At 40.8% G+C, this 72,089-nt stretch overlaps 3 protein-coding genes across 3 annotated transcripts; 1 reads left to right on the top strand and 2 right to left on the bottom strand.

Annotated features, from left to right (window-relative positions):
- Positions 1–25,264: 25,264 nt before the first annotated feature.
- Brr2 (U5 small nuclear ribonucleoprotein l(3)72Ab) lies at positions 25,265–39,243 on the bottom strand. Its single transcript, XM_089248848.1, has 2 exons — positions 36,275–39,243; positions 25,265–28,855 (listed from the first exon to the last, which is right to left on the bottom strand). Exons 1-2 carry the CDS (start codon positions 39,215–39,217, stop codon positions 25,376–25,378), a joined length of 6,423 nt encoding a protein of 2,140 aa, XP_089104974.1. The 5' UTR covers positions 39,218–39,243; the 3' UTR covers positions 25,265–25,375.
- Positions 39,244–41,490: 2,247 nt separating this feature from the next.
- On the bottom strand, positions 41,491–54,890 carry LOC149070762 (SPRY domain-containing protein 7). Its single transcript, XM_089248507.1, has 5 exons — positions 54,656–54,890; positions 52,222–52,338; positions 51,683–51,843; positions 48,232–48,334; positions 41,491–44,559 (listed from the first exon to the last, which is right to left on the bottom strand). The coding sequence occupies exons 1-5, from the start codon at positions 54,762–54,764 to the stop codon at positions 44,462–44,464; spliced, it is 588 nt and encodes a 195-aa protein (XP_089104633.1). The 5' UTR covers positions 54,765–54,890; the 3' UTR covers positions 41,491–44,461.
- A 1,716-nt stretch (positions 54,891–56,606) lies between these two features.
- On the top strand, positions 56,607–67,838 carry MED4 (mediator complex subunit 4). The gene is made up of 6 exons (XM_089248672.1): positions 56,607–56,862; positions 58,789–58,907; positions 62,614–62,729; positions 62,830–62,974; positions 66,460–66,612; positions 66,709–67,838. Exons 1-6 carry the CDS (start codon positions 56,798–56,800, stop codon positions 66,891–66,893), a joined length of 783 nt encoding a protein of 260 aa, XP_089104798.1. The 5' UTR covers positions 56,607–56,797; the 3' UTR covers positions 66,894–67,838.
- Positions 67,839–72,089: the final 4,251 nt, after the last annotated feature.

Genomic DNA, 72,089 nt, shown 5'->3' with positions numbered 1-72,089 from the left:
TTCGACTGTATATCAGTTTATGCAGTTAAATATTAAAATACAATGCTGAGGCATTAATTTTCATGCATGAGAAGATATAAATAAAAAGTTGAAATCAATGTTATTGCACGAATATCCAACTCAAAAGTAGAGATCCGATTAATTACTTCATATTTAATTTTCTCTGGGCTTCGTATGTCTCTAAGCGAACTCAATGTTTCGAAAATCGAGAATTCAATACAATTTTTAAAATTATTGATGTGCCAGGGAAACCCCCCCCCCCCCCCACTAAATTTCCGCATTTCTACAGTAAAATCGGCAGTTTTAACACTGATTTATATGAGGATCACCCTTTACCTGACCCTCAAAGCGATGCTGATGATGATTATGACGTCTATTCAAAAAGCTCTCATTAATGGGAGGATTGAAAATGTGGCAAACACCATTATAAAGGCATAAACTATTATACATATACTGGCAGCGTTAAAGAAGTGACAAACCATTGTAAAGGCATATACACGTCTGAAACGCATTGCTAGGGAACCACGGTAGCCAAAGTAAACGTTCCGAAAGTGATTGTTGAGGCCCAAAAAACCATTGTTGACCCACAGTTTTTTTGCCCATTTGCCTCTGACGAAATTTTAAAGTAGCCTATCGTTCAAGTCGGGTCCCATTTGGTATATATGCAAAATTTGGCGACGATTGATCTAAAATTGTAGATTTGTATAGAGAACATACATACACACACAGACAGAAGATCAATTTTATATAGGGGTCATTCAAGTATTACGTCAGCATCGGGGGGGGGGAGGGGGTTTCGGATTTGCTGACTTTTGATGACAAGGGAGGAGTGGTGGTTTCAAGGTTGCTTACGTCATCAACCACCCCTTTTTAAAGATATGAAATATTCTAAGCTGCTGACGAAATTTTGCTGACAGGAGGCGAGGGGCGTCAGTGTTTTGCTGACGGGGGGGGGGGGTAAAAATAGCTGAAAATCTGCTTACGTAATACTTGAATGGCCCCCACACACACGCACACACACATTTATAGATTCTCATTCATATCTTTTTCTTGATCAGGAGCTGAATGGACAAGAGAGAAGTAAACGACCACAATCAACTTTGGCTCGTAGACTTGTGGTGCAACCCTCAAAAAACATTCTGTACCAATCTCTGTTGTGGAATCGAACCCCGAACTGGTAACTGTTTTGTGTCTCTGTTATCCAATTCATGTTTCCTAGCCTGTATTTTGAACATTGTGTGATCGCGTTATTTCGGTTATCACCACCTGACAAATTCTGTGAACGAACATTAACCTTCTTTCGGGCGTGTTTGCATTTTGTGACGCCATCCAACTGTGTAAATACCTGTGATATTTATATATTTTTGTTTTGTGATGTGTATAGCATATAAACAGGATCCGACCAGCCGCCAAGAAAATCGGGGGCATTGGTCACTTTTTGTTTCTCGCGTGTTGATTTGAGTTTTAATTTACTTGTATCCTACTACCTTCTATAGAAGAATGCCTCCGCGCGAAACTTCGACGTCATTGAAGTCGACCTTTTCACCTGTCCGACGTATGGAAATTTTTACCTGTTCTTTTTGCAGTATATCCAATGATTATAGGTGAAATGAACGACTTCAATGACGTCACAAGCTTCGCGCGGAGGCTTTCAGCTATAGAAGGTGTTGCCTACACCAAACAGCAGGATTTCAAGGTAAACGATAGGATTACTCTACTCTTTTAAGAAACTGTTGGAAAATTATCTTTGTTTTAATGCTGTGGGACTGTGACTGAGTCTGAAATGAATGTTGTTATTTATTCACATTATACATCACATAGAAAGAGGGGCCCCTACCTGTGTGTAACGATGAATAACTATGTTTTTTTTTCCTTTGTATCTAATAATACAGTTAAATCATGCTCGTATCCGCGGTTGGAAATGGATGTGCTTGAGAAAAATTCAAGTTGAATGTGGGGATTACGTGCTGACTTTTTTATTGTGCTGTATCTTGTGCGGTATTGTCATATAATCATTAGTTTTTATTTACTGCTCTTGCGACAGAGCCAGGGTGTCTCGCTGTTTCTCCAGTTCATTACGTATTGTAACTTGTATCGCGTGTAGTACTTTATTGCGTATTGTAACTCGTATTGTGGTGTATCCCGTTACTAGGCGGTATTCTAAAACTGTTGTGCGTCGCGCGTATAGTACTTTATAACGTATTCTTGGGTGTCGTGGTTGGGTATCGTCGTTGTTGATAATTCTTATCGTGTTGCATCCTGTATTGTGGTGTATCTCGTATTGGGCGGTAATGTGCAATTGCTGTGAATCGCGTATAGCGGTTTATTACGTTTGTAACTCTTAGTGCTGCATTGCGTATTGTGGTATATCTCGTATTGGGCGGTGTTGTGAATTTTTTGTGCATCGCGTATAGTGAGCGTTATTATACGTATCTCGTATTGTGTTGCATCGCGTACTGTGGTGTGTAACTCGTATTGAATTCTGTTATACGTATTGGGTGTTGTGTATAGTCATATTGTTGGTGGCTGAAATTCCGGGCTGAGAAATTTCAACTCGAAGTTTCGTTATTTCAACAGTGACTCACCCACCGATCAGGGGCCATTCAAGTATAACGTCACCATCGATGGGGGGGGGGGTTAGTTATCAACCACCCCTTATGAAAATATGAGTTAGGATTCAGAGGGGCAGAGCTGATGACGAAATTTTGCTGGCGGGGGGGGGGGGGGACGTACGTCAAAAATGGCTAAAAATTTGTTTCCGTAATACTTGAACGGCCCCTCATCAAAAATCCTAGCCCTAGAAACATGAAATTTGGTATGAAGATAGTGTTTTTTTAAGAATACAAAGAAATAAGGGAAAAATTAAAAAAATCCGGAAAATTCCTCTCAGGATTGGAAAACGATACATTACCAATCGACGCCAAAAAACAATGCCAAATGATTGCCAAGTATAGTTGAAATTGTTCAAGATTTGCCGAAGACCGCGAATCACCCATTTCCGATGGAAAAAACGACCTAATTTTGTATCATGGACAAAGGCGAATCCAAAAAACATACAGGAAATATTTTTCCTTATGAATTTCTCGGATGATAATTCTGTGGTGCTTGGTCAGAACATAACTCAAAAATCACATTTATGAAATATAAGCATTTTCATTGTCATTCACAAATGAAAATATCACATCAGCATGTTGTTTTGCTGTACGCACGCATTTGCGCATTTATCTCGCATCTAATTAGTTATAATTAGCAAGACTTACTACTAGATCGAAAAGTCATTTTTGCGAGACATGTTCTGAACAAACACCACAGAGTTATCATCTCCATAGAAGGGGATCAATAATGTAAAAATAAAAACACATCTGAATTCGACCTGGTAAAATGTTGAAATGTACGTATTTGTTATGCACGACAGAAATATGAGATAAGCATACACAAATTTTTGTAGCAGTTATGCATATCATCTTGGCCACACGACTTTAGTAAATATTACCAATTCAACTGAGCTACGATGAAAAACACCAGTGGCGTATTTACAGGTGGGCTATAGCCCTGGGCAGAAAATTCAAACGGGTGGCAAATTATAATAGGTCGGCATAATTTGTATAACCCTCAATAAATCCGCCTAGACAGCTAGGGACTAACTAGATTAGTGAGTGACCAAGAGAGTTTGCAAGCATGTGAATGACCAAGAGAGAAGGACCTGGTCAGTGAGTGACCTAGAGCATAAGCAAGCGTGTGAATGACCAAAAGCGTGACCCAGAGCAGTGGTTTTAACCTTTGGAAGCCCGCGGCCCGGTAAATCTCTTTTGTGTAAGTGAAAGGTCCAGCCATACACACAACTAACGAGAAATGAGAAAAATGAAACTGTGAATAACTTACGGCCCGGTACAGGTTCGCGACCCGGCGATTGAGAAACACTAACCTAGAGATTGTGAAAGTATGTAAATGACCAAAATAGTCATCCAGAGCATGTGTAAATGACCAAAATAGTCATCCAGAGCATGTGTAAATGACCAAAATAGTCATCCAGAGCATGTGTAAATATATAAATGACCAAAAGAGACTTAGAGAGTGTGAATGTCCAAAAAAAATGATATAGAGCATGTGTAAAAGTGTAGAGTGACCAAAATAGTGTACAAGCATGTGAAGGACTAAAAGAGTGGCAAAGGAGTGACTTAGAGACACAGTTGTACTTGCAGGAGGGGGGGGGCGGGTTATCAGACGGTGGCGAAATCGAGGGAAGAGTAGTCAAGGAAATTAGAGTGGGAGAGAAGGGCGGCAAAATTCGTGCAACACCCACAGGCAGCAAAACGATAAAAATGCGTCTCTGAAAAACACCTAAACACATTTTTAAAAGTAGGGTAGGAACAGAAAAATTACTCGAATATCCTTTAAAATGCGGATCATGCGGTCACCATAGTGAGAAGGCATTTCAACTTGTGTAATTTACATTCTTTGGTGAAAAAATGTACAAAATAGAATTTAAAAAGTAAATAAAACGCTGTCCACAAAAAAAGAGGATTACGGTAATCACAAAAAAGAAGTGAAATCCCATCAAAAACATTTCATGTAAAAACTGAAACTAAGTCTCGAGATTCTTTAGCCGTAAAAAGTTGTGATAGCTGATGTAAAGCCAAGTCTAATGCTGCTATTAACCGTGATACTTCGATTCGCAAATCACCCCAAGCCTGTACACCTTTAGTTGAACATTTTGGGACTTTGCAATTACGCAGAATGTGTCGGCCGTGGTTAAGTTTCATTATTCCCGCCAATCAAATTCCATCAAATACTGTTTACGTAAGGATATCTGTACTTTTAGCGTCGACTTAATTTTACATGTACAGGCTTGGGGTGATTTGTGAACCGATGTGTCACAGTTAATAACATCATTAGACTTGGCTCTACATCAGAAATCACAACTAATTAAGGCTAAAGAATCTCGAGACCTGGCTTCAATTTTTACATGAAATGTTTTTGATGGGTTTCATACTTCCGAAATTCGTCACGCTCTCTTGATGGCAGGCATTGTTGCTACGAAGATAGCCGTAAGTTGAAAACTTGAACCTTACGATCACGCACAAGACACGTAAAATCGCACAGAAACTCTGCAAGTATGCCAGATTGAAATATTCCACTGTATACGCGCGCACAATTCCATGCGTCTCGAAAACAGAAACTAGCACAGTGTTGCGTTTTGCGAAATGTGGCAATTCCAACATTTAAAAAAAAAAAATTGTAATTTATCCCTGATGTGGCAACACCGTATAGAGTAAATAAATCTTCCCCCACACTAAGGCCCTCCTCACACGGGGAAACTAAAATCGAGCTCGAGTTGAGTTGACTAGAACGAGTCGAGTTGCCCGTTCTCCCTCACACGGCGCTACTAAAAAAATATTCAAAGCCCGGGAAACTGAGTAAAAACAGCACAGTCTATTAGTTTCCCTTCTTATCTTCCGGTACTATCTTGTTAACCGGGTTAGGAAAAATCGAAACAAGTAAATAAGAAAAATAATTTCTATTATATGTGAAATTGCTACAGAATTTCAGCTCACGGGTAAATACAAAATTTCATTATTTAAATTGATATCATTTTGAAATGACAATAAAATGGTAAAAATTAGGTAATTTTTTAGTATAATTTCATTTCATTTGGAAAAAACATCGTCTGTTTTTCCCTCTATAAATGTGCCTTTCAGTACCTATATATGTTGGATTTAATATATTTTTATTGTTCATTAGTTAAAATATTGTCACGCAGAATTTGAAGTAGTTTCATGAGATGAAACGACGAAAACTGGTTCCCAGAGGCAAAAAATAACAAAACTAGAGACAAACAACACATGAATTGTTGTTTATGTTTCAGGGAATGATTATCCCCGAATACTCCCACACACAGATGTGCGCGTACGTGACCTAGATTACAGACAATCCAAGCAAGGGGGAAAATCAGGGACCATCCCTATGGAACACGTGCTTGTTTAGGTACATGTAAAAGTAGACAGTATTTTGAAATTTTCTGCAGGTTCTTATCTAGGGCCGTCTTAAGAGCAACATGGGGGCTCCCAGCCATGTATTTTTTTTTCTGAGATCCTACTTGGCAAATTCATTTGGTTATTCCTGAAATTTTTTACCAGATATAATTTTTGTGATACTTCATCTTCTTTTGAAATCGCCCCCGCGGGGGAGTGCCCGGGTGGGCCCATGTGTTTACCACGGACCCGTCATCTAGGGGATCAGGGGGCTATTGCCCCCCGGCTTTCAAAAATACACTATAAATAGTATATATGCGTACATACAGTGAGTAAATGTTCTTTGCCCCCCCCCCCGAAAAAAGTTGAAATGACAGTCCTGGTTTACCATTTCATTCAGTGGCGTCAGAGCCAGGGGTGCAAGCTCAAGCACCCACGGTAATTTGTGGCATGGATCCGAGCACCCCAGAATTGATTAAGAAATTAAACTTTCCGATATAAAACTAAAGACGAGCACCCACAGTTTCGAAACAATTCCGACGCCCCTGATTTCATTATAATTTCAAAATATCAGTTTAAATAAAGAAATCGTGTATTTACCTGTGAACTGAAATTCTGAAGAAATTTCATTATATCCTTTCAACTGATAATTTATTATATAAGTTGTATATATACTCTGGATTGTTTTTCAATATGAGTCCAAACTCTCATGACGAAAATATGAAGGAATGCCAAAGGCAGTTTCTCTAGTTTCTTCAACAAAAGTTGGCGGCGACTAGCATGTCAGTCGCCAAGTGACCGAGTCGCGTTCGATATTTCGTCGCCAAGACGCTAATTTCCTCGTGTGAGGGCGTCTAGAGCGATATACGTACTGGTCTTCAGGAGACGGTTTCTCTTATCAGTTGCCGAACTTTAGTTTCCCCGTGTGAGGAGGGCCTTATAGAGGCAGGCAATTTTTCTCCTCGTAGTTTTCCCTGGAAGGAGCTTCAATATGAGGAACGTGTTGCTAATATTCGACAGACCGACGACATGATGGTTAGTGTATGTTGTACTCGTTATATGTATTTATGTCCGCAACCTGTATACATAAGCAATGTGTGCTAAAAAATAATGTCCGTACAAGTCAGCCTCGTTGGCTGTTTCCACCTGCACTTAGGGAGACACTCCAACACCCTTTATTGATAACATCTTGAAGGACATAATACACACGCATATATCCCATAGATAGATATTGGAATGGTGATGTTTATTTCATCCTTTCCAACTGCTTCCCACATTCGCCTTCGACGAATAACGATTCTTTTTTGTTTTAATCATTATTGTATATAATTAGTGTGACGAATAATCTTCGATTACTCATTAGATTTTTCTGACATTGTCAAAATGCAGCAGCCTTGTTTTATTATTGAAACTTTTATAAAAATTACGCGATATTTTTCGTATATATTCTTTTATTACCCAAAGCGCGGGGCCCTAAGGGTAGTGTGATAATATTTTCGTAATACTTAGCTAGTTTGTAATTCTACATTGCAATCACACCAAAATGAGAGTTTTGAAAATGTCCCAATTTCATCCTGTTTATTATTAATGTCCTGGTTTTTAACGACGATTTCCGGGATTCTTTTTTCACGGTTTTGCAGGCAACTCATCTGGTCACCCAATCTATAGAGGACTTATCTAAAAGGGATATATTACTTCAGGTGCCCACATACTAGGGGAAAGATTTTTCTCTCGTTTTTGGCACACTCAGTAAAGATGTTATTAAGAATATTTCATGTGTGTTTTTGTAAAAAAGTATTTGATGACGTAAGCATTATTCAAATCCACCCTTTCCCCATCGTTGCTGCCGTAATACTTGAATGACTCCTTATCCCAGGGGTTCTTAACCGATGGGTCGTTGGGACTTCCGAGTAAAAATCAACTAAGACAGGGACCTTGAGTTACTGGTCCATGCCCCCCCCCCCCAGCATCAAAGGTGAAGTCGACTGATCTAATGCATATATGTATAGATGAATCGACAACAGCATCATCTTGCTCCCCCCCCCCCAGACTTCCAAGTCTATCTCCGCCTATGTACTGGTCACAACCCAAATTTCATTGACAAGGGTTTCCGAGAGGGGGTCATTCAAGTATTACGTCATCGTTGATGGGGGGGGGGGGTGTTTGGATAATGCTTACGTCATCAACCACTCTTTATGAAAATATGAGTTAGGACTCAGAGCTGATGAAATTTTGCTGACAAAGGGGGGGGGAGAGGGGGGTCAAAAATGGCTAAAAATTTGCTTACGTAATACTTGAACGGCCCCTAACTAGGGGATCCTGAGCTACGGGTCACTAACCGGACTAGGTGGCAGGGGCTTCCGACAAGATGAGTCGTAAACATCCACTTACAGTCGTGTTATAAATGCAATTATTTCGTCGCTGTTTTCACTAATTTTGAAAAACAAAGTCACGTGGGTCGCGAAGCTGATCTTGCTGCTGATTTTGGGTCGCGGCTGAAAAAGTTTAAGAGCCTCCCTGCCTTATCCGTTGTCTCGCAACCGCAATAAAATTTCACACCGTCAGACGTACCTAATATAACAGCTGCGCGAAATGGAATTAAAAATGCGTCGAATCCTTGCTTCGTAGCCAAAGAATTTTATTTTCTCTTCAAAACGACATTCCATAAACAAAATAAGCCTAAAAAAACCATGAGATATAGCTAATACAACCTCTGACAATAAAGTTCGGTGAATAGTCCTGTAACATTAACGTAAATGAAATGTTAACGAAAGTTACCTTACTGTCCTTCGAAATAGTCACCTCCTATTACTATGCACCGATGAGATCTCCTATACATGTCCTGGAAACTTTGCAAGAAGTCTTCTTTTGGGATGGAGTTCAGAAGCATCGTCACGTTTCGTCGGATGTCAGGAATATCATCAAATCTCTTTCCTTTCAAAGCGAGTTTTGAGTCGTAGGAATAGGAAGAAGTCTGGAGGATTGAGATCTGTCGAGTATGGTGGATGTTCAATTTGCGCACCACCCCCTTTCTGGCCAGGAACTGTTTGACGATATTGGCTGTGTGATGGCGAGCATTGTCGTGAACAAGAAACCATGAATCTTGTTGTGCGCAGCATTCATCGTCGTTCCCTCAGGTAGAAATTCCTTGTGGATACACTTTCAGAAATACTTTCCCGGCCTTCTCTAAAACGGGCGAACCACTCTTACACACACTTCATGGACAGTGCTTGATCTTCATAAACACGTACCAGCATCGCGTGAGTTTCTTTCGGTGTCTTGCCAAGCTTAAAACAAAACTTTAAATTGATCTTTTGTTCGTTTATTTTCCTGTTCTCAGTTAAGAACCAACGCACTACACAAGCACTTTGTAAAACAAGTCTTTCACGGAACACAAACGACGCTCAACGGTGGCGGCAGATGGTCAACACCTGCCGCTACGCATGTGCAGCGTTTTGCTTCGCCGGTGTTGCCAGATCGGCAGTTCTGACTTCATTCACCGAACTTTATTATCACAGGTTGTATACAAGATATGCACAGGAAAATTGTTGTTTAGAGGAGAGTGATGATTAGGAAAGAAAAATTCCCCCACATTCGCCTCTACTGGAACTCAATCCAAGCCCTCTCGCAGTCCGGTCGAGTGCGCTACCACTACACTATAGAAGCAAATCCATGTCACCCTCTAGTGGACTTATTGTCGATTACGAGCCATTAGCTGATTGCTTGTCACCGTCCACCGCACGATACCGTTCAGCATAAACGCTCCACGGAAGAAGTTTCTTATTTCTTCTATAGTGCAGTGGTAGCGGACTGCGAGGGGGCTGTAGTTCGAATCCAAGTGGAGGCAAAAATGTGATGTTAATAAGTGGAGAGAACACCTTTCTCTACGAATAATTAATTTAACCTAGCGTCCTCACGTGAGCGAACAAGATGGCGCTGGTGCACATGGAGGAGACACTTCCAAAGCTGGCAGCCAATAACGGGCCCAGAAGACCTACGGTAACAGAGAGAACGCAGCTGCAGCATTCGAGGGCTAGTTTCTGCATGGAAATGATAACACTTAAGCCATGGCTGGTATAGTCCACCGACCACGAGATGAATTTTCGCTGCGTCATGTCACGTCACGTTGGATGGTTTTATTCAATTTTTTTTTGGTAAAACGATTGCACATCGATGTGCATCATCGGTGACTGAGCTTTCACGATTGGCATGTTCTTCTAGGATAAAATAGAATCGTTTGACGTGACATGACATGCCGTAGCCAAATCTCATCTCGTGGTAGGAGGACTATACAATAGTTATCAGCCACACTACGTTTCCATGGGCAAGTAGCGTGGCCAGTAGTAGTACTACTAAACCAGACATGCACCTCGTCCATATTCCTCTGCGGAACTTCTAACGAATTGGTACATAGATTCTCGGATCAACTGCATATGAAGCTTCAATGGAAAGAAACCTGGCTGGAAAGAACACATCAACCCTCACAACAAATCCCCCGTCGTTCCGCATCAACCAATTTCGGCGACATTTCGTGTAATTGAATCAGTAAATACCTGTCAATAAAGGACGGACGAAATGTAATATCCATTCTAAATAGACAAGTTTCATATTCAACTATACAGGCTGTCCGAAAAAAAAATGGAAATTTCCAAGCCAATGCAAAATTGCCAATACAGTGATAAGAGGTCGAAACGAATTGTTAATCGATAATATCTCAATAATATTGAGACTAAATTTGAAAATGTGGCATTTCTTGCAAATGACTTTCCAGAGCACGATCTACGCTTCATTAATTGGAAGTTTTCGCGAGCAGCCTATAGATAAGAAGTTGATTTGTTTTTGTTTTTTTTGTTGTATTTTTTGAAGAACAGCACCATAGTATATCTATGGCATTTCCATTAACCTCAAATCATTTGGAAAATAAATTGGAATGTTCCGTAAATTAAAGCAGCGGTAAGAAATTCAAAAGTTCGTGGAATACTTGACATTAAAATTATTTATTGACATAGGGGCAATTTACTAGCCGTTTCATCTCCGAACATGCGGTTGTGTCAGAACAGTTATTGTGAGGAACCCCTGACAGAGCATTTCATGTTTCTGTAGGAATGTTTTGTTATGGGATTACTGCAATCTATTTTCGAAATCGGGAATGAAAAAACTGGCGTTTGGAGGGTCAGTTTCACGCTGTGAATGTAGGTCTCGATTGTTCTAATTACCGAACAAGTATATCATTGGTTCAATTCTATGCGAAGGAAATTGCATGTAGCTTGCTCATAAAATGTACATGTGTCAGCCCAAAATGACTGTTTGGACCACACCTTATTTAATTTTGCTCGCATCATCTCAAAGATGAAGACACTTCAACTACGGGCCGGATGTGAAACAAATGAGACTGTCAATCAAAAAGACGTATCGTATATCAAATAGCTTGTGGACATGCTTTAGAAGAGACACGCCTTATCTATGGAACGATCCTTAATAGAAGTTTCACCTGCACACCCCCCCCCCTCTTCCATCCGGCTATTCACTAGTGTTTGTGGCTGTTCATACGACTAGCCCACAGGATGGAACCTGGACTGATTTGAGAAGAGAGCAAACATTTCGTTGACTGCATAGGTGAATTAAGGAAACGATTCATTCCTAGAACCCGGGAACCACGGTCGCGATTCGCTTTGGTCAAGCTCTGTCGAGACTACTCATCATCATGCATACCGGCTACCTGCGGATGCTCTTCATACTCAACGGTTTGCCCGTCTCGAAGCAGCATAACGAGCGTCTGCTGTCGTTGTTCTTCAAATGCTGGCAAGGTGTGGTCCTCCTGCTTCACAATTTGAATCTGGCCTTCCAAACGTACGTCTGCGCCTCCCTGTACGAGTGGTACGCACTGTTCGGTTTTCTGGACGCCATCGTCGCGACTCTGGCGATAGACTCGCTCGCCTGGAAGTGGGGCAACCTGAGGGAACAGATACGGCTGCTGACGCTATGGATGGAGGAGAACGGAATCAACCGCAAGAGATCGGCGTCGACACCGCGGATTCACGCCTACGCTACAGCTTTTCTGTTGTGCGTGATGTGTTTGACGGGTCTGTTGATCGACTCCCTGCTTCGTGCACACCATTATATAAAATTGGGGAAAATGCTCTACGTTCTGGCAGTCTCTCTGGCGGTATGGGGAACGGTCGCGAGCTACTCGCTGTTCTTCAGTTACTACGCTGTCCGACTGAGGATGGTCTTCGAGAACATCAACGAGGAAGCGTTGCGCCTGATGGCCAGTGACGAAGCGACCGCCCAATCGATGCAGAGGCTGCACCGCAAGTTCTACAGGGCGTCGGTGCTAGTGAAGAGTTCCGACAATGTGTTCAGCCTGCACGTCTTCGTCTCGATGGCGGCGACCTTCAGCTGTTCCGCAGCGTTCGTGTATCTGTATGCCAATACCGTCTGGGCGGAGAATGACACCAACGCCGGGTGGTCCGTGTGCGTTCAGATGGCTTTCTACGTCTTGGCATTCTTGGCTGTGGTGTTGTCAGCTGCTTCCGTCGACGAGGAGGCCAAGAAGTTCTCCAGCCTGAGCCTGAAGATTTCCGGCCACTCGAATGCCGACGACGTGGCCCTGTCCCTCCAGTGCAAGATCGCGTCGATGACTGCGACCACGTCCTACACGTATTTCACGGCTTGGCACATGTTCCGTATCACCGTCGGGTTCATTCCGATGGTGATTAGTGTCGCTGTGTCGTGGATTGTCTTAATCGTTCAGCTCTCTCAAACCGTAAGTGTTTAAGATTGAATTCAATCGCAATATAAAATGATTGAAGGAAGATGGCATTCGTCAGGAAAGTCCAATCCTTTTTCAGGTTTGCCTTCATCCTTGCACCAAACATTCTCGAACGGGTTGAAACTTAGATCAGTAGCTACATTGTTCATTGTTAACATTTATGAACTGCCTCTTATGTTTTCTTCCGTTGCATCGTAACGATGCAAGACGCATCGTCATCTTGAAATGTAAAACTGGTTGAGTCTGTCTGAATACAGTGAAAAGCCTCTATAACTGACACCCCATTTTTTTTCCTTCAAAATTCTGATGTTACTAAATCTTATATTGACCGATTCTCATGACTTAAGTAAAAGGCACTGCTACCTACTCGTGCTTATCAAGAATGCTGTCCGTTGATTATGACAATACAGGGATAAAAGATAAATTTTGGTACTACAGTCGACGCTCGATATAACGACCCCTTCGTTTCGTCGAAAATGGATGTTATATTCGGAGCAGGGCCGTAGTGTGTGTGGGGGGGGGGGGACTTGGGGGCTGTGGTTGCCACCCGAAATGCCAGAAAAGGACTGGAAAAGAACAGATGGCTAAATCTATTGTTATATCACTTTGGTCCCCCTCCGAACGAAATTTCTGGCAATGGGCTTGATTGGGAGGGTCGTTATATAAGTAAAACATATATAATAGTCGTTGTGGGAAAACATTTGGGACTTATCCTACCAGTCGTTGTAACAGAATGGTCGCTATAGCGTGGGATTGTCATAACGAGCGTCGACTGTATCTCCGAAAACCAGCATCGTTTCTCCTCTGAATATTACGAGGAATATACGGATGGGGATACATGTTCCTTCAGCATCGTATGACAGCATTTTCTTCTAGCGATGGCATGCATTATTCATGCATCTCATCTCGCAATGACATTGATTTAAAAAAAAAAAAAACTTACGTAGTGTTTTTATTTGAAAGAAAACAATGTATTTTCGCGCGATCTCTCAAGATTAGTTCAACTCAATTCGAAATTGACTTATTATTAAGCATGGTATGTATATCAATAGTATTACTCAATGATATACTTTATACACTGAAGAGCCAAAAAAACTGGAACCGTGCAATGGACGGTGAACCGATCAGCCAATAGCTCATGGACGACGAGCCACCAGATGGCTATGCCAACATCAGTCTTCCGTATATCTTGTATTAACAAGTGAAGAGCGACATTCATGTCATATCCATCTGGTGGCTCGTCGTCCATGAGCTATTGGCTGATCGGTTCACCGTCCATTGCACGGTTCCGTTCGGCACATATATACGCTCTAGCGAAGGAAAATCTCTATCTCCTCTGTAGCTTAGTGGTCAGAGCACTCGTCCGGCAATCGAGGGACCCGGGTTCGACTCCCGGTAGAGGCAGAGATGAGTTTTCCCTTCCTTAAAAAAAAAAAAATTAACATCTCAAATAATAAATATCTTCACAACGTCCAGTCTTCCGTATATCTTGTAGAAATAATATGACTGATGTTCCACCTTAGTGTTTATACTCTAGATGGGTTTCAATGTCTCAGGGTTGGGTTTCGGCCACAGAGAGCAACAGGCCTACAACGATTAATTATTCAATCATTACACTTCACTCACAGTTAGAAAAACTGGTGACAGATGGCAGCACTAGACATAACAAGCATTACACAGAAACAAACTTTACGTCAGGTTTCACTACACGTACACACACATTCCCGCATGTACCAATTCGTTAGAAACGTTCCGCAAAGGAATATGGACGAGGTACATGTGTGGTTTAGTAGTGGCAAGAATGAAAGTTAAATAATGGATAATACCTAAATGATCAAATATTGGTGTCATATTCTGGTTAGTTAAGATTTCCCTCATTCCTTTGGTTATCTTATCACAAATATATTGTTAGGAGGTATTTCTTGAACAGAATGCTGGTATCATGGACATACTTTATTACCATTCCTAACGTAGTATTTTTAAGAACTTTATTTTCCAGAACAGTTAATTTAACATCTCAAGGAAAAAACTTTGTAATTGTGTAGTATATTTTTCTTTTTCCATTCGCAATTGTCTTTTTCACATACTTATCTGAACATTTATGAGCCACTTTAACACTAAAACGACGGAAGCGGTCGTTTCGACCGGAAAGCTATGCGAATACACTGAGAATGGTCTTCTATTTGAGCTTTTTGAATTCCTAGAATAGAAATGCTCTGTGTTCCTTAGTTGGACGAAGCTCTGCGGTGAAAATGACCGCTATAGAGATTGTGTACTAATATGATTACGCAAAAAAAAATCTGAATTAAACAGTCTTCATAAGCGAACATTGAAATAATACTGAAAGAATAGATGTTATATCATAAGTGTTTGCATTTTTCCAGTGCCCGTTTCGTACCATTCAAAGGTGCACTTTTGAAGAAACTCATTGTCGTAAGCTATGCGATTCATTCAGCGTTTCTATGTATCTTGACGCTTTTACTACATAAGTATGTAGTAAAAGCTAATTAATGTAAGAACTATTAAAGAGAAATATTAAAGCTACTTTCAACATTTCTCTAACATGCAGGGTGTGCCGTAAAGTTCACTCAAGTTTTGTGGTTCAAAAATCCTCACCAAGGGCGTAGCGAGGGGGGGGGGGACTTGGGGGTCTGGTCCCGTCCCCCCCGAAATGTAAGAAAATAAGCTGCTATATCTCGGAATTTTTTAGGGTTTCCGTGACGTTTGATTCCGCGGTACACCAGAGAAGCTCTTGCGGAACCCCAGTTGGAAATTTATGCCGTAGAACAGGGGTTTCCAACGTAGAAGCTTTCGCGGAACCCTTCATGGGTATGAGACTTTTCCGTGGAACCCTTGATGGTACTGTTTCGCAAAGTGTGAGTCGCGGCTTCTAGGGGCATCGCCAAACTTTTGTTAGAAGCATCACGGCAAAGCTGGGGATATTGGTTTCTGTCCCTATTTATGCTTTGAAGTGGTTCTTTTATATGGGAAAATATCCAACAAACTATTCTCGGGAGCCCTTCCTCTGCCGTCGCCTAGTAGCGGCTCTGTCCATGCCTACCCTGGGATAGATTTCAACGAGCTTTCTTTTTGTGTGTGGGGGGGGTTTTATGTATGGCTGTTTCAACATTAAGGATGACCCATCATGGGTTCCCTGGGCAAAGAGATGTTCTGTGGGCCCACATTCAACTGGAAGTAACAGCTTACATATTTACATACTTAAACTCGAAAATCTACCCGGGTCGGGGGAGATAAAACTACTATTTCAGTTTTCACTGTTATTTGGTCATCTGAATTTGTTAAAATACGTGTCACTTTTTTGTCAAAGTGCAAAATGAAGAATTAGGGATCCATGACGTTTGATTTCGCTGAAATCCAAAAATTTTCTCATGGAAACCCAGGGTTCCGCTGAACAACAGTTGGAAATCTGTGCCGTAGAGTGCCACGATATTGTTTGAGGTGCAAAAACATATGGCAGGGATAAAATTACATTTAGTGAAGGTACAGAGACTGCAGTTATCCGGATCGCTTCGACTCCACTGAAATAAGTGAAGGCAGCGAAACAACTAACTGAACCGATATGTTCAGGTAATGAAACATTTTAATGCAGTAGTAGGCTTACGCAAGTACAAAATGTGAACAAAATTGTTTTAATAGTCATCAAGTTACATTGCAATACTAAATCAAAATTCGTTTTTCACTAATAAATGAAATTCATTTCGTGAATTATCCAATCATCCGGATGGGAACTGGTCCCAAATCATTCGGATAATTGAGTGCTACTGTATTAATATGCTGCAATTTCAATCATTGTTCCAGGGTATTTTCGAGTAGTTCCACAATACCTCGAGATCGGATAGGAACGCTTTGGGGTACGACAGTTCTGATCTCATTCCCAAGGATGGGCATGTGCCATAAATTCGCTAATCTCTACAGCCTGATGATAATGTGAAGAATTGCTCGAAAAAGTGACGGATCTTTCTGACGAAGTCGGTTAATGCTAGTACTTAACTGTACACGCACCTCGTACACATTCTTCTGCGGAATTTATAACGAATCGGTACGAAATTGTCCTAAAGGTCTCTCAAACTATTTCTTGACAGTGGCAGCACTACACATAACAAGCATTACACAAAAACAAACTTCACGTTAGATTCACATACGCGCACATCGTAGCCGGTCAATTTGTCGCACTCAACTTGTCGCGCTCAACTCGTCGCGCCTCAATTTGTCGCGGTACAAATTCGTCGCAGTGCAAATTCGTCGCAATACAAATTTGTCGCAGTATCAATTCGTCGCGGTACAAATTTGTCGCAGCTCCAATTCGTAGCTGTACAAGTTTTCCGCCGTGTCAATTCGTCGTGACGTCAATTTATATATTACAGCGCAGAATCAATTCGTCGAACCGTCGATCCTTCACTGTACATGTTCCACGCGAGCTTGTATGTAGGTTTTTGTCTTACACGTGAAATACAAACATGAACAAAAGTGTACACGCAGTTAACTGAAAATAATTAATTTTTGTCAATGCAGAAAGGTCATCGAAATTAAAATTACAATATCAATTACATTTAAAAATTTAACTGGATATAAAAGTTTAATTATATTTGAAAATTCGGTTATAAAAATTTGAAATGTTAAATAATTGATTTTTGCCGTGATAAAATTTCAATATCATGTGGAAAAATTTCGGTTTGTATGATATTCCCCAAATTACAGTGAGCCTATCTTTAACGGTAAATTTCTATCTGCCCCATGGGCTCGCGACTTTCTCTCGCCTCCCCCCCCCCCCCCCCCCTTCAAGATTCACCAACATTCACCATTACAGTATCTCCATAAGAACCTGAAATATTTAATATTTAATTTTCACCGTATAAGCCGCACTTCCCGCTTTTGTTGGGATTTCTATGTCTCACAACGAAGGGAGTTGGGCGCAGATCAAGGATGGAAATGTACAGTGCTTATGAATGACGATTCGATGAAGTTTTCATAATGCCCACAGGATGAGCAGCGACAAAGGCAATGTAATCACCAATAAGAAAGACGACTATGGGTCAGTCGCATAGATACAATATAATCATTAATGTTATGTTTATAATCAGTCGCATATCTTTGGCTGGCTTGTCGGAATATTTTCACATAGTTTTCATTAGCGTCTAAGCTTTTGATACAGGGCTGGTGTGCTCGGTCTACATATTTCTGTTGGCATAAACATGGAATATTGCAAAACCGAACGTGGAAATGATATGTTGGTTTACGTGTGTGTTTAAAAGTTTTTTCCCCCATAATTCATGTTCCGAAATTATAAAAACTTTTAATGCAATTCAAAATGAATTAGACTATTATAAATTTTCTTTATTTGAGTTTTTTGTTGTATCTTAAAGAGAGATACAGGTTATACGGATGACAAAAAATAATGTAGTACTTTTTAAAATTAAATTGTTTGAATTCAATTTAAATTGCAATAAATTGAAATCTTCTACGTATCTTAAAAAAAAATTATGGTAGTTCATAATACCATCACGTATTATTCTATAAATCATCATCGGGTTTTTACTGTGATATTCACGTATATAAGTGTAAATAAAATGATACTCAAAGCACCGAAAATAAATAAAGGTTTAGATATTGTGGAGTGTTACGATACGAATTGTTTTTAAAATTAAAATTATCCTAATAAATGTAGGCTATAATCAGAGGCGGATTTATAGTTTTCCCACCTGTGGGCTATTCAAACCTTGCCTTCCTTCTTCCTTTCTAATTCATGTTCTTGATCACCAATTACTTAATTTTGGTCACGCCCTTTCACTTGAACTTGTCATTTTGGGATAAAGCCCGCATACCCCCTCCCCACCTAGGAAATATACCTCTGAATATAATAATCTTACATTGTCTGTTAATGTTCATTCACTTGTATTGTAAGAAGAAATTTTTACTAATCGTTGACTGGAGCCGTAGACCAAGCACACCAGCCTTGTATCAAAAGCTTAGACGCTAATGAAAACTACTGTATGTGAAAATATTCAAACAAGCCAGCCAAAGATATGCGACTGATTATAAACATAAGATTAATGGTTATATTGTATCTATGCGACTGACCCATAGTCATCTTTCTTATTGGTGATTACATTGCCTTTGTCGGTGCTCATCCTGTGGGCATTATGAAAACTTCATCGAATCGTCATTCATAAGCACTGTACATTTCCATCCTTGAACTGCGCCCAACTCCCTTCGTTGTGAGAAATCCCAACAAAAGCGGGAAGTGCGGCTTATACGGTGGAAATTAAATATTAATTTAATCGAATTATTAATTAATTAAATATTTCAGGTTCTTATGGAGATACTGTAATGGAGCAGATAGAAATTTACCGTTAAAGATAGGCTCACTGTAATTTGGGGAATATCATACAAACCGAAATTTTTCCACATGATATTGAAATTTCAGCAAAAATCAATTATTTAACATTTCAAATTTTTATAACCGAATTTTCAAATATAATTAAACTTTTATATGCAGTTAAATTTTTAAATGTAATTGATATTGTAATTTTAATTTCTAGTGTCATGTACATGAAGAATAATGATCTAATTAAAAGTCTGATTTCATTCTTTTCACTCGAGAGTTGTTCTTTAGAGTTGAAAAAAAATCAAAAATCGATTGACATTTGTAGTGGTGTCAGAGACAGAGGTGCTGTTGGTGCCCAGGGTACTTTATGGAATGGGTATGAGCACCCAGAGAAATGATTCAGAAATCAAAATTTCCTACTTCAAGATCAAGACAAGAACCCACAAACACTTCCGGCATGCTTGGCCAGTCAAAGGTGCCGACATGAAGGAAGCATTGAGGAGGTGGAGGGGGGGGGGCTGAAAATCGCCATTCATTCCGTTTATAAGGGACTCAAACCCGTTCTCAGGGACTCAAATCCCGACAAGAAGTGGGAAATGCGGCTTATACGGTGGAAATTAAAATTTAAAAATTTATTTGATCTCAATTTTTTATTTGGGTGAGCTCTTCAACATCCCTCACTGCGAGAAATGGAAATCCCGACAGAGATACGGCTTATATTTTAAAAATTTAATGACTTCAATGAATACTTTCCTTCATTTGTTAAAAATTAAAACAGATGGGCAGGGGGAACATTTCCAATAAATGAGAAAAAAAATTAGTTCCATTTTTTAAGCCTAAAGCACCTACCCTATTTATAAGATCACAACAAACATATGAATTTTAAAGCAATTCAAATTTGTCGCGATGAAATGAGTTTGCTACAAATTTGTACCGCGACGAAATGAGCCTGCGACAAATTTGTACCGCGACGAGTTTGTAGCACGACGAATTGACCCTGCGACAAATTGACTGCGACGAATTGACCTAGACCCCGCGCACATTCCGGCATGTGCCAATTCGATAGAGATTCAAATAGAGCAGTGATTCCCAACGTGGGCGTTAACACCCCCTTGGAGAGATGGAAAGTTCCAGCGGGGGCGGTAGAAGCTAGGGATATGGCATAGGATCCCATGGGTTAGATTGTGTTGGGGGACGATGGGACAAAAAAGGTTTGGGGAAACTATGCCATAGAGGAATGTGTACAAGCTGCATGTACGGTTGAGTAGTAGTAGTCTATTTCTTGCTTTGTATTTCATTGTCGCCATAGCAGAGAAGGCTTGCTCGCATAGATGTGATGTTGAAAAGAACAAAAGTGCGTTAGTTGGTTCTTTGGCAGATTAAAATACCCCTCTCTCTCTCTCTCTGTCCTATCCAAAAAAGCAGCAGCCGACGCCTCACTTTTTTGGTGAACTTACCTTTGAGTGTGGAATCAGTACAAAGATCAATAAATTCACCTCGTTCGCAAGCAGTGAAATTCGTTTCCCCCGCACTGTCTGTGAAATCAAACGGTGAGACACCGTAGTGTCGAGATCCTCAGTGGGAAGAGACACAGGAAGTGTTGACAAATGAGGTCCTTCAGCTTATCCGAAGGTGATGTCATTCTCCGCTATTACTATGAAGGTTTCGACAGCTGGCTGATGCTATGGGTGTTAATATGGGTAGACATTATATAGTAGTAGGTAGACTATAATAAACCCATCATTTCGACAACTGGCTGATGCGAAGATAAATCCAAGAAAGAAAATTCAACTGGCCTTGTGGGGGAATCGGACCTACGTCCTCTCACTTGCCGGGTGAGCACCCAAGACCATTTAATTACAAAGCCAACGAATTTCCCCTCTCCCCCCCCCTAAGCTTGTGTGCGCTGAACCAACACCATCTATAGCAGTCCTCCGCGCAAAACTTTGACGTCACTGAAGAAGTCCATTTCACGTGCAGCCATTGAATACAGCAGGCCGACACACGCGATATCTTTACCTTTCAGTGACTATAGATGGAATGGACTTCTTCAATGTCGTCACAAGCTTCGCACGGAGGCTTTCTGTCATAGATGATGTTGGCTGAATGAGGCCCATACATGGACAGCTAGATCTAACTCACGCCAAAGCTCGCATTGCTGACACTGCCAGTAGATGGCGACTTATGCGATGAGTCTATCATGCATGAGAGTAATTAATTTGACTTAAAAAAAATTTTTAAGCCCTTAAGTGGACTGCCAAATGTTTATCTATATGCATAATATCTCGCGGCACACCGGTTGGGAAACACTGCTCTAGGCAGGGCCGTCTTAAGAGTATTATGGGGCCCCCGGGCCAATTGATTTTTCGGAGGCCCTACCAAACAAATTCAAGCAAATTTCAACCAGATCTCATTTTTGTGAGGCCCCTCTTCGCTTGAGGCCCCCGGGTGGGCCCATGCCTTAAGACGGCACTGGCTCTAGGTTATTATTTTGGTCACTCACTGATCAAGTCGCTTGCTGCCTGGGCAGAGACGAGGTAGACGATTTATTGAGGGCTATAGCCCGCTAACACACCCCCCCCCCCTTTTTCATAAATGCGCCACTGTCTGTCTGCTGTAGGTTACTTGAACATGTGTTGTATGAATGGCGTCAGACTAAAACCCTATGGTTGATGGATTTACATTCACTTTTTTTTAAGTGACCCATAAATGCTCCTTGATTTCGATATACAGTGTGATTGAGAAAGAATCAATTTCAAAATGATTCTTCGCTTGCAAGTAATGTTGTTCATAATATTTGATCATTGATCAGTAATATTGTTCATAATATGTTGGCGTTTTCCTCCCGAAACATCGGCATATTACTTACTATGGGTCAAGGGCGTAGCGGGGGGGGGGGGGGGGGGGGGACTTGGGGGTCTGGTCCCCCCCCCCCCCCCGAAATGAGAAAATGACCGGAAAAAGATGACCAAATCCATTGTTCTGTCACTTTGGTCCCCCCCCCCCCTCCCCTGAACGAAATTTCTGGCTACGCCCCCGCTATGGGTTTTTTTAATTCTGAAAAATACCTTATATAATTTTAAAATCGGATGATTCTTTCTACGTCACCCTGTACAAGAACCAACTTGGTATATTAATTACAAATATAGGATTTGATAAAATTACATTTATGATACATGGTAAGTAGCTCAGTTAAGTAAAGATTGTGTGAATGTGTTTTCAGTTTAGAGATGTTTTTGTGAATAACCCTGTATAATGTCACATTTTGCTCGTGGCACACAAGGGCTTCTTAACGGCATCAGAGACCCTTGGGCAAAGTGCTTTTTATGGGGGGCCCTTGCCTACCTGGCCAGAAATACACCCAGTTTCCATCCTCTGTCACAAATTTCACCAGATCTCATTTTCACGAGGCCCTTTCTATACTGGAGGTGCCCAAATGAGTCCGTACGTTAAAACGGCTGCAAATACAAGGCCACAACAGGCAAAATGACCAACTAGGTGGCTGAGAAAAATATATTACTAAAATACAGCAACCCAACCTGCTAATATGTATTTATTATATATATTTTTTTTAATTATGTATTTATTATTAATATAATACTTATGTAACATCCTAAGGCCGGTGGTGTACTGGAAACGACTTGAAGCGATAAACCAGTCGCGCGCAGCTATTCGGGGTTGTTTGAAAAACATCCCATTGCACAGAAAGTTAAGGCCGGGCCGATAAAGCAGGGTTTTCCTAGGAATAGGTTTGTTGCGCAGCGTGAACCGAATTAGACTATTTCGCGCCGACAGAAACGAGTTACATAATCACGCTACGCGTTTGTGTTTTCCTAGCGAGGCGCATCAGATCAGGGCGGCTATATAAAGTATATGGCTTTGGCATCAGCTACTCTGTCGTCTGCATGCTCCGGTTTGAAGGGAAGGGAAAGAAAACACACGCGAGTGAAGAGAATATTGGCAAAACCGCGGCGCACGACGCATTTGGCTCCTCCAGAAGCAGTCGGCCAATCACGCTCGACGTAAAGCGCTGTCGTGAGGCGTATTGCGCTCTGTAGGAAAACAGTCCTGCTGCTTTTCTTACTGGTGAGTGGACGGCGTGTCGCGCTGGGCGAATCACGTTGCGCGCGGCACAGGAAACCTGCTCCTAGGAAAACCCGACTAAACACACTGCACTTCACGTCCGAGACGTGGAAATTATGCGACATGGAATTCCCACGTTATAGCATGTCCAGAAATCAGAATTCACAACGTCTCTGACATGTGTTTCATCCTTTAAGCCGAATTTTCCTAGGAGCAGGTTTTCTGTGACGCGCGCAACGGGAATCGCCCAGCGTGACACGCCGTCCACTCACCAATACGAAAAGATGTACGACTGTTTCCTGCAAAACGCAATACGGCGTCACGACAGCGCTTGACGTCGGGCGTGATTGTCCGACTGCTTCTGGAGTCAAATGCGTCGCGCGTCTTGCCGATGTTCTCTTCTCACTCTCGGTTTTTTCCCTTCCCCCTCAAACCGGAGCATGCAGAGTAGCTGATGCCAAAAGGCCATATACTATAATATAGCCACCCTGATCTGATGCGTCCCGCTAGGAAAACACAAACTCGTAGCGTGATTATGTAACACGTTGCTGGCGACGCGAAATTATACAGTTCGGTTCACGCAACGCAAAACACCTATCCTTAGGAGAACCCGGCTCAAGAGAACGTCGTCGACCCACCCTTGACCAGCAGACAAAAATGTAGTCCTAAAGGTTATCTGACGTGGCTTGCCCCCAAAACCTAATTTTGTTAAAATGACCTAAGTGCCACATTTACAAATCGTTCAAATGTCCCGTGGCACATTTTCAGATCATTGAAGCAGACCCGTGGCACATTTAGAGATCCCTTAAGTGACATGTGGCACAGTTTTAGAGCACTTAAGCGGCACCCAGTGCGGTTCTACATCACTCAAGTTACCCGCGGAACATTCCCAGATTACTTAAGTGGTCCGTGGCATGATTGCGGATTACTCGAGTGATACATGGCACAGTTCCAGAGCACTAAGCGGCCCGGACACATTTCCAGAGGACTTGAAGGATCCGTATAAAAGTGAAACTTAGAGATCACTAAAGTGGGTCAGTAGAGGACTTATCAATAGGAAGAATGTTAGTTCAGGTGTCTAGAGATAGAGTCTATCTCTAGGTGGTCATGTTCCGACTCAATGTCGGCTGCACAGCTCGCCGCATGTTGTAGCTTCCAGTGGACGACCGGCCTAACACATACACTTCAAGTGTCCTATGATACCTAATATGAATACGTTGCCTAAATTTTGTAGCAAGAAAGATCCCAAACCAGAACCTGGCGATGTACGTGTCGTGGACAATTTACCTGACCCCCCGGCCAACGCGTTACCACGACGGACGAGACAAGGACTAGTGTATGGCTATTTTCCTCCTATCGAAGACGTCGCCGTCAATGAATGATACACGACAAGATTGTTCAAATGTGCCACCTCGTTGAGTCGACTGTCTGGCTCTTCGAGACATGTGCAGAATGAATTTTAAAAAAACGTTGTATAGAATAGAAAACGTTTTCGCGTCACTAGTTTTAGTCTGTCACATCATTAACAGTTCTATTAACTATATATTATCATTTCGTTTTTTTTTTTGGCAGTTCAAATAAAAACACTGAAAAATCAGCAGATTGTCGAGTGGCAGCGTCTCGCTAATCGAGTATGTGCGGCGGTAGAACAAAAAAAATACGTTTCCGTCACTAGTCTTTATTATGTATTCCCATACCTCGTGGTCGCCTCACTGAGTGCACGCGGCCTTAGAAAGTAAAAGTATTTTTAAAAAATGATGGATCAATCAAGGACCAGATATACGCCCTACCTCGTTACCGCCAACTTTAATGATACTAATTAAATGGTACAGATGGATCCCGCCGATCGATCATTGTACAGTATATACGGGTTTGCGTGCATTTTATATAATTACAGTGAAACCTCTCATTTCGCAGACACCCGCGGGACAAAAGGGGACTTCCTTGTTCCACATCGCCTGCGTAACCATCTGGGCGAGCTCCATGGCAGGAGATAGATATATATATATATATATATATATATATATATATATATATATATATATATATATATATATATATATATATATATATATATATATATATATATATATATATATAATGGGAATTATAATTTGACCGTAAAAGAGGGTGGCGGCATGTCCGAGGGTTTTCACTGTACATAAAGAGATAATGAATGAGCAAAAAAATAAAGAAAAATGTTCAATCGCTGTCGCTGCCGCTCATCTTGTCGTTGGCATCGTGGATCCGGATGTTGAACCGATATTCCTGGTCGCATCCCATGTAAGCGTCGCTCATGAAATACAACGTATACGTGTGCTCGCCGGGAGACGGCGCGACGAAATCCAGCTTCACCTTGGCCTTCTGCAGCAGCGAAAGTCTCTTGATGGAGATCAGCGAGTTCGCTTTGGGATCCCCGATGACGACCCACCACCCTTCCTCGCGTCTCTGTGGGTAGAGCGGGGCGATGACCGGACCCGTGACCTCGTCCTCCCTCTCCAGCTGGACGGCGACGTTCACGGTCTGCCCGCTGAAGATGCCCTCCTTGTCCTGGACCTCGTAAGTCAGCTCGATGTTCGGGTACCGGTTGCAGAACCGGGCGACGTCGCCCATCTGGGCCTCGGTGAGCTGCAGGAGGGTGTTCCTCTCGTCGTCCTCGAGCTCCATCACGTCGAAGACGGTGTCGACGCCGTTGTCGGTGCACCTCTTGATGATCTCGGCCGTGAAGTGCGGCAGCTGCTTCAGGTAGGAATCCTTGTTCCACATCGCCTGCGTCACCATCTGGGCGAGCTCCATGGCGGCCAGGGCCGGGGACAGCCAGCCGTTGGAGCTGAGCACGTCGACGCAGGCCTGGATGAGCCGGACGGCCTTGCTGAGGATCTCTTCCGTGTCCGACTGCAATTCGGCGGACAACTGCATGCGGGACAGGTGCGCCTGGAGCAGCAAGTTGGTCTTGACGTGGGGGTCGCTGAACTTCGGTTCGAACAGCTTGTGGGGGACGCGGCTGGCCAGTTGCTTCAGCAGGCTGTCCTCCCGGTGTCTGATCGACACGCTCTCGTACTCGGCCGCCGAACTTATGATCTCCAGCAGCCCGCGGACTTTGGTCTTGCTGTTCAGTGACAGGCTGAACAGTTCGATGGTGGTGTAGTTGATGTAATAGTACGCGGCGATCATGCCGAGATTCAGGGGCGAGACGTCCATCTCGTCCTCGATGCTGATGCACCTGGACTGCTCCAGGTCGTTCAGCGTGTTCTCCACCAGCTCGGACAAGTGATCCGACAGGTGCCTGTGGGTGACTCCCTGCAGGTTGTAATAGTTCGGGTTCTGTGTCATCCTGCGGTATAGAAACGTCCACGTCAGGTAATCGACGGCGTCCTGCTTGTTGTCGATGGTCTTGGTCACGATCTCGGCGTTGAAGTGGTCGTGCAGGCAATGGTCGAGGTGACTCTCGACCGGGAGCGGCTCGTACAGAAACTTCTTGAAGAAATCCTTCTTCGAGCTCTGGCAGAGGAGTACGCACTTGCCGTCCTCGTCTATGAGCGGGCGGTTCGCCTTGCCGACCATCTGCAGGACGTCGGTTATCGAATAGTCCTCGTAGGTGTGTATCTTGCCGTTGTAGTTCTGGGTGTCCATGATAACGACCAGGTGAGCGGACAGGGATAACCCCCAGCACAGGTTCCTGGACACGACTACGACCTGCACTGCGCCGCTCTCGAACATCCTGTTGATGAGCATGCTGTCCGAAGAAGAGAGGCCCTCGTGGAGGTACGCGACGCCGTTTCCGAGGGTCTCCTTCAGGGTCCTGTCCGATATCTTATCGATGAAAGGTTGCAGGTCCTCATCGCTGCAGTGCAGGAACCTAGACGGCTGACCTTCGGACGCGCAGTAGGTCAGGATGTCGATCGCCGTCAGGCGGGACTGCTTCCTCGACGGCACGAACACCAGCACCGGTTTCCTGGGAGACAGCCTGGTTATGCTCTGGTAGACGGGCTTGCTCATAGCGAGCAGCCTCGAGGCGTTGTGGGTTATGTTGAACCCCTGGATGTGCAGCTCGAGGGGCACGGGACGAACGTTCGGGTGGAAATTGAACGTCGAGTTGGTGCTGCACCCGAGCCACTGCGCGACGTCCTTAGCATTGGCCAGCGAAGACGTCATCGCCACGATCCTGATGGGCTTGTCGATCTGGGACGATATGTAGCGCATCCTGGAGCATATGACCTCGAGCACGGGCCCGTCCTCCCCGCCGATCAGCTGGAGCTCGTCCACGATGAACAGGTTTATGTTCTGCACCTTCTTTCTCTGCTTCCAGCGTCTCGACAGGACGTCCCACTTCTCGGGGGTGCTGATTATCAGGTGGCCGCTGGCGAGCAGCTTCAGGTCCGTCCCGGTCTCGCCGGTCAGCAGCACGACGTTCTTCTCCAGGATCCTGGAGAATTTCTGAGTCCAGTCCGCGTACAGTAACTCTGCCAGGGGCTCTTTCGGTGTTACATAGACACAGCGCCCGTCCGCGTTCTGGAAGAAGAGACGCAGGATGGCGAACTCTGCACATATAGTCTTCCCGCTGCCCGTAGGGGCGCCTATGAACACATTCTCGTCGCTGTTGTAGACGGAATTAAAGACCTGCGTCTGGATTGGATTGAAGAACGAAAACTTGTCGTTGTACAGCGATTCCGCCATGGGGTTGCGCAGGGCCGAAACCGGCAGCGGCTGCAGGTCGAGCAGCTCCGTCGGCGGGGGATACTTCTCGGGTAGGATCAGGTGCCTGAACGAAACCGGCAGCTGTGTTTCGGACCCGATCCACCTGTCCGAGACGATCCTTATGAAGTACTGGGGAGGCAGGGGTTCGAAAACTGGAACGAAGAACTTGACGACGTGCTCGTCCTCGCAAAACTTGCTCTTGAGCAGGAAGTACTCGTGGTGGAGTATGACCTCGCTGTCGACGTCCTCGACGAGTATCCAGAACGCCTCCGACGTGCCGTGGACCTTCTCGTCCCACTGGAAATCAGGAGTTATCGTCAGCTCGACCCTCAGCGTCGCCCTGGTCACCGGCTGGATGTGAGCGGACAATTCGAGCTTCGGGAACTGGTGGATGTACTTGTGGACCAATTTGCTGACCTTCGGCATCTTCAGCATCTCGGTGATTTCGTTCGGCTCTAGATCGTACAGCCGCTCCCACTGGAAGTTCTTACGCTCGATCTTCTTCACGACATCGTCGGGGATCTTCTTGAACTGCCGCAGAGGGGTCATCGACTGCCACATCCTCTTGTCTATCATCTTGCACAGGCTGAGAGCCTTATCTGCCAGCTGTGCCCAGCCGCGGTAGAGTACTATCTCGAATATCGCTCTCATCAACCTGGCGGCGCTCTGCGTCACGTACACCATGTCCGCCATCAGGGCGAGCCCTTCCAGTTTCAGCTGCGATATGTAGGCCTGCAGGAGGACGTTGACTTTCGCGCTGGATTCTTCGATGCTCTCTTTGATCGGCACCGGGACCCGCTCCATCAGCTTCTGCAGCTCCAGCTTCTCCTCCTCGCGGATGTTCAGGTGCTTGAACTCCGAGGACAGCGAAAAGACCCTGAAGAGCTCGATCTCGCTCAGGGTCGGCTTGAGAAGCTGGTTGTAGGTGCACATCGTCTCGAAGGTGCAGTAGTAGTGGCTAGCGATACGTCCCATCTCCGTCACCTGGAATAGAGATGCAAAATTATCTGATATAAAATCTTTTGGATTGATTACATTAATAAAAGAAAGATATGCATGTGTCTCATAGGCGCCGGAACATAGGGGCCGAGGTCATTTGAGCCCCCCCCCCAATAAATTTTGTAAGAGGGCTGAACCCCCAATAATTTCTGAAAAAACAATGCAATAAACCTTCCCTCTCCTGCGTACGTGCTTGAGTCCCGTATACCAGCAAGTTTCAGCCGCCTCAACGTTTTCTTCATGTCTGCGCCTCTGATGTGTCTTGTTTGGTTTTCTTGCACGCAAAAATAAATGTACAAAAAATTCAAGTAGGACATCTCCCCTGACTTCAATTATTCATAATAGTATGACTAATAATGTATTTTTGCATCCTAGATTAAGATATACAGAGCAAATTACAAATAACACAGGTCTGCAAAAAAAAAAATTCAGCTGCATAGAAAATTTTTGGCGATTTAAATGGTTTTTGGGTTGCTGAAACTGAAAATGCCCTTAGTTTTTCACCATGATGTAAGCCACCATGATGTTTTTCACCAAATTTCTGGCAAACCGAGGCTGACTTTTTATTGAAACATACACTGGTAAAGAAAGAAAGGTGAAGAAAGGGCACTTATTTTATTACGATAGGTAATTAAAATATAAAACAGTTTTAACATCTGTATTAGTTTACAGTGTTGAACAGAGACAATCTGTATTCATTGCTGTTGGCTGCTGAATTGTTTTTTATTATCTTTAATGCTATTTCTACTACGTTTCCGTTGCTTTGCGTCTTCAGTTTCCCACCTAAGCATCCAACAATGTATATAGCTGTATTTCTCAAAAAGTAGAGCCAATATGACAAAAACCCAATGACAGATTCGGAATCAGCGCCCCAATATCACTGAATCATTTTTGGCAATGATTCACTATATTTGTTTGTAGAGCACAGTTTCGATATGATTGGTATGCTGCTTATGTTTTTAATTTTCACTTTATCCCAAAAACTAGACGTTATGGGGTTTTTAATCATTTTTCCAGTAATTAGCACCCTAAAAGACTATACTAAACACTAATGTATTTTTAAGAAAGTTTTTTCATCGCAGACCTGTGTAATCAGCCAAACGAAAATGAGTGACAGACGAGCCCAAGTGTTGGACATAAAAACACCACAGCAACCGTGTCCTATTTCTAACAGTTTGAGATATGGCAGATGATCTATTATGGAAGAAAAATGTGTAAAGTCTGAAAAAAATCTGAAAGACCTACATGCAAACGAAGCACATATCTGGAAAGAGCAGAAAAAATCCAATAAATTGTCACCATATCTATTAGAAAATCTAGATCTAACAGCGAGCTACAAGCGCTGAAAAATTTATGAAATTCAAAATCTAAATGTTGCCAAACTTTTTAATCACCAATTCCGCAAACACCCTTCTACCTACAATTGGGCAAATTTACCAAAACCCTGTCTATTGCACAGAAAGAGCCTACAATAAGCCACATCTGTGTTCTAGTTCAGGAGGAATTTAGTCTTTTGTTCGCAATAAATCGCTGAATTTCAGCATTTTTGTCTAAGTTGTTGTAGAGGGAGTGTGGCAGTTGAAGACAAACACTTCCTTCTACAATTCAAAGATATAATTAACATTTATTATACAATTAAATTTACAGAACCTACAAGAACTAGTGGACTGCGTGACTGTCTCATTTGAACGATAAAACGAAAGTCCAGTTCCTCCATCACGCAGGCGTGCCATGAAGGTAACCATCAAGGTACACGAGTTTGAATCCAGGCATAGAACATCAGAAACAAGTTCTTTACCTACCAAGCTTGTGGCGACCACCGATGGGTGGAGACGTTTTTGGAATAATTGTCGAACTATCTATACAACAGCCACTGCTTATAAGAATCAAATCAGCAAGATGAAAACCAAACTCTGTCTTAACATTTTAAAAAAAACACCGGTTATAAGAATCAGATTTCTGCTCATAAGAATCAACCAAAAACAATTTTTTTTTCTTAAAAAACTGCCAGCGTTCATCTCAGGGGTGGAAACGTGTAGAATATTTTTGATTATTGACAATTTATTTGGAGAACTACTTTTATTGTCACTTTTACCTTTGTAATAAAACCATCCCATATTGACTATGTTTCTTCTCCCCCCCCCCCAAACAGTAAGGATTACAGCTTTGTAGCAAAGTGAGCTTCCTTCCATGAATGACAAAACTTATCCGCAAGAGATTCACGGTTTAAAAAAAAAACTGGTCTTTTGTCAAAGAAGTTAAGGATAATCAAATCCAGTATTTCCCAAAAGACCTACAATATTGCCCCTTGCCCTGGGGTGGTTAGAAAGGTTCTGGGGAGAGGTAGAAGAGTCAGGGTATAACACTATGGGTTGGCTTGAGTTTGGGGGGGGGGGGAAGAAAGATTAAAAAAAATTATGAAGAAGAGGGCAATGGAACAAAAAGTTTGGGAACCTCTGATCTAGTTATATGCTCGAACAATATTATTCATGGCCCCATTTAATTGAGCAAGAGCCTCTAGCGGAGCTGTAATCTTTGGTTGGTCCCTAGGGACAGACTTTTCAAGGGCTTCTACAGCAAATTTATGGCGTAGAAAACGAAAAAATTAGAATCTGCCTAGGTCCACGACTGAAGCCCTCTCAGCCACACCTCCCATGGCAGTATAGTATGGTTACTGTTTAACATTTTAGTCAGTCTACATCAGGGGTTCTTAACACTTTTCAGCCGCAACCCAAAATCAAACAATATCAGCTTCGCGACCCACAGGGAATGCTTGTTTTTTGAAATTAGTGATGCAATAAGCGCATGTATAACAGAACTGCAGATATATATGACCCATCTGGGAAGCCCCAGCGATTCAAGTTTGGGTCATGATCCATATCTCAAGAATCCCTGGTTGTAAGTGGATTTGTACGACCTATCTCGGAAGTCCCCTGCGACCAAGTCGCAACCCATAAAAGCAATTAGGAACCCCTGGTCTACATTCACAACGAACGAAGACTAATGACAACGATAATCAAAAGATGTTTAAACTAATTTGAAATTTTTGAAATTAAAAATTATTCAATAACAAATTAATAAGGTTTTTTTTCAGTTTTTACTTTAAAACAATAATAGTTTCGCCTGAAGTCCCACCTCACCCCTTTGCGTACTCCAGAAGTAACTGGAAGAGTAACAACAACAAAAATTTGGGTACAAGAATCAACCGCTTATAAGAATTTTTTTTAAAAATGGCTGAACCAAATGTGATTCTTACAAGCAGCGACTACTGTATTGACAAAAAAGTATCAACATATCAGAACGAACTACACTTTGGAAATTTTAAATTTTAAAGGAATCAATGATTAAATAGTTCACTTAACACCAACAACGTCTAAGAGCGAATCAAAAAATAAATATAAAAGGGACTTTGAAAAAAATACATAGGAATTTCACTTTAAAAAAAAGTAAAATTGTATGAATTTTTCCCCTTTGCAAAAACCTGCTAGTTATCACTGATCAGTGCCAAGTCGCCAATCATTGTCAACCATTACTACTCTGAAATCAAATAACGCCAACAACAACAAAAAAAGAATCACCATCTGGCCCAAACATACAGCATAGCTGCCAACTTTGGAGAATGAGAATTCAAGAGGTTTTCGCGTTTATCCAAATTCTGCATAAAAGGAATCTTTTAAAATGTTTTAAGGATTTTCCATTTTAGGATGGTCAACCAGTACGAGTTTAATTCCTCTCAAAAATCAAACCTCGCAAACCAAAAAATTTTCGCCGAGGCCGAAATAGGACATATAAAGCGATACACACATTAGTGCCAATTTTGTATTTTGAAAGATCAGATTGACCCTTGCCGATTAGCTAATTTTGTGTTTTCTCCCCAGAAATAAAATATTTTTTTGTGATTTGACGAAATGATGACAATTTACACAATGCTTATAAAGCTGCACTTTTTTTCCCGGTAAATTATTGGGGAATAATTTTTTTTCTAAATGTAGGGATTCTTTTACAATTACGGGCGAAATTCTAGAGAGATATAAGAATTTTCGCGAATCCGGAGGAGTAGAAATTCGGGAGACTTGGCAGCTATGATACAGACTTAACAGGGTATGTGATTAAAGCAGATACAAGTCATCTTAACAATTTCAAATGTTGAAAGGCCAAATTGACGCTGCCTGTTTAGCCTCTTTCCCTCCCCTAAAATTGAATACTTTTTGTGACTTATGACGCTATGGTAACAATTTGCACTACGCTTGTGACAATATTTTGGGGATTAAAAATGAAAGCAACTGCCTTTGTTCAAGTAAATTCTATTAGAATGACCCCCCCCCCCAAAAAAAAGTTGGAAATTTTTTCAAATCAGTGTTGAAATTTCAGAAGAATTTTTCCGGGATGAGAGGCTGTGGGAGATGAAGTAGAAATTTGGGAGGCTTAGCAGCCATGCAATATATATATACTGTATATATATATATGGTTGCTAGAATAAAATCATTATCTAACAACAAAATCGCAAAATTTAGCATGCAACCAATAGTTTGCATTAACCAGAACTCTAGTGTATGTCTGTCAAAGAAAATAACAGTTCTGCATCGAGTAAATTCCCAATATACGGTTTTGCTGTTATTTTTTAATTATCAAACCCGACTTGTCGATATTCAAACGAGATGATAGAAACACCCAATGTTTAAAAACATGCCAGGGAGGATGAGGACATATTTTTGTTTTAGAGTTGAAAACTTTGCGACAAAAAGGTACCTTAACCGTTTATTAGGAGTCAACACCCCATATCATCTTAGAATGAAGGTGATTGCAAGAATAGCTTCCCTCGTCAGATAGATTTTGATTTCACTCGGTTGAGATTCAACCGAGGACTATGAACTTTTTGCCGCCAAAGATTGGAACAGCTATAGTATAATCCTTTTTGGCAATGTGTTGGTGATTTTTTTTTCTTTGGAAAGAAAAACGTCCAAAAGCATGGCGAGAAGTTGCCAAGAGTGAAACGTAGTCGTGCTTTCTTGCCAAAGAAAGGAAAATCGCCAAAAAAGGCATAACACGATAACTGTTAAAACAAAAAAAAATTATAATAAAAAACTAACAAAAAAAATTTTAAAAATCGTAGACTAAATGTGGAATTAAGATAAAAAATATAACATTACTAGTCACTAACTAGACCAGATACGGAATTGAAATGAATAAAAACCAGGATCTCTCTTTCTAATAATGCAATGGTCATGGCAAAAAACCTCTCGGTTAAAAAAAAAACATGATTGCAGGATTGAAGTTATAACAGCTATTATGCAAAATTAAATTGAAATAAAAAACTACACTACTTGAGAGAATCCATGTTATCGTGAGAACAAAATTGCAAATACAATATAAAAAAAAAAACAATGCAATATACTGGGGAAAACGGTATGAATGATACAACGTTTAACAAGCAAAAAAAAGCTCATAAAGCTCTGTGCGAGTATGCTAACAGACTTGATTAATTCAAATGCTGCGCTAAAGCCACAGCTGGACAAATTTCAAAAAAAAAAAAAAAAAATCTAGATGCCAAAAAATTTTTTACCCAAAGAAAAACGCCCAAAATAATGTTTCTTCTGGAGTGACCCTCTTTCACATGTTGGCAGATTATGCTGCAACGAATTCTAAACATGTTGAGCTACTCTCGTCCTGCAATTCAAAAACTACACTAAGAAAAATTTTAGGAGCCAATACCAATTTCTTAGTTTATATGAAGACCCTGGGTTTGTCCAGCTCTGGCGAAAAATCCTGTTGTAATTGCTAGCTAACTCTAAAGGTGTCAGTTTCAGACAATAACCAACAGCAAAAAAGAAAATATCAACCCAGAAGCCTTTTTTTTTTCTGTTGGTTATTGTCTAAAGCTGACGTCAACTTTAGTGTTCGCTGGCAATTACAACAGGTTTTGGCGTGTCCCTTATACCAAAGCTGTTCCTCCAGGATGCATTTTTCGCTGTCCTGATTATTTTTAGCTACAATTAGCCACTTCACTTGCTATCATATTTGGCGACCACTACCAATTTTTCGTACTTGAATTCCTGATTTCCCCATATTTTTCCTGAGAAAACACGGGTAAGCCTGAAATTGCAAGGATTGAAAGTATTTTCTTTAGGAAAATTTTCCATTCAAACAAAACTTAATTTGAAGACTTTTAGGGATTTTTCGATGAAGATACAAAAAATCGGAAGAATTATATTTCAGACAGAAAGATTTTAATAACGATGAAAAATCGGAAGGTTTACGGGTAAATCGGAAGCTTTGGCACCTATGGAAGAATATCTGAGAAGCAGATGGTTTGTGGTGGAGAGATGTCAATAGACATTCGGCTATGTAAGAAAATAAAATGGGTTGGGGAGGTGGTTTGTGCGGGACAAAGATTGTTTATTACCTTTCCCCCCCACCCTGATGCCGCACCTACTGACCACACAAGAAAATGTTTTGCAACTATTATGACATCACAGTGCCCGCTGTCATGAAACTACATCCAGAGCGCTTCACTTTTTTCTTACTCTCCACTCCTGTACTAGACTTTAGTCTTGATAAAAAGTCTCTCCCCCCCCTTCCAACACCTCTCATTTAAAGCCAGCCACAATTATCGCCAGAAATTTTTAGTGAACAAATCTGCCATACATGGGATTCTCTATGGGATTATTGCGCCATTTAATTGAATTTAAAATGTTCTAAATTCAATTTTAAATAACTAAATTCAATTGGGGGGAATCCAGTCATGCCAAATTTAAAAGTTTCACTGCCATTGCGTGAAAATCTCAAGCAGATATTTTTCTCTCATTGAACGTTGTATCATACATATAGTTTTCCCCAGTATATTGTATTTGTGTCTCTTTTTTTTTAGAATATAGAATTTAAAATTTGTTCTCATGATTATATATGATTCTCTCGAGTTGTACACATTTCTATTTCAGTTAATTTTTTGCAAACTAGACATAATTTTAATCCAGCAGTGTTTTCATTGAACTCCGAGAATTTTTCAACAGAACCCAGAGAGCCCCGACACAAGTCCTTTATATTATTTTCAATTCTGCATTCAGTTTTATTTTTAATGTTAATCCATTATTTAGTCTAAGAATGTTTTGTTATTGTTCTTGTCATTTACTTTCTTACCGTCATTTTTCCGTTTCAGACGCCACAGTATTATTCCTTTATAGCAATTTTTTTCTTTGTTCAAAAGTATTAATCGTTTCAATCCTGGCGAATTCTCATCATGCTTTCAGGAGTTTTTCGGAAAAATAGTCAAAAGGGCTATAGCTGTTCTGAAATTAACCTGATTTTTATGGTCACCATGGCAACCTGGGATCTGCCAAGTCTGGTATAAACAAAAAATTAATAATTTTAAAATCAGTAAATTTAAAAAAATCATGCATCTCTAACCTGGAATATGCCAGCCTTCTTGTCGAATTTGATGAGGTTGCTCTTGTCCAACAGGGATGCAGCGGTGTATATCAGATCCGCCCGATGTTTCTCCAGCAGGGAATCCTCCTTCAGGTGTCCTGGAGATATCCCATAGAGGTTCGATGCCCTGAGCATCCGGATGTACAGATATGTGTAGCCCAGCCAGGTGCATGCCTCCTTCATGTTCTGTATGTTGCCGAGCACCACCTCCGCATTCAGCATGTCGGGAAGCTTGCTTATCAGCTGGCTCTCTATCGGCAGCTGCTGGTTCAACAGCGACAGGTAGTACTGCAGCTCGCTGTGGTTGGTTATGAGGATCCCCTCACCTTTGGTGTCGTACTGAGGACGGCCGGCACGTCCCAGCATCTGTAGTATGTCAAGGGCGCCTAACTCAACCCACCGACCTTTCTCAGGACTGTAGATCTGCGTGCCCTTTATGATAACAGTGTGCGCCGGTAAGTTGACACCCCATGCCAAGGTAGCTGTGGATACCAATACTTGTATGTGACGATCAGCAAACAGATCCTCAACCAGGGTACGGTCGACTCTCGTCATACCAGCGTGATGGATGGCAAAACCATATGGCAACAGGTCCCTCAGCTCAAGATTTTTCACTTGTTGGGCTTCAGTCCTCAAGACCTCTGTTGAAGCCGAACCTTCCCTCAGGAAGTGCCCGAGCGTATCTTTCTCGAGGCACATGTCCCGGATCACCCTGGCCGTCTTTCCAGTTTCTTTTCTGGAATGAACAAATATCAGCACCTGGTTCTTGCCAGCATGTTCCATGATCTTCTCGTACAGGATCTCGTTCATGAGCTGGAAACGCTTTATGGCTTTCTTTTCCGTTATCCCTATGTACTGCTGCTCCAGCGGTACGGGACGGAAACTGTTGTCAAAATAAAATAGACCGATTGCTGGGTCGACTCTCAGGAATGTAGCAACATCTGCATAATTAGGTAGTGTAGCGCTGAGACCAATCAGCCGGACTTCTTCTTGGGTCATCTCTATGTTCCTGATAGTACGCGCAACCAGAGATTCGAGCACGGGTCCCCGCTCATCATGCAGGAGATGGATCTCATCAAATATCATGACCCGGACCAACTGCGTATAGGTCCGTTCGCCTCCTTTCCTCGTGATGATGTCCCACTTCTCCGGAGTGCAGACGATGACCTGCGTGGCATTTATCTGTTCCCTTGTCAGCTGGTGATCACCGGTCAGTTCGGAAACCACTATGTTGTAGCTTTTGAGTCTCTTCGAGAAATTCCCAACCATTTCCTGCACCAAGGACCTCATCGGCGCAACATATATGATCTTGAACTCGTCCGCGTTGATCGTCCCATCAGGATTGATGTGTTTGCCGATCTCCCGCATCATGCAGAGCAGCGCCACATTCGTCTTGCCAGCACCTGTGGGGGCACACAGAAGGAGATTCTCGTCAGTGTCTAAAGCAGCTTTCGACAGCCTACTCTGTATTCGGTTCAGACTCTTATAACCTTCGAATGCTGGCTGGATATACTTTGGTAATCTATCAATAGGTATCAGTGATTCATTAGTATCGAAAGGTTTCGGCTTCAGCGCTGGCACGTGAATTTCCTCATATCCTTTCCTCTGCCTTCTAAAAGACCCGTCTGGCAACTGACAACGTTTATTCGCCATGAAATGACTCCCATGAGCGAAAGACATGTCTTCAAGATCCAAAACGTTACACTGCTGGAGCTGTACGGTCCCGTCTATGTCTACGTCCATGGCTTCCAGATCCGCGTCGACCCTGGCCTGTCTGACCTGAGCCCGTCTCTCCCGTTCCTCTTGAACGATGTCTTCCTTTTCTGTGTTCTCAAGCTGCCGCAGAATTTTAGCTAGCTCTGGGTCTAGTTCCATCTTCTCTCTCAGTTTCGCTTTCTCCGCAGCGCTCTGGGACGACGCCAACAGGGTGCAGTAGAGGATGGTCTGTCTGTGCTGCCTGAGCACCTTGATGAAGTCGAACTGGTGGAAACCCAGCAAGAGGACGAGCTGGTTCTCTATGTCCCGGTCGTCCACAGCAGTCTTCAGTATCTCGAGCACCTCCCCGGCTTTCGTCTGTGCCACTACGGGGTCATCGTAAAACTTGCTCAGCTTGCGTTGTAGCCAGTAGGCGTCTATCTCCCTGGGATGGAGACCCTTGTCCCTCCCGCTTCCGGAAGGGTCCTGGGTACCGCTCAGGTTCGTGGCGTGCAGCGTCCCGTCGACGACGGCCTCGTCTCCTTCGTTCTCGTCCCCGCTGTCGTCCTCCCTGACTTCCCCGACGATGTCCTCGTCCTCTTCGTCGGACTCCTCGAACTGGACGTTGACGCCGTAGGTCTCGTCGATGTTGTCCTCGCTGGACTGCATCTTCTCGTCTGCGCCGTAATCGCTGATCTTCTTGCAGAGGTTCACGAGCACCGCGTACCTCTCGTCTGCGAGGTTCCCGACCAGGGTCTCGGTCTCCCGCCTCCTGTCTTTGTCCTTGATCCTGTCGTTCTTGAGGACCGCGAGCACCTCGTCGGCGGCTCCGCACAGAATGTCTCTCGGCTGGTCGCCCAGGGCCTCCTGGATGAAGCTCAGGAGCACCTCGTAGGTCTGCTTGGTCTCGGCCGTTTTTGGTCGGTATATAATGCCGACCATGTCCTCTATGCCGTCCGAGAGCAGGGACTGGCCTTTGAGCTTGGTGAAATCGTATTTAGTGTCCTCCCGCTTAGTCTTCTTGGATTTTTCCTCGGACTTCGCCGGTTTTGTTCTCTGGTATCGATCGCCCATCCTCGATCCTTCCAGCTTACCGACGAGCGACACGACTTCTCCGGTAGCTTCATCGCGTGGTCGACGTTCTATTAACCTGGTATCAGCTTGTAAAACTAAATTAGAATTGGCTTTATACTCGAACTGCAACGAGCGTGCAGCTATGTCCGCCATTTTCGACGGATAATAACACTACAAGCAACGAGATTAGGATATGAACGGTTTGGCTTTCGGGGACTTGTCGTCTCGTGATATAAACATGAAAGAAGCTGACAGTGACGTCATGCAATCCTATTGGTAGTTTTGCCCACCAACTCATTTCATTACGATTCGGGGGGGCTCTTTCATTTCCCGCCAGCTTTAGTAATAAAGCTGGGTTAGGATATAGGTCTAGCAATAGGTTTTTTTTGCGCAGCGTGCGCCGAATTAGATCATTTCGCGCCGGCAGAAACGTGTTACATAATTACGCTACCTTGTTTGTGTTTTCCCAGCATGGCTCATCAGATCAGGGCGGCTATATTATAGTATATGGGCTTGGCATCAGCTACTCCGTCGTCTGCATGCTTAGGTTTGAAGGGAAGGGAAAGAAAACAAGAAAGTGAAGAGAACATCGGCAAAACGCACGACGCATTTGACTCCTCCAGAAGCAGTCCGCCAATCACGCCTTCGTGAGCCGTATGTAGGAAAACAGTCGTACTGCTTTTCTTATTGGTGAGTGGAGTGGACGGCGTGTCGCGCTGGACGAATCACGTTGCGCGCTTCTAGGAAAACCCGACTTGAATTTTCTGTTTTCTTTGACAGGTACATCTTTTTTGGCGATGTGACGTATCTTCTTGAATTCGGAGCCGCGACTCCATACGTCCCGTATTTACACGTAATTTTGTAAAAATTTACCGTTTTGTCAGGTATTTTCAACGAAGCCAATTTGAATTTTGCTATATTAACCTAGAATAGCTATTTAAATTTGAATTTTGCTATATTATTAGCATAGAATAGCTATTTAAATTTGAATTTCGCTATATTATTAGCGTAGAATAGCTATTTAAATTTGAATTTCGCTATATTATTAGCATAGAATAGCTATTTAAATTTGAATTTCGCTATATTATTAGCATAGAATAGCTATTTAAATTTGAATTTCGCTATATTATTAGCGTAGAATAGCTATTTAAATTTGAATTTCGCTATATTATTAGCATAGAATAGCTATTTAAATTTGAATTTCGCTATATTATTAGCGTAGAATAGCTATTTAAATTTGAATTTCGCTATATTATTAGCATAGAATAGCTATTTAAATTTGAATTTCGCTATATTATTAGCGTAGAATAGCTATTTAAATTTGAATTTTGCTATATTATTAGCGTAGAATAGCTATTTAAATTTGAATTTCGCTATATTATTAGCATAGAATAGCTATTTAAATTTGAATTTCGCTATATTATTAGCGTAGAATAGCTATTTAAATTTGAATTTTGCTATATTATTAGCATAGAATAGCTAAATTATTATAGTTATTTAAATTTTTAATTATGTTTTTATTTTTATTTTATTCGTGCTTTCAGACCATAGGCGAAGATAGACTTGGAAGTCTGAGGGAGCACGATGATGATGATGTCAATTCATACATACATATATACCTTAGATCAGTCAACTCCACCTTTGACACTGGGGGGGGGGGGGGGGATCCCTGGCGGACCCGTCACCGTGGCGCTACCTCCTGCAGTTTGTTTCCTGTGGTTCTCAACTTCAAGACGCAAATGTGAGTCGATCTCCCAGTTGAAAAAAAGTCTCCCAACAGAGATCAATAGGCCTACACAATGGTACAATTAGTCAATCATTACATTTCACTCATAGTTAGAAAAATTTATGGTAGTACTACACATAACAAGCATTACACAGAAACAAACTTTACGTTAGGTTCACAACACGTACAAGCACATTCCAGCATGCACCAATTCATTACAAATTTAGTACAGGAATGTACAAGATGCATGTACGGTTGACTAGTAGTAGTCTACCTTCTCGCAGTGTCCAGTTGTAGTATACGTTCTTTCAGTGCCCCTAGTAACTTGGCCCTACATTTGCCCAGGACAAGGGCATGTGAAGATGTCTCTCCTGGACGGTGAAGTGGATTTTCTCCAAGGCTAAAGAACTGATTGACCTCCCCAGTCAGCTGCTGGTGATGGTGTATAGACAGCCATGACGAAAGCTGACAGGAGAAAATAAGAGGCGCCGCACCTTGCCCTGGAACTTCCCTCTGCCAGTAAACCGATCAGGGAATAATTCTTGTACTTCCCCGCTGGATCTGTACAGAGTAGGGTGGTAGCGTCGATTCATCAAAAGCCTGTATACACTTAGGGGTAGAACCGGGGTGTGTGTACCCATGCATTTCTAGTGACTATAAACTATGCTTATTTACCAGACATAAAACTTCAATGCACATATTACATTTGACTCAAACGATTTATTAATTGAAACATTTCAATGCATTACTGATAAAACAATTTACATATCAATTTAACAGTATAACGAAAGTTTTTATCAGCAAAACAAAAGGGATTATTATATAGGGTATTTTTATTTTAGAGCACATATGCTGAGTTTTAAAAACAATCTTAAATACAATTAACATATTTACATATGCATAAATATATTTACACATATTGCCTGGTACATGTGTGGCAGAGATAGCAGTTACATTTTTACACGGTTGAAATGTACGAGACAACTCAAGGCTGCAGTTTTTGAAAATTTTTTGCTAAAGCAAATCAAGTACTAAAAAAAAAGTGGTAGTTTTCATGAAATTCTTTATTCCTCTGTCCCACACACAGAGAGAGACAATAAAACAAAAATACAGATTGTATTATATTCCCTTCAATGCAAAGGTTCTTAACCAACAGTTCATAGATCCCTTAGGGGGCACTTGAGCTTGGAAGAGAAAGACAATCCATATTATTTTTCCCATCACGTATTGAAACACAAAACTTTCTTCAAAATTCTTCAGGGTTTAATTTTGCATTTTCAGATGCATTGAAAAATTAATGTATTTAGTCAGTTATTGCCCAAGTTAAAATCAGAGCCATAAGATTAAGCCAACCCCTCCCCTCAGCAAACAAATGCTCTGGGCCCTTCCATACTAGAAGTACCAGGAGCTCCAACTAAGAATCTTGTACACTGTTAAATGCTTTCAAATTTTAGTCTCCAATAACATAAGCCCGCACTCTGCAGCCCTGGGCTGCACCCGGATTGGCCCATGCATCACGATGACACAGGACAAAGGGCCATTGCTGGAAGTATTGAGTGGAGTACAAACTCCACATTTTGCCAACTCCAGTAGTTAAATCATTAGGAGACGTTTTCATTCCTTGAAATTTTGACAGAATGATCTATTCAGTGACCTCAGTCAGAGTACATGCCTCGGTTAAACTTGAGATACACTGTCATGATGGGATTGGCCATTGTGTACTGAAGCTGATCAGTTGGTAGAGTTTGTCATACAGTCAGATTGTCTCATTTGGTTGGGGGCTGTATTTATGCTGGTGCAATACCTTGGACACACCCCCCCTCCAAGTAAACTAATTACATGCAGAAAAGTAAGATTAACACCTCTAATCCACAGATGTTGATTGAAAATATGCATATTCTCACCTACAAATCATCCACATCAGAGTCACCCAATCATAATCAAACCCTTCATTCTCTTCTTGACTCTAGAATGGAGAGGGTTTCATGAATTTCAATGCTGGGATCCACTTGCCATAAAACAAAAAATGGTTCCCCCTCCCCACCCAGTACAGGCAATAGAGATGTTACTTAAACTGCCTGCTGCAATAGCCGAGAGGAAGCCATTAAGCTGAGTCATACTCGAAATCTCTCTGAAGAGTGACCTCAGTTGTGATTCTCTGAATTCTATGGTCAAGGGGAAAATCAAGGTATCGACTAAAATTGAGTAACAAAGGCCAATCAGGAACAATCTACATATGCTTCATATATCCCAACTAAACCAGCTTCAGTACACACTGACCAATCCCAGCATAATAGTGCATTTTAGGCTGAACCAAGTGGGCATAAATCCCAGGGAGACTATTTCACCACAATCTTCAAAAAAATTGAAGAAATCTCCAGATGATGGGTGGCCACTGAGGTTGGCAAAACATTCAATAAACACTCCAGCCCATACACACATCCCTCCAGAGATCGAAATAACAATTTATCAATTTTTGTCTTGGGATTTCAAGGCCAGCGTTCAATGAAAAGGCTGTTGAGCCATGGTCTGGAAAATTTTTATCATGACATTTCGCTCAAATGCATAACGTGTATAGGTGTCTGCAACAAGTGAGAAAAGCATTGTACAATATAAGCACAGAGAGCTGAGATGGGACTCCGACGACAGCCAGAAAAGTGACTAAAATAACCATTTCATCATCAGACATTCACAACACGAGCAAATCAAAGCTCCATCTAATCAGTCAAACCAGATAATGCAATTCTGTTGAACTTTGAACATGTGTATCACAAAAAAAAAATTTCAGAGATCAGACACACCAAACTTTTCTTACTTGTTGCAGAGACCCACACGTCATTAAACCTCTGAAACCTGTCCGCTACAGATGCGGGCAAACCACATCAATGGCCAAAAGTTGCATCCATAGATTACAACTTGTTTAACATGAAATGAATCGATGCACGATTAAGGCAGAGAGAATTGAAACAGAACCAGGAATTTTTCTTTTTTTGGTTACAGAGACAACACAACAAATGAATGGAGAAATGTTTAGTATTAAAGTTTTGATCAAAGGAACAGTATCGGACAAAAACATTGAGGGGCTGGCTAAACTGGCCATGCTTATTTCAGTCACAATTTTAATCCGCTAATCACATAACCTGTTTCTATGAGTGTTATATATAGAAAAAATAATTTCGGGCATATAATATAAAACTGGCAAGAATAGCACTGAACTCCCTTTTGAAGTGGCGAAAAAACAAATAAAAAATATAGAAAAGAAAATCATAAAAAATTCAAAAATAATAAGCGTTAATTAATTCTGATACATTATTCAAATAATATAAGCGAAAACTTTTGTTCCTTATAACATTTTTTTTTTGCATAGCAAGAATTAAAATGAGCGAAATTGGCACTTTTTTTTTTCTCTTGAAAGATGCATCACCATCATAACCATCACAGAACATATCTCCCGAAACCTGCAGGAATAGAAATATTGCCTTTGATAGACACACACTAGACATGCTTCGATCCTCAAGTGTTAGTTGGTATCTTTCGCACTCCATCTGCTATGTGTATGTGTGTGTGTATATATATATATAACTTTTATCGTTCGTCTCCTGGGTGCGTTAGTTCACAATAAAGGTGAAGTTACTGGACAAAATACACAAGCCGCAAAGCCGCCGAGGTCACTATAGCAGAGACTTTTCTATCATAATCCTATCGAAACCAGGTGGTGGCTGGAAAGCGAAGGTTGTGAAAGCGGCATCAAGGATAGCACCATCATCAACTGAAAAGTAAACACACGAAAGTCATAGACAACAGTTGTTATAGGTAGTTGAATGAAGATTTATTCCATACGACAAATATACATCCCGTCAAAAAAATAATAATAATAATTCACCAAGAAAGAATAGTCTTTATGAAATCTGGCAAAAGAAGTAATATCATATTTCTTGTAATATTTTGTACTGAGGACAGATCTATATACCCCGCATGGGTAAAAGACTTATATCCCGGGAGGGACAGAGCCTGGGTCATGTCTGGTCTGTCGGGGGCAGATCTATGAGGGGAATGACGGGGTAATCACGCCCCCCCCACACAAGTGAAATGCAATGCGATAATTCATGAATTTTTTGGAACTTACATATGATATAATATTGCAACAACAAATTCAAGAAAACTTCGACTAAAAAATGGTAAAACCAGGAAACTTTAAAAAAACCAGGACTGACTTTTTTTAAAAAAAGTGACGGAAAAACAAATAAAAAATATAGAGACTTTTTTTTAAAAAAAGTCGGGATGGAGGGAAAAAAATAAAAATGGGACTGCAATGGAAAACATGGGACAAAATGCGGGGCATATGGTCACCTCGTGTCAAGACTTAATTTTTTTTTAATATATATATATATAGCCCGACTTGTAAAACCACCTCCTCTCAACAGAGAGCTCTAGATTTGCCCGTTTTGTATACATAATAGTCAACAGTCTGTTTCCACTTTGGAGTTTAGACATTTTTTCAAATTTCTGGAAAAAAAACAAAAACTAAACAAATCATTCTGGAATTTCAGTCACGTAAACCCTATGTTAGTACTCACAATTTCCGATGAAAATTTAGTCTAGAGTGCATTTAGGGGGGAGCGTCAAAAAAATTAAATAAAAAAAAAAAAAATTTCGGTCACCCCTGTATCATAAGGAATCCGGCAATTTTAAAAAGAAAAAAAATTGTATTCCTGGAGCATTGCCAACTTTTGTCACGAGCATCGCAGTGAGATGGAGATATTGATTATGCACCTATTTATGTTTTGAAGTGGTTCCTTTGAATGGGAAAATATCTTCCAACTTATTCAGGGGGAGCCGCAGAAGAACCATGCATTGGGTAAGAGAGCCACAGGTCAGGGGTGCCTCGAACTTACCTGCCGCCAAGGTGTGAAGCTTCATATGCTTAAATATAACGGCCCATAAGGGTGACCCTGGTGGGAAGCTGACAGGGCTAAAGTCAAGGGGACCTCAAAATAAGCTTGATTATTTTCAGAAGAAAGCCGCACACCATTGCTTACAATATAAAATGTTTGTGACCATACATCCCGCCTTTGAAGTAGATTTTTCTGCTTTCGTGGGTCCAGAATTATTTTACCGTTCTCAATAATGCAATTAATTTAATCCTAAATAGCACTCATTGGTGAGCCATCATCACATATCCTGTTGCGGCTGCACAGGCACCACCAAGAGCAGTGCTAAATCTGAGATGAATGGGGGGGGGGGAGAGAGAAAAGTTTCATTGGCCAAAAAAGCCAAAGAAAATTATTTCTGTCCAATCTGGAGGGGGTGCCAAATCCAAGATGGGGGTTTTTTTTTTTTTGTTAGGAATCATTGGGATAAGTTGGGGGGGGGGGGCATGACCATCAAAAGGGTAGGGCTGACAGAGATCCACCCTGGGGGGGGGGAATCTGGCACTATTTTTTTCTTTTTAAAACACTATAAATTAACTATAGAAGCTCTCCTCTGACACAGAAAATCTGGCTAGGGGGTCAGTGAAAAAGAGCCCTGATCAAGGATGTAGGGACTTTGCAGGGGGAGGGTATAAAAGGAGGTGCAAAAAAAAACCAAAAAAAACATGAAATCGTGCAAAAAACGTTGCCCAAGAGTGCTAAGGCTCCAATCATCACCAACCAGTAAGTTAAATTACTTGTCTATACTGTTTTCCAATCAAATCGCTGCAAAAAAAAAAGGGGCATGGTCAAAGCAAATATAAGCCAATTTTGGATGTCACGAGGCCGAACTGACACTGGCTGTTTGGCAAATTTCGTCCCTCCCCCACCATGAAAAACTTTCTGTATTTGACGCAATGGTGACAATTTACATTACACTTGTGACGCCATTCCGGAGGATTAAAAATGAACATGTCTTTGTTCCAAGTAAATTCTTTGAGAATACTCTTTCCCTAAAATTATGACTTTTTTTACAATCACAGCTGAAATTCGGGAGTCCAAGAGATGGAGTAGAAATTTGGGAGATTTGGCAGCTGTGCCACAGGCTACTTGAACGATGTGGCACTGCACCACCGGTCACTTTAGTGATTTAAAATATGCAGTTGGTCACTCAAGTGGTCTGTGAATGTGCAGCGCGGGCCACTTAAGTTATACTGGGAATATGCTATGGGCTACTTGAATGATATGGTACTGCATTTTGCCTGTCACTTAAGTAATCTGGAAACGTGTCGCAGGTCCTTTTAGTGCTCTGTAAATGTGTAGCAAGCCCCTTAAGTTATTCTGGGAATATGCCACAGCATAGCTGCCAACTTTGGAAAATTATAATTAGGGAGGTTTTTACGTTGATCCAAATTTTGTATAAAAATTAATATAAAAGGGATTTTTCGTTAATGAAGAGATTTTCCTCTTGTGCAAAAACGTGACATCATGCAAAAAGCATTGCCCGAGAGTGCTAAATCGCCAGCCAGTAAGTTAAATTACCTGTCTTTACTACTTTACAATCAAATCACGCCAACAAAAAAAATTTCCATCTGCTCCAAACGGGACATATGGTCAAAGCAAATACAAGTGATTTTGGATGTCATGAGGCCGAATTGACACAGACTGTTTGGCAAATTTTGTCCCCCGCCTCCCGAAAATGAAATACTTTCTTTGTTATTTGACGTAATGGTGACAATTTACATTATAGCTATGTGATAAGCCTTTTTACTGTGCAATGCATTTCATAGATCTCTTGAGAAAGTGTCTCGGGAAAAAAGAAATTTGAATGTGATGAACTGAAAAAAACAGATCAAGAGCTGAATGATGTGTGGCAAGGGTTTTCCTTTTTCCTTTTTTTGTCATACATTTACCTACGCTACAGGAAGGCCATTGCAAAACCAGCTCCACAATTAGATGGATCACAGCAGATACTATACACTGATTGCAACATTAAGTATGGGAATGTTTAGCAAAAAGGAGGGGTGGAGAAGAGAGAACACCTTCTAGCATCCTACGGCAAAAAAAAATTATGTTCGGATAAGCTTTAGCTTAAGAATGCACAAAAAAAACTTTCAAAGGGGGAGAAAATTGATAACATTACATGAAGTCCCGATTACTATGAATAAATTCATTCCCCCATGTTATGTTATTGGTTTTTTCCGTCCTGTGGAAAAGCAATAAAGATACACGAATGACACAGATTATCTCTATGATTCTAATAAACGGCGCCAAGTGTACCCCGTCCCGGATCTTGAATCCTGAAGATTACACGGCCACAGAAGATGCCAACTGAAAGGAGGTGATTTTTTAGGGCGCCATCTGAAAGGGAGGGGCAATTTTTTTATCACCAAAATATCATTCGCTTACACTTTAAAAACTTCCAGAACAGGCCCTGAGTGTACCACAGTCTTATGACTAGACATGCTAATTTTTAATTTGGCCTGCAACGACCTTATACTGAGTACTGAAAAACAATGGTTGGCACTTACCATAGAATACAGGAAACACTTCTCCCTTAGCTCCTGTCACAGGAGTTTGAAGACTTTTGCCATTTACATAGAAGTTAATTTCCACATGATCGTAACTCACACCCTGCAGAAATAATAACATATTAATTATCGGACCGAAAAACCGGTAAAATATTTCTGTAAACTTGATGGAAATATGCTACACTATGCTATAAATATGCATTGTATTCTAGATATTGTCTTCACAAGACCTTGTGATAAGTAAACAATCTAATACTGGAAGTCGCAGATGAAAGTTTCTTTTCCCTCTCATAACTTCTCTTTTTTTTGGCGAGTGCATTTTTGTGATCTCGAACATCTTTGCAGAATCCTGTACCATGAACAAGTTTCTTCTTGCTATATAAATTCATCAAAACATCTGTGTTGCCGCTTAACTAGACAAGTTCATCTCTAACTTCGCACGATTTACAGATGAATGTGTGTTTCAGCACTAATTATTGATTTTACATAGAACAAAGGCTATTTGCGAGCAAAAAATTACATTATTAATGGTTATTCACATGAGTTTCGTAACAGTATGAACGGAAAGGAGGGACAGAACTACAGAGTTTTTAGCTGGCTTTGACAGGAGACAAATAAATGAACTATTGATGTGGAAATTCTGAAAATGTGTCGTTCCCCCCCCCCCCCATTCTCTAAATAAATCTATCACTTCATGACCACTTTTTCGCAGAGGTAATTATTTTCTATAGTGCAATCATGTGGATGTCATGGGGGAAACCCTCATTGGGAGGATCCAAGGTTCGAACCCTGTTGGTAGCACAGTGGTGCTCAGCTGATATCTATTTCCAGCAGTTTTCCAACTTTAAGGAGCGAATGCGAGCTGGTTCCCCCATTTGAAGAAGTCTCTCTGCAGAGAGCAGGAATACCTTCAACACAATAATTGTATAACATGAGAATTCAAGAATTTACCATCTTTAATGCAGAATATGGTAGACGGATGGCAGCACCAGCACAAGAACATGAAACACAATCACAACATAAATAAATTAGGGACATATTATCTTTGTTAGAAATTTGCAGAGGAATGTAGATGAGGTGCATGCAGAAGCGTATTTACAGGAAGGGGAGGGTCCTTACTACCAGGAACCATTCCTCAAATTTGCTGCCCAGGGCAGCGAAGGACCAGGGACACGAGTGACCAAAAGAGTGATCTAGAGCAGTGGTTCTCAACCTTTGGAAGCCCTCGGCTCGGTTTCATTCATTTTTGTAAGTGGAAGGCCCGGTCAAACACATGATTAACAGAATATGAATGGGAGGAAAAAGAAACGGCAGATCGGTCGTGGCCCAGTATGAATGATGTCACGACGGCCCGGCGGTTGAGAAACACTGATCTAGAGCATAGATTTCCAACTGGCATTCCGTGGAACCCTGGGGGTTCCCGTGAGAGTTTGTTTGGGATTCCATGAAATCAAACACCATGGATCCCTAAAACATTTTGGAACTCTGTGAGGTTGTAAATAAAAAAAAAATGAAGTTCTTGTTACAGATTCTGTTCTTTATTTTACACTTTGACGAAAAAGTGGTACATATTTTAACAAATTCAGGTGACAAAACAACAGTGAAAACGGTAATAGCAGTTTTATTTCCCCCGACCCGGGTAGATTTTCGAGTGTACGGATGTAAATATGTAAGCTGCTACTTCCAGCTAAGTATGGGGCCACAGAACATCTCTTTGCCCTGGGAACCCATGATGGGTCATCCTTAACCCTTTAGCCAGTTTGCCCATACAGTGTATGGCTACCTAAACTTATCCCAAACTGGTTTGAAATCTGCCAGATCTTTTACCAGGGTAAATGTGAAAAATCCACCTCCTCCGTCAAATTTACAGGTACTCCTGTGCATGTGCAACTTGATGACAATTATGATGTTCTTCCATTTTACAAAACGTTAATACATTCTGCTCTCATGAGTACAATCGTGGAAGAGACAAATGAATATGCCAAACAGTGCATCGAATCGGGTATCACAAAGGAAATTCTCAAAGAATAAATTTTGGGAAGCAACAACTTTAGAAGAGCTGTTTTGATCAACAGCTGCATGTGTTTTTCGCTTTAAATATACTTCAAGGAATTGTAAAGAAACCTGGAATTGATCCTTATTGGAGCGAAACGCATTCAACTTGCATACCTTTTTCGCTCAAATAATGTCTCATCGTTGATTCCATTCTTTTGCAACAATACTTGCATTTTTCTGATAATGCAATATTTGACACACAAAATCACAAAGTAAAATTAGTAAAATTTTGGCCAGTTCTGAAACATCTCAATAAGAAATTTAGTGAAACGGCTACACCATAGCGAGATGTAACAATACATGAGAGCCTTATGCTATTCAAAGGGAGACTAGGATGGAAACAATTTATTTCCCCCCAAAAAAAGCAAGATTTGGAATAAAATGTTTTTTGTTGAGCGAATCAATTTCCGGTTATGTGTGGTCAATAATAATATACACAGATAAACACACAATTCTGAAACCTGAGTATTCTCTCAACTCTACATTTCATCACAAGTTGTCTTGACAATGCTGGAGCCCTTGCTTCATAAATGATACTGTCTTACGATAGATAATTATTACTCTTTGCTAGAATTAGCAGACAAATTGGTTTCATGCCGAACAGACACATACGACACACAAAACCTCAAGAGAAAAAGAAGTCCCAAGGGAAATGCAGGGAAAAAATTTTAAAAAGGGGGAAATTATAGCTTTTCAGACAGGAAAAGTTAATGAGATGAAGCGGATGGATAAAAAAAATGTTTCATTACTTTCCACAATTAATAATACTGAAATGGAACAAATTCAAGTCCGCTCTAAAACGAAAGAGAAACCAAAAACCATTACGGACTATAATAATAGTATGAGAGGAGTAGGCCGCATGGATCAAAATTTGCAAAAATGTAGAAATTATCAAGGGAGAAAAAATATTAGAGAGTTTTTTTTTTTTCCATCTTTTCAACATCTCTATATGGAACTTGTATGTTATCTACTGTAAGAAAAGAGGGAAAGGTGGAGGCTAAGTGGGCTATAACCCAGGGAGGTAAATTCGAGGAATGAATGGTACAAATACATTAGGCTAAAATGGGATGGAAAGGGCGGCAAAATTTGTGTAGCCCCCCCCCCATCCTAGGGAGCGATATGATAAATACGCTTCTTCTGGGTGCATGTACAGTTGAGTAGTGTTAGTGTTAAAAGTGATGTTAATTATTTAAAAATATATATATTAAAGACTCGAAACAAGGGAGACCAAAGAGTGATGAATGTTAGACGTCTCAAGAATGTGATGGGGAAAAAACTGATTTCCCGATTTCAACAATTCATTCATCAGTCTCCTCATTGGAGCCAGCTAACAAACATATCGTCAACCGTGAATATCGTGAATTAAAAAGAAGAAAAACGAAAACATCCATCTTACTATGACATCACCCTCCATAGGCAAATCAGGTAGCTTGTGTATCATGCTTCCTTTATGCATGATAGTACCATCGTTGCACAAAACCCAGCTTTCGCTGTCGAGACCCAGCGGTACACGATTCAGATCTACGTGACGAGTAGCAAGTCCAACACCCCACACACCTAATAACAAAAAAAAGCATAAGAGACCAGTGTTATTATTGGCAGTGGAATTTTTTTTTCTGTCAATAAAGTGTGAATGATAGCGCTGTAATCACAGATTACAATGACATGTGCATGAACAGGTACTCTTCTATGATAACCCATACCACTCGGCGCCCTTTTCGTCTTTCCGAATTTTCTTCGGATTAATGCCTTCTGTTTAGTGTATTTTCTTTAGTGTAATATCGATAAATTGTTTTCTTTTTCTTAATGAGGTTTGCGGAAAGAACCAAGTCAAAATACGTCAATTTGGCGTCGAAATGTATAATAACGGAAGAGTACCTCAAATATTTAGATTTTACATGAGAAAAAAAAAATAGAAACAGGAGGCCACGTTACCCGACTGCTGCAGTTTCATTTCGAAATACGCTTTATTTTGAACTATTGGAGCAGTTGCGAGAGCAGCGCCCGTGCCACACAGCCTGTGACCATTCTTGACAATCACAACTTCTTGACCTGAAAAAACAAACATGTTAATGTTTTCATTTTCTAAATCAACAGCATTAAAAACGCCAATGATAGTTTATAGACCAGTGCGGTGTTTATCAACCTTTTTCAGCCCATTGGGCTCTTTAAACCTTATTTTCTTCTCATGCCCCTCCCTGTGACCTGATCTAAAAGGGGACGAGACTCTTTCTATTTATCGAGTATAATTGGGTCGTGTGTACCCCATGGGGGAGATACGGGGGGGGGGGGCAGCATCTAAAGTGTAGTGGGCAGAACTAATGTATATGTGTGTATATGAATTGACATCATCATCATCATCGTGATGATCATCATCACCCCCCCCCCACCCCAGACTTCCAAGTCTATCTCCGCCTATGGTGTACCCTGACTACAAAGCAGGGTTGTGTTTAGTTTTTGACATGGCAAGCATCAAAAGCTGGTTTAAAATGCCAAAAATGAATGCTTTTTGATAATGTTTTGAACACAATCGTTGTATAATAAGGAACAGGTGCTGTATAATCCAGAGGTTGGCAATTTCTGGCGACTTTTTTTTTCGGTGCCAAACATGTCCGACAACCCGATCAAAGGTCGCCAAGGCCGTTAGACACTGTGGATGCCGAAAAAAAAAAATCGTCAGCATGGAAAGCAATAATAAAAAAGGAGAAAACATTGAAATATGAAATATATCATAAAACATAAAATATAATAGTATATTTAAATAAATGACGGTCATGCATGTTGTATAAATAAGCATATTCTAGGTATAAAAAAAATTAAAACCCAGACTTTTTCCGGGTATCCAGATTCTTTTAAATAAATAACGAAAATTAAATAAAATAACGAATATTAAATAAAATAACGAATATTACTAAGAAAAATAAATAAAAAGGATACAGCCCTACTGGTCGACGAAAATGTAATCCAGTTCGTGTAATCCTAACACTCTGAACGAAAAAAACTAAATAGCTGTTCAAACGTTTGAAAAGACACGCTAAAAACAACTAGCGAAAGGTAATCGTGAATAATCCAAGACAACAACGCTACTGCACAAAGGGAAAAAACGCTGTTATCCGTTTGAATCAAAGCCGCTTGTAAGTTAACTCTTAATGCAGATAAGATGGGGAAACTTACTTCTTTGCATATTACAATGTTTCATTTTTAAACGCTGATTTATAACAATATTAACACAAAAATATTAATTATAATTTACAATTTTTGCCAGAAGCTGCTTCCATGATCTATTACTACTAAACCAGACATGTATCTCGTCCATATTCCTCTGCGGAACTTCTAACAAATTTGTATGTTGGAATGTAAAACAAAGAGTTCTCTTCACAGAGAACTCTCTGCGAAGTTTGTTTCTGTGCAATGCTTGTTATGTGTAGTGTGCTGCCATCTGTAATCAATTTTTTTTAACTAAGAGTTTTTCCTCAATTCATAGTAAGTGCAGTGTAATGAATGAATAATAATACCATTGTAGGCCTGTTGCTCTCTGTGGAAGACGTTTTAATGGGGAGATCAACTTGCATTCGCGCCTCAAAGTTGGGAACCACAGAAAACCAACTTCACCACAGCAGCGCGACTGTGGGTTTGAAGCAGGATCCTCGCAATGCGAGTTCATCGCTACGACCACTCAACTACCACAGCGGCGAAGCTCTGTTGTAGATCTGGAACTGCATCACGAATTACACAAGCAATTCGTGATTATGAAGTGGGTCACTTGAGTGATCTAGAACAGCTGAATGCATCCGTGAATTGCTCAAGTGATCTGTAAGTTCCAGATTGCAGGATGCTTGAGCGATCTGGAACTGTGCCGTGGTTAACTTGTGATGTGGAACTGCATCACAGGTGGGTCTCTTAAATGCCGTGGAACTGTGCACCAGGTCACTTAAGTCGACTGTAAATGTGCTGCAGGTTAGTTGAGTCATCTGGGAGCATGTGAATGCATGTTACTTTGGTAATCTGGATTCACTCAAGTGATCAAGACCTTACTCAAGTGAACTGTTGCATGTGGTGCGGGCGGATTAAGTGATTTCGAACTGTGCCGAGAGAGGGTCGTTCAAGTGATTTGTAAGTGCGTTGCATAATTCATTTTTTCAAAATAAGGTTTGAGGTCGAGGGCCATGTGTTCAGCATATATGGTATAAACAATTTTAGAAAGTAAAATGTCATTACTGCTTGTTAAGTTGGAGGGGGAGGGGAAATACAATTGATAACGGTTTGTGTACAACATGACATGGACATTCGCGACATAATCAAAATCATATCTAGATCAATGTAATGATAATCCACAACTGGTGGTTTGAAAACAGATGGAGGGATTTACCCATGTGAGAAGTGTCAAGTAAAACAAGGGGCTGCTCTTTGACATGGACGTAACTTCGGCCGACGTTCCCGTCGCAGATACGCCTAATGCAATCGAAGCACGAAGACATTTCCGACCATAAAACACCGATGCGCAGTTTTAAAACACACACACACTAATAACACTATTTTTTTTTATTTGCAAACAAAACCTAGGGTAAAGGGTATGATAAACTTTCATTCGCTCTACCGACTTTAGAAAGCGTTCCTGCCATAAGCATTGTAATTGGTTCGCCTATGACGTCATGAGCAACCTGATTGATCCTGTATGAGATTCGAAGACCATAAAACCTGTATTAGTTTTCGGTCATCTGATTGAATTTTGATAAAAATAGATTTTACAGAGGAATAAATTTTGTTACTGAAATTTTCGAATTACAACAAAAAAGTGGTGGTACTATTATTTGCTATGCATTAGTACAAATACAAATACAACGCCACGACCAGCCACAACAGGCAAAATGCCCAACGAGGTGGCTGAGAAAAAGATGCCCATAAAAATATGGATGCCATATTATTTCAAAAATACAGCAACCCAATTGAAAATGCAATTAATAAAAATTATAAACAATATATACACATACACGTGATAAAATATTTTACAATGCCCATAAAGAATACTTATGGTTGTCTTATTCTAGACATGAGACATGGTAGTGATGAAATAATCGTAAAAGCACTTTTTTTTTTTTTTTTCCATTTTCACAAATAATTTAAGGTTACTAACTGTTAAAAAGTCATTGATGATGTTATTACAATTTTGAAAGAGAAAAAAACATCATCGCCACATAAGAAATCTCTCAATTTGAGATTAGATGGCAGCACAAACAGTACGCTGAAAATGGAAACTGATATGGGTTGCTCGATATTTGTTTCGAACCGCTCCTTAATTCCACAAAAAAAAGTATTGAACTTCCAGTTTCAATTTTCAATTCAGTTTGTGGGTTTCACTCGTTAGGGACGGAATGAAATGGAATGAAAAATTCAGCTTTCTGTACCAAAAATTGATCCGATTTGAACAATAGATGGCAACATCAACAGAAAATCTCAGACCGTGAAAACTTACCTGTCGTCTGCTTTTGGAAAAGTTCGTTGTTTTGGTTACCTCCTTTGCCCTGAGAAAATAGCCGATCCGTGAGTTAAAATTTCCAGTTCAGTTTGTGTGCTTCATTAATAAGGAGCTAGATAAAACGACCAGACCACAAATGATAATCATCCCGTGAATTACTTCTTGTTCGGATGTTAGATGGCAGCACCAACAGTTTCTATCAGTGTAAAACTTACTTTCCCCTCCTGTCGTCTGCTGAATAAGAGGGTCTTTGTTTGAGACGTCTCCTTATTTCCTGAAAAAATAGCTGAGCTTTCAGTTCCAATTTTCAGTTCAGTTTGTGGGCTCAACTCAAAGGAACTGAATGGAACAGCTACCTCTATCGAAATTCGATCATCACCTTATTAGTTAATTTTATTTTAATTTTTAGATGGGAGCACCAACAGTAATGTGGAAACTCATTTTTGTTTTTTTTTGTTTTGTTCGTCTCCTGTCGTCTGCTCATGCAGACGTTTGAGACGTCTCCTCATGCCCTGAAAAAATAGCTGAGCTTTCAGTTTGAATTTCCAGTTCAGTTTGTGGGCTCAACTTAAAGGAGCTGAATGAAACAACTGCTTTTATCGAAATTCGATCATCACCTTATGAGTTACTTTAATTTTCAATTTTAGATGGCAGCACCAGCAGTACATCTTCAAATTTATTTGCTGTCTTTTGTTTTGTTCACGTCCTAGTGTTCTTGGAAAATAACTGAACTTTTTATTCGGATATCCAGTTCAGTTTGCCACCTACGTTCACAGGGAACTGAGCGCAACGACGAGTCTAGTTTTCATCAATCAAGACTTCATCATCACCATGAGAATAGTTTATAATTATAAGTGAAGATGGCAGCACGAACAATGTAAATTGAAGCCTATCAACTTCCTGTATGTTGATGGAATGATGCCAAGTTGTCTTGTTATTCCTATTTCGAATTGTACACCATTCCATTTATTTTCATTGTGATTTTTTTGTTTTGTCCAGATTCAATTTATACTTGAAATCAAATCTTGAGGGTCGATGGCGAATGTTGGTACTCGAAAAAAATTGCTGTCTCTCGTTGATGATATTGAGCTGATATGCAAGTAAGATAATTATAATCTTGATTATCATAATTACATCAAGTATGTGATAATTATGCATCACATTTAGCATTGTGGAACCGGTGAGCAACACAAACATAAACTTTGTTTTCTTTTATGGTGTAAAATAAGAGTAAGTGTGTAACTTAACACGGGCCACTTTATCGATTTGTAAACGTGCCGTGGGTCACTTAAGTGATCTGGGGATGTGCCGCTGACCGCTTGGGTGACCTGTAAATGTGCCACGGGTCACTCAAGTGCTTCGGAACTATGCCGCAGTGATATTTGAAAATTCCGCTGGTAACTGAAGGCTAAGATTCCGTGAGCGGGATTGCGCCAGATTTGGTGATTTTATTGTTCGCCAAACATCTTCAGCATTGTGAAAATCAAGACGGCCAATAAAAAGTCTATTCTGTAATTCTTTTTTTTTTTTTTTGGTATTTAGAACATGGTGAGGAGGAATTCTGGAGCTAGTGAAGAAAGTTATTGGCCATGTAACTCACCGACCCATTAAAATCAGAATTCTGAAAACGCCAATGGAATTTCTTTGTGCGATTGCTGTTTGATGCTACACTTGGGGCACATTTTGGGCAAGAAACTTCAATTTCTTTTACAGATCACTCCAAATTCTGTCAAAAACTGAAGTCTGACTGAAGAACGTTCATCCATAAAAAATTATGACGAATGCGATGAGACATAGGACTGTAGTCGGCTGAAGTTGGTTTTCTGTGGTTCCCAACTTCAAGGCGCAAATGCGAGCCGATCTCCCCGTTAAAAAGTCTCGCCACAGAGAGCAACAGTCCTACAACGGTAAATCATTCAACCATAACACTTCACTCATAGTTAGTAAAACTGGGGGCAGATGACAGCACTACACATAACAAGCATTACACAGAAACAAACTCTACGTCAGGTTGCACTACACGCACATTCCCGCATGTACCGATTCGTTGGGGGGTTCCGCGGGGGGGGGGGTGCATGTGTGGTGTAGCAGTAGTAGGTAGGGGCTCGGGGATCCATGATGTTCTTAAGTCAGCCACCTCGTTGGGCAATTTGCCTGTTGTGGCGTTGTATTTGTATTGTATTGTATTGTATTGTAACTGGGCAACCGCGGGCCTCCGAGCCCAATGGGTCGCTCACAAAAATGTACACTCATTTTGCATAATTTTTTAATTTCTAAGGGGCCCGAAGAAGGTACACTGCTACGGCCCTGCTAGGACACTGTCGCGGATCATTCAAGGATCTGGCAATGTTCCGGTTTCTATTGGTTTGTCAATGCTGTACACAATTTGCATGTTCCTACTACAGTGGTTGGCTGAACTTATGGGAAATGTGTGTGGGATGTCGAAATATAATCTGTTGCGAAACAAGCACTGTGCACGAGTAACATCATTTCATAGGATTTCTACTGTGTACATTACACCTCCTTTGGGAAACCTACTACTACTTCATCGCACAGTAACTTTGGTTACATATCGCCATATACCAATTTCCAACCAGTGGAGTCGGGCGGGAAATGAAGATGCTGTCTATCGTTGGTCTCCCCAGAATCGGTAGGTGAACTTATTTTTGATGTTTGGATTCCTGAATTTGAGCATGTGGGCTTTGATAGCAACCTTCATGGGTGGAAGATGAGCGTCTTACCACTGTGCGACTCAGGCACTCCTTTGAGAAACCCCAAGTGTATATCGAATAGGTATTGTTGAAAGATATGACCCGCAACAATGACGTCGAACATAGTCCCAAAATATGCAGCTGCTCAAAAAGGCAGATCTGCATAGTACTCGGCTGTGTGGATATTTATCTTTAATATCAAAACTTTTTCTTCTGTTTCTCGAAGGTGTAAAAGCACGACTCAGCTGAGAAATTAAGAAATGTTTTTGTTTCATTGTGATGATGTCTCATTAATTTGTCTTTTCTCGATCACAGGGAGCTCATTGAAAACTTGGTTTCGTCCAAGGGTGCGAAACTGACCCCTGCAGAATTACCTTTGCTCTCCGAATTACTTGTCCGGAAAGATGAAGAGCTCAAGTCTACGTTGAAATTGGGTTAGTGGGTTAGTGTTTCTTTGCATTGATTTTTGCTAAATTAAAAGTAGTAAGTGTTAATTTGCCAATGAAGCCAAATGATTGTTAAATCACCAAAGGGCACTAAATGCGAAGTGTCAAATCCCCAACATTACCAGAAAAGAGTGTTAAATTGCCACAGAGTGTCAAACTGGTAACGTTGCCAAGCAATGAGTGTTAACTTGCTATAGACACTAAATATAACAAGTGTTAAATCATGCAAGTCACGAAGTAACAAGTTTTAAATTGCCAAAAGTACTGAACAACACGTGTCCAATCGTTAAAGATGCTAAGCAAAAGTGCCAAAGGCACCAAATAACATTGGACAAATTGCCAAAGGTGCCAAATAACAAGTGGTAAAGATGCTAAATAATGGGTGTCCATAATAATTATAATTGATACTAGGTGGACTCTCTGACCCCTTCAGCAGCCAACCCCCTTCTCTTTACAATGTATCTGGTTTATTTTGTCCCAAAAATTTTTCACTTGTATTTATTTTACCAACAAATAAATTCCAGGGCCCCCAATCAAGGACTTGATAATATTTATCCAGGTCCCCCCCCCCCCCCAATATGAAACCTGTCAGCTTCTCCATGGAGTGGGGGGTCCAACCTGGAAGCTTGTCGAACATTCCACCTATGAGGGGCATGGAAAATTTTCATTTTTATTAATTTCACAACAAATAAAATTCAGGGCCTCCACATCCAGTAGTGGGTACCCAATATTTTTAGTTGGAGGGGGGGGGGGAAACTGTCTTTATCTCGGGCTACCAATGTTGCAAGTTTTACAATATGTTAAACAAAAAAAATCATTGAGATTCATCCAGGTCCGCCAAAGTGAAATCTGTCAGCTTTTCCATAGACCCCCCCCCCTCCCCGACCAGGGAGCTTGAAGGATATTCCCATTGAGGGGGTCACTAAAAATTTTCATTTGTATTGATTTTAACAACAAATAAAATCCAGGGCCCCAACCAATTACTTGGAACCTAATTCGCAGATCTTTATGGGGCCCCAGACTGGATATATTTTGGACTTCTGCTATTGCAAATTTTTCAATGTTAAAGCAGCAAGAAAACAATGAGATCCATCAAGCGCCCCTGGAGATAAAACCTTTCAACTTTCCCATGAAGTTGAATATATATGCAATGCCCCAGCCTAGGTATCTCGACCCTGTGTGTTGCTAGCACTGATTATATGTATATTAAACATATACATCTGGGCATGCCCCCCCCCCCCCCCACAAGGACAAGGCTGACAGGGGGCCGAAACGATTCTTACCACTTTTTGATTTTTGACACTAAATTAACCACAGAGGTGCTTGTGAAAAAGCTTTTTTGGAGGTTCCCCAGCTTGGGGGCCCTGTGTGGGGGCCACGCCTCTCGGTACACACACACAACTTGATCTCAATGGGTCAAATGGTGTTCCTGGTATATTTTCAAGAGTTAAATTAAAAGTTGACCCAGAATCGTAACCGATTTCCGTAACATAGAATCGTCACTAATTTCTGTTGCATAGAAACGGGGCCTTTTCGAGTTTGTGCTTTTATATTATTGAGTAGACAAATATTAAAAATTAATTTGAAAAATCTGTGTGAGAATCTCGCTCTTGACGGGACTAGATCAACTTCAATTAAATTTGATTTTAATTATTTAAAATTGAATTTAAAAAATTCTAAATAAGATTGATCTTGTTGACCCCTTAAATTTCAAGACACTGTTCGCCCTGTAGAGTTCTAACGAGTTTGGCGTCATATGGAATCATAATTGAACCCGCTGTAAATCCCATGCGTGTGGCCATTAGGTCCAGAGAGGGAAAGTTGCTTGCTCTGCGCATGTGCTTTATGATATTCATTGCTTCTTGTCCCGATACATAGCCAATACTATTCCCCCACTAAATTTCATTTTCTTACATGGCTGAATGTGTGTCGTTTGTACGTTACTGCCAATGTCCGAAATTCGAACTTTTGCCAGCCCCTATGTGTCGACCCCTATATACGTATCACTAAGATATCAATATTCACATTCCTTTGATCGTTGAAGTTTCCATAGCTGACCATAATAATTATGGTTAGATATGGCTAATAATAAATGGTAATAATTTTCATAGAGTTGCCAACTGTTACAGAATGTCCGTAGTTTCTACGGACGGAGATCTTTGAGTTTCTTGTGGTGTTTCACTTATTTTTATTATTATTTTTATAAAATTGCATCTATCTTTACCGTAACTCTGAATTTGTATTTGCATGTGAGAGAGTTTGAGAGAAGACAAACTCTGGGCCGATCTGTTTTGTCTGTGCACAGAAGGCAATCTGTAAAGCTGTGTCTAAACCCGCCGCTCTACTCGATGCCCAAATGTGCAAAAACCGGTTTTCCGTCAAAATCGCCCCACTCTGTGGGCTAAAAACAGGTTTTTGAATGGTTCAGCACAGTGGATCCGGACCCAGCTTCATTTGCATAGTGCATGGTCCAGCTCGCGGAACTTGTGTTGGAAAAATGTTTCATCGTTGGTACAGTAGAAGCTCCGATACGAAGAAAACGGGGATGGTGGATCTGTGATAGCTAGACGTATGTATATATGGCCCAAAAGAACATGTGCAGGTTGGGATTGCATTGAATAGTCATGAATTATTAAGGGACTCAGTGACCTCAGAACGTTGCTTTGGGGGGGGGTTCATGTGGCCTGACCCCTTTAGGTTTTAGGTTCCAATGCCACTGAAGTGCTGTATTTAATGAGCTTTCAATTAAAATAAAAAAAAACGAATTTTTGTGATTAATTTTTTATTGTATTATGATTATGTTGTCCTAGGGCGAGGGTTACCCCCCCCCCCCACTCCAATGGCAAAGCTCAACATTCATTACTACTGACAAGCTTTTTAAGGTAATGTTGGCATGTCTGTTATCACAAAGAAATATGCTGATAACCCCAAATCATGGGGGGAGCCCAAGTTTTGGACATTGTCCAGGTCGACTGGGCTGGCCACTTCTCGAAGTGGCTAATTTTGGATTTTGGCAATAACATAAATATTGACATCCTGCCACACCACAACCCATCTGCTTCATCACAAAAAAAAGTTATTCTACGTAACGGGTTTTGAAGAAAAGAAAGCACAAAGATCACTTTTTGTGGTGATTTTCTCTTCCCCCGCAGAAATTCACTCTTATGTCGCTTTTACTGTTGTGTGGCTATAGAAGTTTCACATCAAAAATTAAAATGTTATATATTTATTTGTAAAAGATTTACCCTTTTTGTGAATATGTTTGAGATATTCTGCAACCCCCCTCGGTTTTACTGTATATGTCTGAGAGACGTATCGTTAGTAACATGCAGTTCTTATTTTAGTTAGTATTCTATGGTTAAATCACCAAAGACACCAAATAAAAAATGTCAAATCCTCAATGTCACCAAGTAACAAGTGCCAAATTGTCAATTATATGACCCCAAATGTCAAATTGTAAATGTTGCCAAATAAATGAAGGAATTTTCCTTCACACACATATATGTGGTAGATACTCTTAAGTTTGAACGGTTTAGATGAGCCAAACAACCTACATCGAAATGTAATTGAGATATGTGAAGAGCATTAGCACTGTATTCTTATGTGATAAAATGGCGAAATATTAGTTTTTCTCGGTACAAATTTCTGGCAAAAAATAAAGTGTTATCTGTGTATCATTTTTTATGTTCTACAGCCGAAGAACAAGCTGAGATTCAGAAGAAGATCGATACGCTTCAGTCCGAGGTCGAGAAACAAGACCAGGATATCCATCAGCTTCAGAAATATCTTAAGGAGGCCGAACACCTACTGGTAAAAATTAGATTAATTTGTCGACATTTGCGTTTCATCAAAACCATTTATGTTGCGTTTGGTGAAGGAGCGATATTGTATTTCATTCTTTTTTTTGTAGGCAACAGCGGTATACCAAGCGAGACAGAAGATACAGTACATCAAGAAAGCAAACGAGAACAGCGTGTCCTCGGAGGAGCTCATCAAATATGCTCATCGCATCAGCTCGTCTAACGCTGTTGCTGCACCTCATAACTGGCAACCAGGTGAGCTGAATTTTTTTTTCACCCTGTGAAATAGAGAGATCACACAATTATTATTATCCTTCCCCCCCCCCCCCAAAAAAAAATATATTTCTGGCCATCCAAAATGCAACACAGTGAAGAACGAATAATATCAAAGCCATATTTTATGGGATAAATAGCATTATGTGCTACGATGAAATGATTTCAACCACAGCCCTGTTTGATTTGCGAGAAAGCTGCTTGAACACATTATCAAAATTCACCTCACATAATTAATTGTGGCTAGTGGTTGCTGGGCCAATCATGCACCAGGCATGTTCGATAATTGGCAATATTTCAGGGGGGGGGGGGGTATTCCAAGACCTGCAAAACATAAATTCACTACTATGCAATTCGTCGAAAAGAAAACTCACCTCTATGCAATTTGCTGACATTAGCAATTCATGCCAGGAAAATTACCTGACATAGTGTATGAGCAAGTGAGTCATTCATATTGTTACTCAGTCGCTTAGCTTACTCACTTGATCACTCATAGTCCTTCAGTCATTCACACTGTTTCTCATACAGTGACTCACTTTTTCAATCTATTGGTCACAGGTGAAGAACTATTACGAGTGTCAGTGAATTTTCCTATCGGTGAATTTGCACTGAATTATTCATAAATCAACTCAAGGCAGAAGCACAACCTGGTGGGCAGTAAAGAGTTGCTGGGCAGTGATTGCTATGGTCATGCACTCATTGTTATTATGTTGGTTGGGGGGCAACAGGCTCCAAAATATCAATGGTGTAATGGTAGCTGGGCGCGGTAGCCCAGGTCGATAAGATACTTGCCTAAAGTACCGAAGGATGTTTAGAGGTGTCGCGAGTTCGATACCCAGTTCGTCCTTGATAGAAAACTTTCCTGACACGGAGGTACAACAGAAACTGCGACATGACCGCAGAAAAGATTGCTACTGCAGGCAGTCCCCCCATTCAGTGCACCAACCTCTTGATGAACATAAAAACAAGCCTTCCGTCCGGAATTGGCAGTAAATTGTAGGTCCCGGTCTAATTATCCCTCATGTGCAGAAAATGACAGTGGTGCGACAAAAATGATCAAATAACGAGGGTTTGATTCCCTGCAAAGGCAGTTGAATTTTTCTCTCTTTCGAAAATATATCTGCTACTGCTTATTTACAAATGCTTTTCAACAAAACTTCACAGCTTAATTGTTTGAATTGACTCACGTCATAAAAAATTTGTTTTCCATGCTTTCACGCCGGCATATTACATCGTCAACATTTATTTTATCCACTAGGTATGTCTGTGTTTCGACTGATAATGTCACTGAAGATGACAGTCTTTCTTGACTGCCCGAGTGGTGCAGTGATATAGATGCTCGTCTTCCACTATGAAGGTTACCATCAAGGTCCATGGGTTCGAATCCGGGCATAGAACATTAGAAGCAAGTTCTTTACCTACCGAGCCTAGGGCGACTACCGATGGATGGAGCCTTCATTTCCCACCCAACTCCACTGGTTGGAAATTGCCATATGGCGATATATGACCGGAGTTGGTGTGCGGTGTAGTAGTCTTTCTTGACTAATTGCAGGCCTTAAATAAGAGTTTATTCATTTTAAGCGTAAAAATTGTCTTCCCGCTGTTGCTATAACAGTAAGCAGTATGTAATATTTATTTATACAATAATGTTGGCCAAGGCCTATACATGAGAATGCGGGTTGATGGTGACAGAAATGTGCCGTGAAAGCATTCGATTTGATCATTTTTGACGCACCACGGTCATTTTTCTGCACACGAGGGCTAATTAGACCGGGAGCTACAATTTATTGCCGATTCCGAACGGCAGGCTTGTTTTTTATACTCATCGAGAGGTTGGTGCGCTAACCCCTCGATGGGGGACTCCCTCCAGTAGCAAATTTTTGCTGCGGTCAAGTCACAGTTTTTTGTTGTACCCCTGTGTCAGGAAAGTTTTCTGACAAGGACAAACCGGGTATCGAACTCGCGACACCTCTAAACATCCTTTGGTACTTTAGGCGAGCATCTTATCGACTGGGCTACCTCAATTTAGTATTTTGATCGCTACATATATTTCAAGATGAAGCATGTACAATAAGAATATAACTAACACTAAGAGTATAATGCGCAATAAGAGTATCTCAGTGATTATCTAGATAATTTAATAATAGCAGAAATCAACATTAAAAAAGTTTATTACATCATATATGTAAAAACTTATCTGTTGTAAAAAGAGTACAGCAGATGGTTTATATCAAAGCACACACATATAAGCAGTTGAAGAAATTTTGGAAGTTCAAAAATCATCTTGAATCAGAGAATGTCAAATCATTACATAGTTTTCCTTCCAGTGTTTATGCTATGCTTTATTCAAATTGTATATTTTATAAGAAAAAACTATATATATATATTTCAAAATAATTCTGTAGAGAGTAGAAAATTATTTTAGAATCATATTAAGTATTTATTCTTTGTATAACCTAGTCACTTTAAACATTACATGCAATTAACGTGTGCATTTGCAATGAGAATTTTTATATTGAAAAGCAATATTTGAGGTTTTTGACAAAGGTTTTTGACGTGACAGTTTAAACCAAGTATATAATACACACGCATGTATCCCATAGATAGATATTGGAGCGGGGATGTTTAGTTCATCCTTTCCAACCGCTTCCCACATCTGCATTCAACAAATAATGATTCTTTTTTTGTTTTATCATTACTGTATATAATTTGTGTGTGTGTGACGAATAGTTTTCGCTTGTTCATTACATTCTTTCAATTATTTCTAACATTTTCTTTAACTCAAAATGCGGCAACCTTGTTTTATTATTGAAATTTTTTTATAAAAATTACAATATTTTTTATACAGTCGAACCCAATTATAGTGAAACGTCTGTGGACCTAATAAAAAGTTCATTATAACCCAACGTTCACTATATCCCAGGTTCACTATAACAAGGTTTGACTGTATACATATTTTTTATTACCAGAAGCACAGACTTAGTGCTGCCGCACCTCTCGCACACCCTGGTAGTGCATAATGCAAGAGTCATGCAGTCTTTGTCACCGCAGTACCACTAAACAAGTACAGAAGTAAATACCAATGGTACCCAAAACCATAACGCCAGATGATGGACCAGTATGGTAGTGCGTAATGCAAGGGTCAAGTAGTCTTTGTCACAGCAGTACCACTACATTCGAATACGGCCGTTGTGGTGTTGCTCTTTGTCAAACTTGAGAATGCACTGACCGACTGACCTTGAGCGCTTTCGCAACCTAATTCTGTTGTATTTAAACAAATGAAAAATATTGATGTTTGATGTAGTCCACATTATGAAATCTGTCCCTCCTTAAAGACGTTCCAAATGTGTGAAATTTGATATTTAGGTTTTATAAAAATTTAATTCTTTTTACATGCATTGCCACGAAAGTTTATATAATAGAGCGTTTGAGTTTCACATCCAGCACATAATTTTTTTGTTTTTCAGGTGACAGCCGACGTCCGTACCCGACAGACATAGAGATGAGGCTGGGTTTCCTGGGACGGCTCAGCGACCTGCCCTTGACCGGTGGAAGCAGCAGTATCATGCAGCAACAACAAGGAAACATGAGCGAGTTATCTGCCTCCAGGGGTCAGCATGGTAAGGATATCTTGTTAATGCTCACAATACACTTTCTTGGACGAGATGATATTTCGATAATTGGAACCTTTTGTCGTTCTGTCTTCTACCTTGCAGATCAAAACCCAACATCTCAAGCCGGGACATTTAGTTGGCAGCCTTCATCAGATCTCAAGAGCAGCATGAGTTCAGCATCCAATCACAGCATCCCGATGGAAACGAAGAGCCATAGCAAAGAGAGCGAAGATGTAGAGGTCATGTCCACTGACTCTTCCAGTAGCTCCTCAAGCGACAGCCAGTGACCTTTGTCTGTTGTGGCATCATTCAATGTATTTGCACTGCTACAACTTTAACCCTCCAGAATCTGGTTCGGTCCAGATCAAACATATCCTGTGATCACTCAGCATTTGAGGCATACATGCTCAATCCATGGCCAAATATGGCCCTCTGAGTTATCTTATGTATCCTGTGACCAAAAACATAATTTTGTAAAAATTAACCAAGCGACATGTTTGCAGATCACTTAAGTGATCGGCGGTTCAGTTCCATATCATTCACATAGTCAGTGGCATATTCCCAGGTCACTTAAGTGGCCTGCTAGCTCATTTACAGATCACTAAAGTGACCTGCAACATTTTTCAAGATCACTTAAGTAACTGATGGTGAAGTTTCACATCACTCAAGTGGCCTGCGATGCATTCCTAGTTCACTTGAGTACCTGCATCTTATTTACAGACCACTTGAGTGGTCCGTGATACATTCCCAGATCACTTAAGCGACCAGCGGTGCAGTACCCACATCATTCAAGTAGCCTGTGACATATTTCCAGAATAACTTGAGTGATCTGCTGCTCATTTACAGATCACTAAAGTGACCTACAACACTTTTCCAGATCACTTAAGCGGCCAGTAGCGCAGTTTCGAATCACCTGAGTCAGAATCATGTAAGTAACCTCCGGTACAGTTTCATATCACTCAAGTAGCCCGTGGCACATTCCCAGCTAAGAAAATCATTTGCAGAAACTTAGAAAGGTTAAATCAGTGTACGCATATGCATTGTGAGAGAGCATGTTTGATTGGGATGCAACCAGGTTCTGGCAGATCGGTCGCATTACTTTTTTTTTTGCGCTCATTCAGCAAGCGATGGTCAAACATCCAGAGAATCATGGTATTTTTGAATGTAGTAGTAGTACAGTACATACTTCACATCATAATTTTGTACATTAAAGCAATTATTTAAGAAATCAATTGCATAAAGTTTTTTTAGTTTTTATCTGTGGCGTATCTACGGGGCATAGGCGTACGCAGAATTTTCTCGGGGGGGGGGGTGGTTACGTTTTTTCCTGCCAAATAACACTATAATCTTGGCTTGGGGAGGGGGGTCCTGCGTACGCCAATGTACGGGGGAGAGGGCTAAGCGGGCTATATCCCAGGATGGCAAGTTCAGTAAATGGTGGTCAAGAATATTAAATCGTGACGTGGAGGAAGGGTGGCAAAGCCATAAATAAGCCTCTGATTTTCATAATTTACAGCCTTAAAATTATGATAATCACTTTTAGGTACATTCTCCACCGGACTGATATGATAGGCCAGGGGTTCCTAGCCTTTGGGTTGTTTAAATCCACCAACAGCCAAGATCTCTTGAGGTATGGGGTCCCACAGGGACGTCATTTCAACTTTTTCCGGGGGGGCAAAGAACATGTACTCAATGTATGTATATATATATATTTCATGGTTTAAGATATGGGCGTATTTTTTGCAAAATGCAAAACAAAATCTTAGAATGTGAAAGAAGTGGTAGCTACTTTTGCAAAAATGCATACAGAAGGTACGGAACGAATAGGCATTCAACCATCAATCATTACATTAGCATTGTACCATTTTGCTAAAGCTTTTCCTCCCCATTTTCGCTTTTTTTTTTTGCAAAAGAAATTTTGTTTTTTATCTAGCTTAAACCCTGAGCTGCTGTGGTGGTCGAGTGGTCATAGTGACGGACTCGTATCGTGAGGTCCCGGGTTTGAACCACAGTGGTGGTGAGGTTGGTTTTCTGTGGTTCCCAACTTCAAGGCGAGAATGCGAGCCGATCTCCCCTTTAAAAAGAGAGCAACACACCTACAAACAGTACAAATGTAATTCAATCATAACACATCACTCACTTCTTAAATATAGATGGAGGCACTGAAAAATCAAACACAACACTACATACGCACTCAGACTGTTAGGTACACACACACAGTCACACTTCTGGCACAACTCATTAGGTAGTAAATCGCCCATAAATGGTGATAGACCTGAGTTGTACTCGGTTTGATAGAAAGAAAACTTAAACCCTGATGTATTTGTATGTATATATATATATACCATTTTTAGTGTATTTTCAAAAGCCGGGGGGGGGGGGCCAATAGCCCCCCCAAATGACAGGCCTGGCTTACAGCATATAAATAAAAGAAAACGGCAGTTTTTAAATTGTAAATGGCATAAATGATTTTGCGTCATAAAAATCACAAATTTCTTTCGAACTGTAAAATTCTGTTCCGGATGAAAATATCAAAATAATCCAAAATGTTTGTTAATGAACCTTCAGAGGGTGTTTCAAAATTACCCTAGGCCTATTCGTTACCGGTTGTCACAAGATAAATGAAGTACTTTTAATTGCAATTTTGTGTGAATGGAAAGGTAAAACTTTTCAATGAGTAATTGTTCATATAAATTTATCAACACGTTATATAAACTTATAAATAACGCAAATAATTATATTTATAATTATTATATTATTCAAGGATAAATAAAATATAAAACGGAAAAATAACTGCAATCGGCTAAACTTAACAGGAGATTACTTAACGGAAATTGTAATACAGTCGAAACCCGTTTTAACGAATACCGTTATAGCAAAACTCTTATTTTAACGAGCCCTTTTCTAATATCCTCCAGATAAGTTTACACAGGAATAATGTTTGAACTTGGGATTCCTTTATAACGAAATGATTTCTCCGGTCCCTTGGAGTTCGTTATAACGGGGTGCGACTGTATAACTAATCAATGCTTGTGAAGTCTTCATAAAATAACACCCGATGGGTGCTGCTGAGAGAGCGCGATCGGTAGTGGCATGGCGTACATGGAGCTGATCCTCGAGCGGCCTGTGTTCGAAACCGAGCTGCGCCGCAATTTCCTACTTTTTCATAACCCCCCCCCCTTCCGTCTCTTCGAATAGCTCATGAAGTGCGCCATCTATCTTCCGAACGTCGGACTATTTGCAAATTGTCATTTTTTTGACGTTTCCAAAATGGACATAATGGCTATTTTATCACATCACGTTTGAGATTTTATGATTTCCAAAAAAACGTTATTATTGACGTCAGGCCATAACTTGAGTCGGACCCACTCTTTTTCTGATACATATTAATGAATCCCCCTCTGAATCCTATCACCATATTGGTGGAATCAGAGACGTTCACAGGTGGGGGCATAGGGGACTCGTGCTTCCCCCCCCCCCCCCCGACGATCAAAAAAATTTTTTTTAATGCAAAAAAATATTTTTTTACTTATGCATATTTGCTTACTCAGGCTCCCCCACCTTGTTAGAAGTGCTTACTCTCGATAATTTGAACCAGATCTCATTTCATGAGGCTCCTCTGCACTTGAAGTTTCTAGGCCGTGCTCGGTCGGACCCATGCATTAAGACGACTGGTTGGATGCCATGTGTAAAGTCAATTTATTTTAACTCTTTTCTGCTGCTGTGTCTTCAGCAGAATACCATGTCGTACATCAATTCCAACATATAGTAGAGTCTCGTTTACCCGAACTTCCGTATTATCCGACAAAAAAAAAATTATCAAGTGCCAACTGTTAAGCTTTCAGAATTTCACATAACGACGGAGTTGAGGCTCTAGAAACTGCAATTAAATGCATTGAACAACAAGAAGCAGCTACAGGAATCGACATAATGATGCTGCAAAGATGGCGAGATTTGGCAGCGGAGAAACGGCACTCGTCAGGAAAGCAGACTACGATCAAAAAAATTTTTAAATCATCATCACAGAACTGAACTTTTTCAAGTACTGTGTATTTAACTTCAAAATATTCTGTAACTGTAAGTTCATTTTCCCACTCAATTTTTTCTGTTGTTTTGCTGTAAACATGATTATTACCCAAGGTGTCGCCTGACGTCAATAAAAACGTTTTTTGGAAGTCATAAAATGTCTCAAACATGACGTGATAAAATGGTCATTATGTCCATTTTGCAAACGTCAAAAATAACGTTAAAAAAAATGACCATTTGCAAATAGTTCGACTTTCAGAAGGTAGATGGCGTTGTTTGAAGAGACGGGAGGAAAAAAAAAGCATGATTTCCTGGCGCAGGGCGTATTCGAGAGTTCGTTCAAGGATTGTCCCTATGTATCTCACGCCATGCCTCTACCGATCGCGCTATCGTAGCGGTAACCACCAAGTGTTATTTAATAAAGACTTTAAAAGTATTGATTAGTTATATTACAATTATCGTTTAAGTTATTACCGCAGTTATTTTATCGTTTTCTTTTATTTTTTTATCCTTGAAAAATATAGTAATATAATTATAAATATAATTATTTGCGTTATTTATAATTATCGAAAAAAAAAGATAAAAAAAAAATTAATTTTTTTAGTTCAACGTACACGTCAAAGAATTCGTTGCATCTTTTTCAATTGTTGACAGATTCACAGATCCTCTGATCTTCCGTAAAAAACATGCTATGGATGCAATAATAATTTATATAACGTGTTGATAAATTTATCTGAACAATTACTCATTGAAAAATTTTACATTTCCATTCAAAACAAAATCGCAATTAAAAGTACTTCATTTATCTTGTGACAACCAGTAACGAATACGCCTAGGGTAATTTTGAAACACCCTCTGAAGGTTCATTGACAAACATTTTGGATAATTTTGATATTTTCAACCGCAACAGAATTTTTCAGTTGGAAAGAAATTCGTGAATTTTATGACGCAAAATCATTTACGCCATAAAAAATCACGTCATTTAATGACCTTCATGGCTAATAAGGTCATGAAATGACCTGATATTTCATTAAGGTCATCAAGAATCACGTTATTTCCTGACCTTTACTGTTCGTGGTCTTTAAATGACTTTGAAATGACGTGATTTTTTTTTTTTGACTGACGTCATTCAGAGAAAATGACCAAATTTTCACGTCATATTTGACGTCAGGCGACTACTTGGGTAGGTTCGTAATGTGCAAAATTATAACATAGTTTGACGTTTAATAGGCTTTTCCTCAAAACCAGTCAACTGTCCAATTAATTTCTCCGAGCGTTACCCGCAGTGCCAATTTTTTTTTTTGAAGATGCGCGCTTTTTCCCTTTTCTTGGAAGTTTGAAACATTAAAATATTTTTTATAGCAAGTTTTTTTTATAGCTCGAATGTGTCGAGACGTAATATGACATCCCAAAAGGGGGGGGGGGTTCATAATATCCTGTGACTAAAAGAAATGCTG

This window comes from Pholcus phalangioides, unplaced genomic scaffold (assembly GCF_987345545.1).
Source record: "Pholcus phalangioides strain wild (caught in Gottingen) unplaced genomic scaffold, Ppha-v1.0 ptg000020l_1, whole genome shotgun sequence".
Classification (NCBI taxonomy): Eukaryota; Metazoa; Arthropoda; class Arachnida; order Araneae; family Pholcidae; genus Pholcus; species Pholcus phalangioides.
Note: the sequence above shows the minus strand (reverse complement) of the source record. Positions and strands in the feature narration are given on the sequence as shown.

Excerpts from the sequence above, each read along its gene's own strand:
- Brr2 (XM_089248848.1), bottom strand. The coding sequence starts at position 39,217 with ATGGCGGACATAGCTGCACGCTCGTTGCAGTTCGAGTATAAAGCCAAT. Across the intron at positions 28,856-36,274 it reads AGAAGGCTGGCATATTCCAG|GTGACGGAGATGGGACGTAT; the intron begins GTTAGAGATGCA and ends TCTCTATTCCAG.
- LOC149070762 (XM_089248507.1), bottom strand. The coding sequence starts at position 54,764 with ATGTCTTCGTGCTTCGATTGCATTAGGCGTATCTGCGACGGGAACGTC. Across the intron at positions 51,844-52,221 it reads AATGAAACTGCAGCAGTCGG|GTGTGTGGGGTGTTGGACTT; the intron begins GTAACGTGGCCT and ends TTTTGTTATTAG. Across the intron at positions 48,335-51,682 it reads CTATGGAGGGTGATGTCATA|GGTGTGAGTTACGATCATGT; the intron begins GTAAGATGGATG and ends TTATTTCTGCAG.
- MED4 (XM_089248672.1), top strand. The coding sequence starts at position 56,798 with ATGGCGAATGTTGGTACTCGAAAAAAATTGCTGTCTCTCGTTGATGAT. Across the intron at positions 56,863-58,788 it reads GATATTGAGCTGATATGCAA|GGAGCTCATTGAAAACTTGG; the intron begins GTAAGATAATTA and ends TCTCGATCACAG. Across the intron at positions 62,730-62,829 it reads AGGAGGCCGAACACCTACTG|GCAACAGCGGTATACCAAGC; the intron begins GTAAAAATTAGA and ends TTTTTTTTGTAG.